This window comes from Drosophila novamexicana, unplaced genomic scaffold (assembly GCF_003285875.2).
Source record: "Drosophila novamexicana strain 15010-1031.04,08,12 unplaced genomic scaffold, DnovRS2.1 tig00001062-arrow-arrow-pilon, whole genome shotgun sequence".
NCBI lineage: Eukaryota > Metazoa > Arthropoda > Insecta > Diptera > Drosophilidae > Drosophila > Drosophila novamexicana.
In genome coordinates, this window is record NW_020824838.1 from 962059 (window position 1) to 1034147 (window position 72089).

The window sequence follows — 72089 nt, forward strand, 5'->3', positions numbered from 1 at the left end:
TAAGTCTTAAAATAAATGACGCAAGGATAGTAAAGGTAACAAAAAACTGGCAGACAGCCAGGATCCCGTTTTCCGTACCGCGTATCCCGCACTCTGTGTCCACATATATCTCACATCCTGGCTTTGATTCGCTTCAGCATTCGCTATGACAGTGGCTGACAATGCACAAAAGGCATTGTCCTTATTCTTTGGCGTATCCAGGTAGTCCAACAACTGCTCGACGTATGCATTTTGTCAGTTGGCTCGGACATCCCCGTGAGATGCTTCCCCTTTATTCTAAGCTTTAGTTACGCTGCTTTGATTTTAGATTATTGCCGGTCATTTGACTATCTGTTAGAGGAGGCAACTCTTGTGATATAACAACGTAATCTCCGCCGGACAAGGACAGCTGTTAGAGTTGACAGCATGCAGCTGCCCTGCCAATGTTATTGTTGTTGTGCTCATGGTACTCTAAGGGCTCCCAGAAGACACGCTACTAATCACGAGTCGTTGTCGCTGTTGTGGCTGTTGTCACTTCCTAATGAGTGTGCAACATAGCACCAAATAAAAGGAAAACTGAAACTCATAGACTCAGGCAACAGATTCATGAGTATCCTGTTGTCCTGGCGTCACCAAGTGCCAGACACTTGATTTCCCAGGCCGTATAATTTTATGCGCGCGTTTCGCAGGCGTCAAAGTGTCAACTGTCAAATGCGTCGCGATGTTTCAACACTCAACAAAAAGACCCGGCTCCGAGCCCCCGGCAAGGTCGTCACAACGGCCCAGACATGTCTGCTGCCTGGACAGACGGCGATTGTCTGTCTGTCAGCTAGAAATCGGACGCCGGCGACAACGACTCGTGTTTATATTTAAAATGTCAGCACAACTGGCAATTGGATAGGATACATCCTGTCAGGCAGTCACACTCAACTGCTACACTCAGAGAAAAAAAGTATTCAAAGAATTTGCTACTCCGACTTCTACTATAAATGGTTTCTTCGAAGGAAAACCAAAAACCTCTTAATACAAAAATTAACTAAATACTTTACCTAAGAAATATCTTACTTTCTTAAATAATATTTAAATTATGTATATTTTAGAAAGAAATATTTTGTATGTAATCAAAGTTGATTTTGAAATTAAGGATGACTCAAATATAATTTAAAGTTATTAAGGAACTTTATATATTTGAAGGGATAAAAATAGTAAATTCCGCATTTTAATTTTGACAGGCTTCTTTCTCTGAGTGTACCACTGAGCTCCTGAACTTAGCTCATCATCGTCGTCATCAACGCGCTCAGCTCATTAGCATCGTTGTGTGGGCAGCCCTCGTGGCCCATCACACGCTGATTATCATGGACATTATCCACACACACACACGGCACTTGTAATTGTAACTAGTTTGGAGCACTCCCAGTGCTACTCAAGAGTCCTCTGCCTATCCTACTTCCACTCCTGGACAATCATAAATCTTTTACCGGTCAGCGATTTTAAAGAGCGCCAGCAAACAAGCGCATAAATATAAATCAAAGCATATGAAATGGATTTCCACAGTGGCGTCGTGTAAACGTTGCATTATGGGTGTAGCATTACACAACACTGAACGAGTAAGAAGAAAACACAAAAGTCTGAAGCATCGAATTTCCCAAAAGGTTAACACTTAAAGGGCAAAACAAAACTGGAAAGTAAATATATTGCATTAAAGGAAAAATATGAACTATTTTAGATTTTTCAATTAAATTTCGAGAAAATAATAAATTAAACTGGTAAAAGAATACGCTTAGAACATTAAAGCCATGCTATAATATATCTATGTATCGATTACAATTTAGTTGACCAAAAAGTCAAGCAATAAAATAATTCCTCTATTTTGTTCTATCCATCATTCTCCTTGACTTGTCATAGATATACAGATGCTAATTACCTCAAGCTAAATATAAATATTGAAAATATAGTTAAGTAAATAATACAGAAATTTAACACGGTCTAAAGCGAACGAAATATGGTTTGTTCTGTACATTAATATTTGAATCAAATGCAGAGAAATTTTATTTTGCAGTTGTTAAAAATCGAATTAGAGGAAATGTTCATAAGGTTAAACTCGTAACTGTTAGATATTAGATAAGTAAATATCATTCACATCAAAAAAGAAAAATAAAAGATGTAAGTTATTAGACATAGTATTTATATACCATATATGATATATATCAAGACTCGGGGTTGTTCTACAAATATTCAGCTAATCTTTATTGGTTATCCCAGCCAAATATTACCCCAACCAATCAACCAACCATTTCATTTAATCTAGCCATGCGAAACATTCAAAATATGTTTCTCTGCTGAAGCGAATAAATTTCAAAAAAAAAAAAAAAAATACGTTAGTATATTCCACTTCCACTGGCATTGATACTTGCAACAAACATTTTTTTATTATATTCCTTGCAATATTGAAGAGCTCAATATCCCAACTGACCAGCGGCGATAACGGGAGCAAGGCTCGAACCCCTCGTGCTGGACGTCTTTGGCTGTGGCTAAAGAACTTACCCGGCCGGCCCTTTCTTTTAGTTTTATTTTTTATGTTTTTAATGGGAGGATGTTGGAGGGGTGCGTGGGGGTATTTGTAACATTATTTATAACTCAGCGGCGCAGGGATAATGCCATATTAAATGTCAACTGCACTAGACACACGCACATAAGACTTGTGGGACACACACAAATCCCAAACATGAAAAATCTATTGCTTCGTTTTCGTAACGTTGCCAAAGCAAGTTAAGTCCTTAAGATGTCCTGCAGCGACACAAAGGCGGAAAGTAAATCCATTGAGTTTACCTTTACTCCACAGCTTCACAGAGGGCTGTTGACCCTCTCGTGTCCCTTTTGTCTTTATGCGCCAGTGAAGACTTTTGGGCCGCTCGAGATTCACCCGAATCACCCAGTGGCCGAGTGAATCTGATTCCTTTTGCCACTCATTTTTAATTCAGCTCACATGCTCACATCTGTTGGTCGCTGGAGTATCCTTCCTGTCCAGTTTTGGCCGCTACATGCTCCATTGATTTATGCGCTGCCAATGCAGCGTCGTGGTCCTGGTTGCCGCATTGTTCATCATATGCCTCGCTGGCTACTTTGTTTCCTTGTATTATTTTGGCCACATTTGTGGCTCATTTTGTACATGCTCCGCATGTCTGATAATGACCACAGAATTTCATTATCCATTCGAAATTCGTATTGTAATTAATTTAATAGATATATACTACATACATATACATATACACACATATTCATTGCTCATAAGTATTCTTCATGTCCTGCCAAAGATGCTGCATGCTTTTATATATTAGGGTATATTTGTTCTAGTAAAGACTTGTTATATAAATAATTCGCATAGCAGATTGCAACTAAGTATATTTTAAAATGCTCATCTACTTCTAAGCTTTAGCTAGATTATTGTTTATTATTTAAATATTCTCAAGTACTCATGTGAAAGACTTTTAGAAGGAGATAATGAAGCTTAGCTAATGCTCTTGATTACTAATAAAGATCGCTCTTCATATTATTATCAAGGTAAAATTTTATGATATTCTATATTCTATATCACGAACAGAAGAAAATATAATTATCTTTACAATAAGGAGAAGTATACTAAGTTTAATTTGTTTACTTAAAGAGAAAAAATAAGTCTAATTATAAATTAGAATTAAAAAGCACATATAAAAAGTATTTTCTCGCAATAAAAACTGTTAGGCTTTTAAAATATCATTCTTCAATGTAAAGAAAAACTTTAAAATATTCAATTTTTTTTTAATTATAATTGGATGGTTATTGTAAAAGTTGAAGTTCAAAGAATTTAATTATTATGTCAGATAAGATTGCAGCATTATAAATATTGTTTTTAACAACAGGAATAATAACTTAAGGGTAATACTTCTACGTCGCCGAACACAATTTGTTTTTGGACGGTTTCTGCCAATTAATAAATACAAATTGATCATATTTAAAGACATTTTCTGAATAATCTGTCAGCAAAGCGATTCATCTTTGTCTTCACATCTCCAGCCTAATCCCTTTGGCTCTTTAGGATCTCATTCATCCATCATATAACTAACTCAAAAGTGTAGCTCATACCAGGAACGAGCTTAGCCGGCACTTGTCTGTACCCATTCAGAATGACAAGTAAGCCCCGAATTCCCTGGGGTGAGAGAAATAAGGAGATATGCTTGGTCAGGGTTGCCAGACGTCGTCGGCCTCATGTCTAATTCTATCAATTTAATTAGTTTCTTGCGCTCCAATTGCTGCCCGGGTTAGAGCAGCAAGTGTTCCATGGAAATGCTGCTCAACGCACAGCAGTTGTGGTCGCATCACGTACCAAATGAGCAGCTCCAGCAGCTCCGGCAGTCGAGCAGCCGGTTGAGCAACTGTGGGCGTGGCAGCTGTACACAGCCAGTCAGCCGTTGGGACGTATCAATCATAATGGCAATTGACTACCAGATTTTTGACTTTTGAATCCTTTTTTAAAGCGAAAAACTGCACCTTTGACTTGTTGGCTTCTGCTCAGTCATGAGCATCAATCATTGCAGTAGAGGAGGCGACGATTTTCATTTGTGCGTCAACTCCTACTTTCATCTCGGACTGCGCTTTGTGGTCTCTGTGGTTTCTCTTTTATCTCATATTATTTTTTTTTTTTCTTACATTTTTTTCCAGGACTCGGTATCTCAATTTCAGCAGCTGATACTCAGATCCGGCACTCGGCACACCCCGGTTGGGCCTCTTTGTTGTGCATTGTAGGTGTGAAATGCTCAAAGAACTCATGCATATCCTGTTGACAGGCTGCATTACTGACTGTATTAACTGCCTGCTGCTGCTGCTGCTGTTGCTGTTGCCGGACTCAGGTCCTTTGTTGTCCAGCCGCCTCGTCCCGCTTATCTTGCTGCCTGCCAGCCTCTGTTCCTTTCTTTATAACATGTGTTTCACAAATGTTCTTTGAAGCCAGTAACATCATTGTTCGCTTCCTCATCAATGTGGTCGCTTTTTCTTGACAATTTTTAATTTATGTTCGTCCTTTATTCAGGCGGTAGCGTCTAATAACTCAATTAAACGGCAGCCTTCCTATCGATGACAGCCAGCACCGTAGTCCCTATAAAAATGTTCGCATTCTTTAATGCAATATCCTGTGTATACGGCAATTGCAAACCGCAACAGACAGGATATGAAGCGTCGCACGCCGCGGAAGCAGAAATCATAATGGCAATGACAGGAATATCAATTTACGCACGGGGAAATTAACAGGGTGGAGTAAAAGCCATTCCATCGCCATTTAATTAGGTCGCAGTGTGGGCAGGAATATTCTTAGAAAGCACATAATTCGCGACTGGCCCTTGTTAAATCGCATTACAATAGAACTGTGCTCAGTTTGCAAGTTGATTATAGAGAAAATATGTGCAAATACAGTTGGATGGCATCAAAATATAATGTACCTACTTGTTAGGAGCCTGTAAATATATAGTTTAATATTCAATTTCTACTCGAGCCAGCTAATCAAATATAAAACAGAATGTTTTGCCATCTGTACTATGGCCTATATATTCTATAGAGGTCCGATCCGGCAGATTCCGACATTTGTTCTGCCTGCAACAGAAAGGCGGAACAATACAAAGTTTCAAGATAGACGAGTTGAGACACTAGTTTTCACATACAAACGCAAACAAGGACATAGCTATATCAACTCGGCTGTTGATGCTGTTCTAGAATATATATATACTTCATGGGGTCGTAGGCGTCTCTTTTATGCCTTACACATTTCATTACATAATTATAATACCCTCTACAATTGTTAAAAGAGATTTAAGAATTTTCCTAGCTATTAAACGCCTAAAGGATTCACAGATTCGAAAGTGCTTCTGCTTAATACATTTTAAATTGTTAAATGAGAAACATTATCAATTATATTTTATATGGTATGTAAACATACACATCAGTCTAATAAACCTATAGTCCATTTTATATGATTTGCATTTAAAATAAATTTTATATTAAATATTTCTTATATTTTATGTATGCAAATATTTAAAATTTGTTAAATAAACTAATGCCTCACACTAAAGAGAAAATTTGCTATTGCACAACTATATATTGTTTATTGATTTCATCATCATTTGCTAAATTTTATTTCATTATTTTTTAAGAGAATTATTAATATAATTTTATCAATGTACGCTTATTCTTAATGTGATAGTTCTGTGACTTTTTGTATATTTTACAGCTTATTTCAATCATCTTACAATTGCTCAAAATTAACCTTAAATACAATAATCTGTATTGATCGCTTATAAAATAGAAAGTTGAATAATAGTAATTTATGAGGCTGTTGATTATTAGGTTCGGAGAATGAATATTCACATCAAAATTAATTTATTTAATTTACGGACTGCCACATCATTTAAAATCAACTCGAATATTTCTGCTTAAGCAACACGGTTCGTCTTCAATTATATTACTGATATTCAATCCCAGCTGACTCAACCCAGCGCCAATTGCTTGCGCCGGAAGCAAAGCAAACGTCATGAAAATTTGCCATTTCATTGTTAACATAGACGTGAAATGCGAATGACGAGCGAGGAAAATGCAGAGATACATATATGCTGAAAGAGACGGAGTGAAAGGGAGTGAGAAAAAGAGGGATAGAGCGGTTCATAAATCTAATAAACACTCGAAGCAAACCAACTTGGAAAATTCAAAGAAATGTTAAGCGAAAATAATTGCAAAGCCAGCGCAAAGAAGAGGATTATGAAAATAATTACTTATGGTCTGCGTGGCAGGTAGCTTGCCAATTTAAAAAGCAATATTTGTGGTCTAATTAGTAGCTTAACTAACCCAGAGGCTCAGTGGGCTAAAATGAAAGATGTTTGACATGCATATGAAAAACCCTACTTAGGTGCAAGTCTGAGCGCATAATTGTGAGAGCTGTGCTGCCTAAGCCGGAATGTCTAAGCCTGGCAGCAAGAACCAATCGGACACTTCATTTGCACCTACGAATGTCAAGTTCTAAAATCGGCTTAAAAGGGAGCCAAGACGTGGGCGGGGAGAGAATTAACGTGAGAATTATCGATATTATTGGCTACATAATTGAGCTATTTATAAAAGGCCGCACAAAATTATGTAAGGTTAGCAATGATGAGATGCAGTTAAGTTTCCTGTCCGCGGCTCGTTCTAGCCCTCTAAATAAGCTGTGAACCGTAGGTGTTGGCCCAAATTACGACAGAGAAAAAACCAACGCCTCCGCCGCAGCCTCACGACTGCGACTGGACACCTGCACAATAGGTTTTGGATACCATGGGTTAAAACTTAATTAAAAGCTGCTTTTCACTCACACACACAACACATGTAGCTCACAGTGTGATATCTCTGCCTCTCCACCCCTCCGCCTTTATCACCTGGTTGGTAGGCGAACAATAAGAGGCCGTTAAAACTTATATCGCTGCATGCTGCGATGTCTGCTGCTACCCAAAATGAGGTGCTGAGATCTTAATTTGACTCTGGCCGCATGCTGCTGATTAGCTGCTGATAAGTTTCGGGCTGCTGCCAAGCAGTCCACGGCAATCAATGAGAATGTTATGTAAATTGCTTTCCACAATTTCTCACAGCCAGCCTATTACCATTTCCATTTCGATTTCCATTCTTGAAACTAATCCAATGTGCTGCAACGCCTCATCAATTGTGTAGCATCTGTGACACCAATGTTTGGACCTCAACTCTTATCTGCCAGTTGCTCTAATCTGTAACCGGCTCTAATGTCTTCATCATCATGCATTTTCTCGTTGATGTTTAACAAATTTCTTTTCTTTACTGGTTGGAAGCAAACACCACTCTTGCCTAACTGACCAATAAAGATATCACGGTTTTATTTACATTTTTTGTTCACTTTGTATATTATTATGCAGAAATTAAAACACTTCAATAGCTAAATAAATTGGTTAATCCATTTCCGAATTGTTTCTCAAGCTTGGAGAGTTTAAAGAGTTTTACATTTTTCGATGACTCTAAAGACCGAGTATGTCATCAACTATCAACTATCTACACCTTGTAAGTGTAAAATTAATTCAAGCCATGTTTTTACATACATATGCAGATTTCGGCGTTTTGATGCCTCGTACCTACTGAAAACTTAAAAAAAGGGCTCATTGGGATTGTTCCCATGTATCTAACAGGCAGAAGCAGATATATACATATATGTTAAGCAGGAGAAAGTTTAGTCGATTTAGTCGATGTCCGATGTTCTCCTATACCGTATGCAAAACGAGTATATACATTTTTGTTGATATCTCATCACATTTTCAAAATATCGATACGAATCGAGTTTAAGACTTTGTTTTTTAAACATTTGGTTAAGTTATTGTTTCGTTGGGTTTATCTTAATTTTGTATGTATTTGAATGTTTTCGGATCTGACTATTTACCAAGCCTAAAGTGTTTGTAAATCTAGCAGGCAGTTATATTGCGTGAGGATATCCGTGCCGATAATTCCATCACATGGTATTTGAAATTTATCGTGGACTAAAATAAAATTTTGAGGAATAATGCAGATATCTAACTTAATTTTGACATAGGCAAATCCAAACGAATTTTTTTCCTTTGCCAATTCCTCAAATTTGTGTAATACAGTTTAGGTTTATAAGGGGTGTCTAGTTTTGTGTATAGTCAATACATTTATAAATTGATCGAGCTATAATGCATTTTCTTACATAATCTGTGGAAAAGGAAGGCAGAAACATATCTGCTTTACTTTGTTTCAGCGAAAGAATTCTCTAAATGATATATAGAGAAATATACACCGGGTAAAAAAATATCTTAATGGGATTCGTTAAAAATGTTTTGCACAACTTTATAACCATTGCAAGGCATCTATGTAAATAAATTCTCTGCCTCATGCATAACTGCTACAAGCAAAATAACTCAGTCTAATAATCTTAACAGCATAAGAAGGTATACCTTTGCCGTTGCCTTCAAATGTCAACTTCAATTTTGATATAACCATTTAAGCCAGCATCATTCAATCTATCGCATCGTGTGTACGTTTGTGTGTGTGTTATTCTTTTTGGTTCCACTCTAAAGCCTAAGCCGCTACTAAGTGTCATGTTGAACACATGTACATCAAATTCAATCAAATCAAATACCATACAAAATCCAGCGAACCCTCTGCTACCGCCACGACCCGCTCTCTGTGCCGTATAAGTACAGTTATGCCTGGATGATAGGCATGAAAATTTCCGAAGATGTATTTTATGTGCCCTGTCATTTGTCTGTCAATCAGCTGTCGCATATTTTCTGGCAATAAGGGTTAATTTACGCTCATAATCCTTGCCCGGCGGCAGCTCCTGCCACTGGCTGCTGCCGTCGACATTTGCTTGCACAATTCTGTCACACAACATGGCCTTCGAGCTGAAACGACAACAGCTACAACAACAACATGAAAATTTCACTTTGTTTTTCGCTTTTCGGAAAATGTCGCCAGCGCCTGTGAATTTTTAATGCTGATTGACAGTCCGTCGAAAAAGTCGAGCAAGGCTCTCTCTCACATATTGATTGACAATTGGCCTTGTTGCGGTGCATTTTCTAACTGGACTTTTCATGATTTTCCAACGCTTTTCGCTTTCGCTGGCACAGCGAAAATTTGCATAATTTTTTGTTTGATTGCAGCTGGGAAAAACATTTTGGGCTAAGCTCATTTAATTGCGGCATAATTGCCCCCTTCTATTATCAGGCGCAGAGACACAACAACAGTTTTGTCATTATGGTGACGAGGGTTAGAGGGGGGCGTGGCAACACATCAATTAAAACGCAAGCTATAACGGTGCACAATACACGCATCTGACGTGTCCACAACGCTCCGGTTCAAGCAAAAATAATAGCTGCAATTCCCGCAATGCCGCATCCAAAAAGCTAATCATCCTGGCAAAAGGACTTGCGCTCACATAATTGCGCCACATAATTGTTAGTGCGACAGCCGGACAAAAGGTTGCCAGCACACCACAATAATGGTCAGGGTTGCCAGGCCTGCTGGCTTATTCCCACATAATAGTTGGGTTTTTATTTGCACCGTTGCGCAATAGTTGTTGTTATTGCAACAATTTATGGATTATATTCATAAGTCCGGCAACAACGTTTATCTGCAACTTCAGGCACTGACCGGAATAGCTGATATATGCCACAGGGTGACCAGATATATAAAAAGTTTGTTGAATCTAGGCGACTTTTCAAGTGCTCTAATAAAGTCAAATTGTTCGTAAAATTCAAATAAAGGAAATACTAATAATATTATTAGTATTATTTATATCGATAAAATATTTGATAGGGTATATAAATACAGTGCGAGAGAGATACATATAGAGTGTAGGAGAGAAAAATAAAAACTGCTCTACTACTCAATTCAAGTGAGCAAAAGAGAGAGATTTAACATGGAGTCTACGAGAATTGAAAAAATGTTAAGAAGAACCAGAAAAAAACTATAGAAAATTGTAACAAAATAAAAATAATAAAGAGGGAGAGAGAGAAAGATAGGGAATATAAGACAATGACTTTTTCATAGAGAATTGGTAAGCAAAACTTAGAAAAATAAACAGAAATTAGTTATTTATTATTTAAAAAAAAAGTAGTTTAATAAATGTTTACCTAATTATAATATTATAAAAATGACTGTAATAAAATGAATTTAAATGATACAAAAGGTAAGTAGTAGAAGGGAAAATAAGATTCTCTATAAATATTAAAGAAATTCATGGGAAAGATTGTTTTTACTAAAGAAAGTAAACGAGATCCCGATATTGAACCCATAAAAAATAAATCTTAATTATAGTTTTGTAACGATTAGATCTTGTTAAAAGTGCCATTATATATCTTAAATAAAAACGCCAATTTTTAAAGGTTGCTGAACCGTTTGCTTATAGGCAATAAATTCAAGCAGTAACCACAAACTAATATGCCTCATAGAAAGTAGCGCAGCGCGTAGGAAAAAATGTAAACCGCAAAATTAATGAGCAGAAAGCAAATAAAACGATGCATGAAGTGCGCCGTTGGCTGCTCGAAGCAGGCATTGTGCAGGGCAATTGGCGATGTTGGTGGTGGGTCAACGGATCTGTCCCATGAACCAGGGGCTGGCGTTCGGTGGATGGGGGGTGGGTGGATGGTTGTTGCACTTTCGTGACTAATGCAAACATACGCTTGTTTGCACAATGCCACGGAGGCTGCGTTGATGCTAATCGCCAGAGACAATTTAATCTCTAATCAAAATTCAAAATCGCAAATTTCCGAATTGCCAAATTAGAAATGCGAGATGGTAAATGGAAAATGCAGCAGGCCGGAGTTGGGGTGTGGTGGTGTTGCAATGGGGGAAATGCTGTCATGAAAATGCAATCAACGTTTGGCCAGAGACTTGCGCATTAATGAGGACATTAAGCCAGAGACAGAGACAATAGAAAATCGTACCGAACTTCGATCTGGAACTAGTTGAACAACAACAACAAGAGCTCTGTGTGTGTGTTGATTGTTGTTTGTGCCAACGTTTATTGGGAAATAGGAAAAATATTTTGTTGTTGACATAGCCAAAGGATTTTCACACGTTGGCCGCGGGTCGATAATATTTATTTATTGATTTATTATGTGAAATAGGCCAAATGCTATAGACCCCTTCAGTTGTGTGTGTGCGTGTGTGTATGTTAGCTCATTAAATGCAATGAACGGCGCTGCGTTAACAAGAAAATGCAACAATCTTAAGTGAAGTCTCGAGAAAACAGAAAAACAAAACAAATCGCAACGTAACCAAAACCAAAAACTAACGAGCTGCTTGCTCAGTCCAAAGGATCGGCGATTCGACTTTGAAGTGCGGCGCGCTTGAGGCATAAAAACAACAACAACAACAGCAACAACAGCAGCCCAGGCGGTGATTTTTATGATCATTTGGTTGTTTGATTACAGCAAACGGATAAAAACCCAGCCAGGAACTGAGCACACATAAGAAAGCCGCTCGCTCCCTGCTTCAAAACTCAGCCTCAGCTTGGATGCTGCCTCATTTCGTTTATTTTTGTTTCCTTCTCTGAAGATTGTAATGGGAACTCATCGCTGGTATGGTGCATGCGCCGCATGACCTGCTGCCAGCAAATAAACAACCCCGAAGAATACAACTCGAAATTCACAAAACTGTTGCACCTTTTCTCACAAAAAAAAAAAAAAAAAAAAAAAAAACCGAAAAACCAAGCGACGCGCGACGCTGTGCAAACAAGAATCATACGTAGAATTTGAGAAATTCCAAGGGCCATACACTCGTTCAAACAGTCACATGTAAATAGTTGAATGGCCCGACAAAGTTGGGAATTGTCAGGTCATTGTGTAATCGTCACTAAGCCGACGTCCCGAGACTTAGGATTGTCCAAGAAATTAGCATTTATTGTCTGGCAAGATGTCCGGGAATCGACAACGATGACATGTGAGCATTATTGGACGGATGACCCCTTAAGAGAAACTGAACTAGGCCAGGAGTTAGGATATAGAATAGTTAAAAAGTCAAGGGATGTGAACTTCGCAAGGCAAACTTGAGTCTATATTGGATTCATTTTTTTGTAAACTATGTATACTAAATATGCTAAAGAGATTTTGTTAAGAAATTCATATTTATTGTAGGAACTCTTAAATGAGATAAATAGAGAAGTATTTTCAATTTTTACAGTTTTTTTTTTCAGATGATTTGAGAAACTTTATTAAAAAATTATTTTATTATGACTTCACTGGGGATCGAACTCTGGACCTTATGCCCGCAATTCTTACGCTTAGCTCACCTCACCTCCCAAGCGAGCTGGAAAAGTCCGATATTAAGTCCTACCATCTTTATGATATAAACTTCAAAATGGTTTTGTTCTATAAATGTCGATTCATCTGGCTATCCAATTTTCTTCAAAAAGTATGTAAGATATATGGTACAGGAATATATTTTGAAAACACGTTCAATATGTTTTTATATGAATTCAATTTTATTTGTGTTTTTTGTTTTTATTTTATTTTGTATTTATATTTCTATTTATATTTTTATTTATATTTTTATTTATATTTTTATTTATAATTTTTAGTTATTATTCAGAAATCCTTGCTTACAATATAAATTCTAATTAGACGTATTCGAATAGAAATTAAACCAATATTTGGAATGAATTAATATTCTTCTTTCATGTCTCATTCATGCTTACAGCTCTGCTTTCTAGATCAGTGCTTAAGTAATTCAAATATTCGAATCGAATTCCGACATATTTGATTCGAATTATCTCAAAATGTATATTAAAATTCCAAACGAATAAGTAGACAAATTCTTCAAAATCTTTACCATTAAAATTCCTATTCAAAGGAAAAAAATTGAGCTTTCATTGTAGCACCCATTTCCGTTCAGGTTCTATTATCCAACCCTAATATATTATTTCCCTCTATAGTCCCAATAGGCGACCAACGAATGCGAACAGTTGATTTCTTTGACTCTATTAAATTCAAGCTATTGCACTCACAATAGAAAAAACTCACACCCGTGAAAAACTCTTTTCACTGCCTGCTATGCGACTGCCTTTAAGCGTAGAAGTGGAAATGGGCATAGAAATATCACAGGAAATATCAAAATAATATACCACGGGCACACGCGCCGAGGACAGGCAACGCCGTTGACGATGATAAAGATGATGAGACCGAAGGCGACGACGATGTGCCACAAATAAAAAGTCAGGAAGTTACCACTCAACGGCGTCAGAGGCAGAAATATGTTGTCACTGGATTATCCTGGCACATACAACAGCGAATATGCCAGGGACTATGTATTTTGTATGTATATAAAGTATACTCTTGCCGAGGGTATTCTGACTAACTCAAAGCATACATCGCCTGTTAGCTTTGAGCCTAAGCTTTGTTACTTTGTAGATATTAGTTTTGGCATTCATAAAATTGCACATAAATGATTAAAATTAAAAAAATCTGAATAAATTTTCAGATAAATGAGCCATATATAATCGAAATCTGACTAAGAGCTCATGGGAAAAGGCATAATTTCCACAAAGAACTTACTGCAACTTACTATTTTCTACTTTCAATCTTTTATATATTCATATACACAAAATCAAAATATATAGTTATATCTATAGTTAGCATAGATACATTGGATCACTTGAAACCAAATTTAATTTATTGGACAAATATCTAATAAAAAAAAAATATATTTGAATTTTCTCAAAACTAATATAGGTTTAGCTAAACATATTTTTCGTTTAATGAGTACTAAATCAATTTAACATTATGTTTGTGTTGATGCAATTTCTAATTTTTAGCTTGGTATTAGATCTTACTCGGCAGATAAACTTCTTATAACTTAACCCCATCAGTCCAGGGTTCAGTTGAGATTTGCCCAACTAAACAAATTTTCTCACCTTCTTTTATCATAATAATATATCAAATTAGTTCGGTCAAATGGTAAATGTTGCAGTAGATAAAATAGTATTATCATCTAATAATATATGTACGTATTGATCAATCTGAAATATGTATTTATATTTCGCTTTATATATATATGAAAGGGTATATCAGCCTCGACTTCTCCTCTTCTCTTCTATTCTTTCATGCATATATATACTTTTCTTTAATATATTTGAATTACCGCAGTTTTATTCGCCGTTGCGGCTGCCCTTTGCCTTCTGTTGCCACGAACGTGCTGTGTGCGCGTGCATCGGGAATCGCACTTTAGTTTACACTTGAAAGACTTTTCACGATTTCCCACACGGCGCTGAAAACGTGTCCGCAACAAATGAGCAGCGACGGTCCATAAAAAGCGGCGCTCCAAAGGAAAAAGGAAAACCCAGTAAAATCGGGTACAGGAACACAAAAATTCCAGGCGTAATAATTCGATTGTCCACTCAAATGAAATCGAATGCACAAAATCACAAATCAAAGCAGCTATCAAAAAAAAATTGAAGTTCTAGGACAGAAAGGACACGAGCAGGGGTTTGAGAAATGCATTTCCCAAGCAATAATAAACAATAATTGTTGTTGTTGTCGGGGCGATAAGCATATCTCACACAGGAATAACCACCACAGCACCCCCCTTATATCTCCATCTCTCAGGCCATCGCCACATCTCTCACGCTTTCCCAACCCGGGTACATTAATGGCAGCCAGGACAGGCGCTCAAGTGTTAAGTGTCAGATGCAGGATAAGTGCGTGCAGCGACAGGATATTTGTTTGTTTGTTTGCCCCTTGCTGTTGCGAGATGTGTGTGCGAATATACACATGGGTGTGTGTGCGTTTGGGTGTGTGTGTGTCTGTGCGATTGCAAACACATCAGCGACAGGCACATTTTTAATGTGCACTCCAAGGCGAACTGGGCGTAAAAATCACGATTGGAACTGACGAATGACACGACATGTGACTTGATCTGAAATGCAGTGCGCGGGTGTGAGAGGCGGGGTGGCGTGTGCTGAGATGACTGCGATAGGCAGAAACCCTCAATCGATTGACCAAAGTCAAGTTTAATTTTTGGCCTGCACTCTAAATCTTATCTTGCCATCTGGCCGGAGCATGAGGGTTTTGCCAAAAACTGGAGGGAACAAAATATTTTCTTGGACGATAAAAAATAAATGCAGCGTGGCCAGCTTGTTGCTAAAATATAAGAAAAATAAGAAAAATCATTTTCCCTTTTTGAAAACCCCTATTAATAAAATAATTGTATAATTTGTGTGCGTGATCGACAGTCAGGATACATCGAACAGACTCCAACCAGAAACTAGAAACTGAAATATATTGACGAATTATGTTGCTGATGAATGTGATATCTATTCTATTATGTTAAACACACAAGTTAAACTGCTAATAAAATAGAATTAGTTTTATAATTAAACTTAAGGCTTCCAAATTAAGGGAAATACAAAGGCCAAAAGTACTAGAAACTACGAAAGGGAGTGCCCTTTTTCTGTATGAAATGGTTTTCGCATCGAAGGAGACATCTTTGACCACATCAAGTATATACATATATTCTAGATCATCATTAACAGCTGCGCTGATATAGCAAAATCTACGTTTTAAACCTATACTCTTGAAACTTTCCATGGATCCGTTTTTCTGTTGCAGGCAATAAAAATGTCAGAACTGGCCCACTTTATCATATACCTGATCAAAAAGTAGGTTCTTGTATGAACACCTTTTTTGTTTATCAGATATCTGAAACAAACTCAGCATTTATAAGTTTCAATATGCTCCCTACATAATAGCAATCTTATCAACATCTGTCGATTTTATCCAATGGAACGATCCATTCAAGTATGTTCTTTTATGGAAAATAATTCGGTTTTCCAATATATTTTTTTACGAGCTTCACAATTCACAACTAAGGGTTTAAATCTTCGGCATACCGAATACATCCTAACTTTCTCGTTATATTATATTGATTAGCATAAAATGTAATTTCTGTAACAAAAGCTGAACAAGTGGCGCAAAGGGCAACAGCGAACTTACATGCAGTTTCATAAATAAATAAATTTAGAAAAATATTACTTTCAGTAGCTAAGCCTTTTAATAGTATCAAAGTCAAATAAACAGAACATTCCTTAGCAACTTTAAATTTATTTAATGACCTTCAAAAGCTTTTAAGCCATTTAAATTCAAATGAAAATAATCGTAGTGCAACAGCGCTTACCAACTTATATATCTACTAGATATACATGTATGTATGTACCACTGCGAATAATCCCTGACCATGTTCACATGCAAAATGTGTTAAATTAGATTTAAAGCTTTGCAGTCGTTCGAAATTGTGGTTAACCCGAAAAACCTACATATTACAGGCAATTAGTTGCCACAGAACTTTGTGTGGCAACTGCGTGCAGCTAATCCGAGAGCTTTGTGCAAATATTTATGGCGCTGTGTAGCACTCGACTAATTCTCACTCGTGACTCGGCATTAGTCAACACTTAGTGCGCACATTTTCCAACACTTGAACTGATTTATGACACTATCAACTGAGCGACTAATGTAATTTAGTTTTTGCATTCTTTTTTATCAAATGGAAAAAAAACTGCACTAGATTTTGCAACGCATCTCGGAAAAAATTTGTATATATGATATGCATATATACTTATATAAATGTATTTATATGTATGCGAGTAGATAGCATAAATGGGATGCGCACACCCTGTGGCTGGTTGATTCATGTCACTGGCTTTGACTTTTTGGCTAGGACTCTCTTTAGCGTTGCGCCGGGTGTCAAGTGGCGAAGAATCTGTATATGCTGTGCAGCGTTTAGCTTTTAATGTTATTCTAAATATGTTTTTATTTATTTACGCAGCTCTTCACGTTGTTTGCACAATTTTCCGCCTCAAATCATTTGCCCCCCTTGCTGCAACTAACAGGAAGCATGCGGCATGCAGCGTTCAGCAGCAACTGTTGCATCCTTTTAGCCAAGGCAGCCCAGCAATTAGGGCAGCTCTAAACTAAATGACAATGACACAGACACACATGCTCACACATATAGCTACATGGCTGCTACATGAGCTTAGCCGCTTTTCCCTTGGCTCCTTTTTTGTCGCCCCCCCGGCACAGCTTTGGCAATCACACACTGTAAACTCGCTTGTGGCATTTTGGCTCATAAAATGCAAATTATGTCAGCAATAAATGTTGATAAATTGTTTCTGTAATTTACGGTTGTTGTTGTTGTTGCATCAGCAGAGTTAGCTGCATTTATTTGTATTATGTGCATACACTTTGTGGCAATGCTCGGCGGCAATTCGTCTTAATTATCTCAAATAATCAGAACTATTTTAAAGCGCCACCAAATAATGAATGCCAAGTAAGTCAAAAAGCGTAAATATCAAATATATGTTTCTATGTTAGAAGTTGAATTCGTTAAGCATTTTATCAGTTCACATGACACAAAATAGACATAGAATGTTCTCAAACTGAATAATTACTTGATTACAGGAACTTATTGCAATTGTCGCTCGGATATGAGTGCTTCCAAAAATGATAATTTTATATTTTAAAACACACGAGCATAAAATGTTTTAGAATATACATATAAAAAAATTTAGAAAAGCCAGAAATAGACTTTAATGGTGTGATCAGAATGCTTCGATAACCAATTTTACCAACACACGATAACAATCGGAGCCTTATTACTATCGATTATAATTATCGTTAATGTATTATAATACATCTTAATTAACTCACAACAGACACAACATTCGAAGTCCAAAAATACTAGATTCCTAACTAAACGAATGCCGCAAATCGGTTTTAATAAAGTTCTCAGACAAGTTGTTCAATTAACCAAACCTCTTCATGTTTAGTCTAAATTCAGATAGCTTTTCAGTTTAGTTACGGCTACGCTTCATTCGAAGAACATCAACAAAACAAATTGTATAATACGAAAATTAAGCATAAAATTGTAACTGCGTACCATTGGAAAGTCCAACTACGAAATGCTCGTTATTATCTTAACGTTTTACTCATCGTCAGTTCGTTTTTTTGAAGCCATGCTTTTTAGGTGTTTGAAAAAATATTAAGAAACGAAATTAGTGCAGGCAAGTTAACATTTAATGATGCTCAAATTGCATTTCTTACCGATGGGTGCTGAGAATTTTAACCGCTTGCCGGGCAGCGACTAACGGATCTCTTCAACGCAATTAAAATATAAAAAGTCGTAAACAAAAAATTGGTAGGGCGTATCTTTAAAAGAAAAACAGTAACAAATAAGTTTGTTCTAGTTGAGCATGATCAGTTGACTAATACCCTGTTTCAAATTCAAGAGTAGTTTTAGCTATTATACGTATATTCAACAAAAATAAATTGCATTTTGGTCTTATTGCAAGTTTATAAGCAAGCATACAAAAAAGATTCCTTCCACAAGCCGAATGGCACAGATGTGGCATTTCCATATGCCGACTTCTTACAGAACAGGGAATACCTTTTTAATAACTAGGTATTTCAAGTGAGTAACTATCCGTGTAGTGGGCAGCTAGTGGACAAGAGATGAACAGTCGAGCGTGTGGTAATTAGAATTAAGAAGCATTAAAAAGAAACTCAACAAAATTCACACAATGCACTCAAAGCCAAAGTCGTAAATAAAGTCATAAAAACGTAAAAATGTAAAGCCAGTGACGAGTTTTCCTGGTTCTCTGACTATTTTTTGTTATTTTTTTGGGTGAACTGTGGAAACTTAATTAGTTTCAAGAGGCAAGAAGAAGAGAAGAAAAAAGCGAGCTGCAAGGCGATAAAGCCCTTTGGCAAGATAACAATTAGTTTTGAGCGCCAAAACTGCAGCTAATTTATGAATGCCCCTTGTTGACAATGCCGTTTTGGACAGCTCGTAAAAAGCAATTCGAGAGGTCCATAAAAATAATAACTAGAGTACAAAGAATCTAGCAGAGTTACGACCTGGGAAACAGCTGCGTGGGCGAGCTATCAAACAAATAAAAATAGAAAAAAAAAACCTGACCGGGCCGCTCGGAATTACAAGCTCGATTGATTCGCAATGCCAGTGCATTATTTTACAATTCAAATAGGAATACAAAACATCCTATATATGTATATAATAAACATTTTTACGTACCTTGTTTTTGTCATCCATAATCCCACCTGGAATGGATGGGGTCGCTCTTGCACTCTGTTCGTCGGGGATAATACCCTGCGCGAGCTGTTGACATGCAATTTGTTGTCGTCATCCTGATCCTGACAACCCGCACTCAACTCCAAAGGCCAACACCATTGACATTTGCTTTGGCAGTGACAATGGCGGATTTGGTTACGAATGCGGCATGCGGAATGCGGATTTAGCTGCAGAGACTCGGTACCTGGCAGTGCAACAACAGCGACTCGGCTTATACAATTGTAATTGGGCATCCTTGTTTTGAGGTTTGCCTGTTTATCAAATATGGAGAAAGTTTGCGGCAAAACGTGTTTAATGCGGCGTGTTTGAGGCTTACAAGTAGTGTAAATATTTGTTAACTAACTCGAAATATAGACAATGATCAGGATATTTATGTAATTGAGTATATAGCCGGTATACCCGAGCTGCTTCGTATAGGTTCTGAGACGGGCCCATACATACATACGAACGGACAAACAGTCAGACAGACGGGCATGGCTGGATATATATATATTTATATATATATATATATTTATATATATATATATATATATATATATATATTTATAAATTTTGTGGGATGTATCCATTTTATCCCTCTAGCTATACCCTAGAAGAGCACTCAGCCATGGGGATTCTATATTGTTGTGCTGTAGTTTTAGCCTCGAGTATTTACGGCCACATGTGGAATATATATGAACTGTTTATTGTAAGCTAGTTCAAGCTTAAGTAATGTCCAGCGTATAACTTAATTAATAAAAGCTAATGCAATGTCCGGCGCGTAAATGAGAAGGAAAACAGAGTTTGCTGGAAAAGCGAGCAACATGAAGTGGACATGGCAGCTGGCCAGAAGCAGCAGATACCAACATGTACATGTTGCAACAATAAAAACTAAAAATGCTAAAAAATAAAATTGAATTATATATGAAAAGTGTAGGACGAGCAGCCGGCAGAGTCAGGCAATGGTGGGCGTGGCATAAATAGGAGAATTTAATAAAATATGTTTAATGTAATTTTTGCAGCCGGCAATGAGAGCCACCGGAACCACTTGACCCGCATGGAATACACGAAGAACCCACACAAATGCCAAGTGCAGGGCACTAAATGGAAAATGGACCAAGTATGAAGTAGTACCGAGTAGTATGTGAGTAATCTGGCAGTCGAGTGGCATGCATTGCAGCCTTAAGGCCTGGCTAATTGGGTCAGCTTAGGGCCTTAGCTCTTTCAGTGTGTGCGTGTGAGTGTTATGCCTGACCGGATGTGTTAGCCAGAAGAAAATTGTGATTTAAATACTAAATGAATTTAAGGCATTTATCTAAATTATTTATGTTGCACTCATCTCACTAATTGTTAACGTAAGAGCACAAAACTCTGGACAACAATTATATAACCATCTTTATTTATGCATTTTTATGAATACTGTGAAAAGCTTAAAATTCATATCACAAAACTTAACTCAAACGAAATCAAATCATTTTTGCAGATAATTTTAAAAAGATTTGTATTTTTCATTGGAATTCTTTCATGTAAATAGAAAGACTGAGTTTAGTTAATAAACAATTATGCAAATACTGCAGCCCAAATTGTATAATAAATAAGCTCATGTATTCTTCGAATTGTCAAAGCAAAAGTCTAGAAAGGGTATATTAGGTTTTTTCGTAAATTCACTTGTAAAACAACAAAGGTCAGTTGAAGCAAAATAAAATTACATTGCATTGTTTTCTCAGGTCAGAACACAAAAATTCCTTTGTCAATTTTCAAACTTTATGTCAAATATAAAAGGCAACGTTGTTTGACAAAAACTAAGCAAAGAAAAATTAATTTGATCTGATTTTCTGAATTATTGTCAGGCACTCAAAGCTTAGGTATGAACAAATTCTACAATTTTCTCTTCCAAAATGTGTGCAATATTTTTCCTTTTTTTGCTATCTTTTATGTGAACATTCACATCCCTCATCGATGGAAAATAAGTATACATTTTTTGCTTAAAGTTCATTTACAAATATCAATGTTAAATGTCATTTAAGAGGCGGGGTTCAAGGCAATATGAGTTAAATTGTCCACGGCCGGAAAATGACTAGAAGAATTAAAAGTTTAAAGCAAAAGTAAGACCGGCAAAGTACTGGCTAGTATAATAATATATGAAAAAGCTGCTGGGCAGTTGGTTCTTTAAAGCTCAAATATCATTTATTTCCACTTTACATTTGTTTTCAACTACCTGCAGCTTTTTTCGAAGCACCTGCTTAAGAAATTTAAAAACTTGAAGCTGTTTTTTGTACTCAACAGATTCCTTTTGCTTGGCTAGTCAATCATTTCCAACTGCTTTGTTATGCGCTTTTTAGTTTTTGTAAGGCTGCCAACTGCTTTTCAGCTGCCACTTGCTGCAATCATTAGTGGAATTTGAACAACAGCATCAAGCAAGACAACAACAATAATAAGGAGGCGCCACCCACCTATAAAAGATGGCAGCTTTGCTTTTCAAAATCAAAACGCACTTGGCCTTTTCTTCGTGCAGCGCAAATAAAACATTTCCATGGGCTGATGATTTGACAGGTTTCGACCGACATGAAAACGGAAAAGCGAACGTTGCATGCAACTTGAGGAAGTCAGGTACAAAAAGCTTTTCGGCATTGCCTCTTACAGGCGCTGGTGGCATGATTTGCCACCCACCCCTCCCATCCCACCATTTCTTGGAATATGGGGTTTAAATTATGCGTAGTCGTTGATGTTGTTGTTGCTGCATTAAACATTTCAAATGCTTTGGATTTGGCAAGCCATAAGGTGACGCAGCGTCAACAACAACAATAACAACCACAAACGGCCAGGTTAAGCCACACACACACGCAACACATTCAAGCACACAGAAAGCCACGCAACAACGAATTGCATTCCTTATGTTTATGCCAATGCTATACTATACTATTGCTCTCTCACTTGCACATACTCGCGAGCTACCTCTCTCTGTTACACGCTCACTCACTCAATCTCTCCCCTTCTAGCTCCTGACGGCTGCTGACTTATTTGCATTTTTGGTGCGCCAAAAATGGCTAAAAATACTTGACTAATGTTGTGCCATGTGCATGTAGTTGCTGTTGTTGTTGTTGTTGCTGTTGTGTCTTTATTCGCACAGATTTAATAGGATTTTAGTGCATTGAAGTGATTTTTCAACGCTGCCTGATGATGATGTTCAGGTTGTTGTTGGTGTTGCTGCTGATGTAAGTGGAAAAGGGATATGACTGCAACTATAGTTCTCGTGAGTTATGCATGGTTTATACTTGGCAGGTAGAGCAAAAGGAAGGGAATGATCGAATGTAGGCAGGATGCGTGGGTTATCCTTTCTGCAGCGTCTCTAGTTTCTCATAATCAACGGCTTCGTAAGAGAAGGCAGTCCTGTTTGAAGAGTTGCTCTTCTGTTTGGCATTTTGTAATGTGTATGAGTTAGTCAGATAATTGTCTAAACACATTTTTACAAAAAGGCTAACAAGGAAGAGTTCATAGCCAATAGATATACATATACAGTCTGATATTAATACATAATTTTATATTTATTTTAGCTTTTAAACATTTCCAAGGAGTTCTCGCCTAGCAGCTTCTTCAAAGAACAGAAGTTAACTTCGTTTCGACACTGTCTGACAGTTCAAGGAAGTCAGGCTTAACAGCATTTCCCATATGGCCAAAGGGCATACGAGCTAAGAGACAGACAAGGCATAAATAAAAAGAGCAAGAGAGAGAGAGAGAGAGAGAGAGAGAGAGAGAGAGAGAGAGAGAGAGAGAGAGAGAGAGAGAGAGAGAGAGAGAGGGAGAAAGAGCTGGCTATGGTAGCAAGAGACTGCTTTTGTTTAGAGCTTAGACTGGTGGCAAATTTATGGCTTGCTTTTGGCTACTAATGAGTTTGTCGGCATCCGTCAGGGAGTTGAAGGGCGCTGAGACCAGCCGGCTGTGTGGATGGGGACGGAGACGGGGTCGACAGCTTAAGCCATGGGACCGGCCTTGAGGTCCCTGGCGTAGAGGGCTTGTGTAATGGGTTAAAAATGCGTAAACGATTTTGGGCGTCGTAAGCTTCTTAGACATTTACATCAGATTTGCCATAAATTGAGTTGATGGGAAAGGAGAGGGCGGGAAGCTTGCTGGGGCGGATACAGCATTGTTGGCGGAAGTATTTTGATTGATTTACACACATACACACTCGTACACATGTAGCAAGTGCAGTGGCTGAGAGAACTCAGAGACTTCCTTCTCTAAACGACTCATCTTGTTGCTGGCCATGAGCTGCTGCTGCTGCCGCTGCTGGAATTTACCATACCATAAAGCCAAAATGCGGCCGTATTTCTTCAACTTCCGGCATTAAGTGCACACAGCAGCAAATTAATTAAGTGACGTTGCCAGACCAATGCGAATTTGTGACCATGTGTGTGTGTGTGCCTTGGGTGGGGTCAGGGCCTGTTGTCAAATTAATTAAACACACACCAGCGACAACAACTGACAGAAAATGAAGGTACTGCGCTTATTCCCCTCACCCCTAAGGTTGACTATGTGGAGCTTTGTAGTGGCTTTTGTTAAGCTTTCGTAATTTACACCTGCCCGTGTTGATCCAATTGGACCCAGTCACAACAACAGCTACATGCCTTCCCAGTCTATTAAATACAGACAAGAAAGGAGCAACTTGACGAGAAGCTAGTTAGCTTATCTAAAAAATTGTAAGTTGTTTTCAATGCAGTTCTGCATATAAATATGCTACCCTCTGGAAGGGTACAAAAAGCTGATTACTTAAGCCAAACCCAAATGAAAACTATTCATTATACCCTTGCAGAGGGTATTATAATTTTTTTTTTATTTTTATTTACATTTGCAAATCTCTCGTCACCAATTTCAAATAGCTTTATTTTTTGAGATGGGGGATTACAAAGAGTTTTCCCCACATGCATCAAGCTAAATGGGTACAAGTGTCGCTTTCAAATCCCAGTTACTAAATACTAAACCAAATAACTGAGTGCCAATCACAAGCTGCAAACGTTTCAATAAAACTAAGCTGCAAAATTGCTTTTTAACGCTTTGGGAGCCATTGGAATGGATGGGAAATAAAAACACATATCAATGCCGAGCATCAGGCAAATCCCCTTCTCCTTCCCTGAACATAGTTTGCCTAATTTCCGTTTGAAACGACCCAACTAAGCTGCTCTTGTTCTCCGCTCCCGCCCCCCCGGATTTTGGAGTAGCTTTTTCTATTTGGCATGAAAATGTAACCCATTCGAAGAGCGGTTCGTGAATCCACTTGCAAAAAATTTGTTTAAGCCGCCCAAATAAAAAATATATATAATTTGGGTGCAGGCTAATCGTTTGTCTATTTTGTACGGTGAAAGTGAAAATGGAAATGCGTATGGAAATTATAGGCAGTTATGGATTTCAAAACGAGCGAAAGTTGCTCAAGCGTCAAGAGATACATTCGCATTTCCTAACCAGGGTTTTTAATTGATATGCCGAAATGTTCCCTTGGCTCAGATAAAGGCAACACAAGTCGTCGGCTATAAGTAAGTTAGTAGCTGCTCTTTGGATTTGGAAACTCTAAATTGAGGCTGAAGGTTTTGTTGTACCGATTGCACAAAAAAAAGACAAGCTTAAGCCCGACCCAGACGATATTTTATAAAACAAATTAAAGTGTTCTAGAGTGCACTCAGGCGTACTCACACACCCGCAAGCCGCTTGCTGTACAGTTTACGCTTTTGGAAATTTATTCCCAGTTAGCATCGGTACTATTAGTCCGATTTTTATGATATTTGTAGGGCACCCAAATTTGCGTATAAACAAAAGCGCAGCAATGTCTTTATAAATGATATATTTCAAATATATGGAGGCATCCAAAAATTATGTGTAATAAATCGATATTTTGAAAATGTGACGAGATATGAAAAAAAATCTCGTCACATTTTTAAAATATCGGTAAAAATCGACCCCCACACTTTGTTTTTTAAGCATAACTCGAGAACTAAAAGATCTATATACATAAAATTTGGTATGTAAGTGCGGGTATAGTGCAGATTTATTATTTTTATCGAAACTTATCTATATTTTGAAATTGTGACGAGATTTGGAAAAAATTGTTAAAAACGTTTAGCATATTGTATAGGAGAATAATTTTTAAATCTGTACAAACAACAAAGAGTGATATGGCTAAATCGACTCAGACCGTCGCGCTGATCAAGAATATATATAATTTATGGGAACGGAGATCCCTCCTCTTGCCTCTTACATATATTTGCAATAAACTGGTATAACTTTTTTTACCTATTTTTAATGGGTACAAAGTAAAAAAAAAAACAATAAATCGAAATAATTTCACTTAAAATTATAACTTGAGAAAAACAATGTAAAAATAATATAAGAAAGAACATAGTCTTATTTATGTCTTATTTTAACCACTTAAGAGTTTGTTGTTAATAAATATTTAAATAAATACACAAACTTAAAGTCAAACTAAGTACACTTAACAAGTTAATAAAAGGTTAAATAGAAACGATTATTGTAGCTTAGAATGTGGTCTCTGCGTGTGAGTCAACTCGTATTTTCTTCAAGGACTAAATTAATTATTTCAACAGTTGTTGGTGTTGTTTGTAGTTTTCGTTGTAGACAAATTGCAGCTATTAAATAACTAATTACTATGATGCGAATGATGACAACATTTATCTGTCTGCGGCAAGCAACACTTTTGCCTTATGTATAAATTAAATAATGAAATTTACTAATTGCCAAATGCGAAATGCAAAATGCTGAATGCAAAATGCAGCTGGGGCCAAAAACTTTAGAGCTTTAATTTAATTTTTAATGTTTAAGTTTTGACCAGCATAAATAAATAAAGACAAGCCGGCACACACACACACATGGTAAAACAAGAAAACTTGTCTATGGCATCTTAGCAGTAAACCAAATGCCAATATTTGTCTGGCCAGAGTTAAATGAATGGACAAGTGAACGAGTCCGAGTGAGTGTATGAGTGTCTTCGAATGAATGGCTGGATGTTCATTTGAATGCTCTGTTGCTGGCCAACATGATTTTCAATTAAAATTGATTTTATGCAAATTTTCAATTAGTCAAACACATTTTATCATCAACAACAAGGACTAACAAACAAACTACAACGCAAACAGGATGCGTCGACAGGATGCGTGTGTGCTCGGGCTCAGCCTCTGGGCCCATCATCTTCAGACATGGCCAAAAGACTTGTGCAAACCACTTGAGATAAATAGATTTTAAGTTGCAATCACTTTTTACATGTATTTGCTGCTCTGTTCAGTCCCGCCCCGACCTCTTCGACTCTTCTAGATGTTTATCCCAAGTTGTGCTTAAGCCACGGACATTTCTCTGTCTCTCGAATGCTGATTAAGTAATTGCATTTGCCCAAAATTTTACAACATTTTGGCGTTGACTTCATTTGCGCTGCCTTTCATCGACAATTACGAGCCGAGCGACAAAAAAATATATACATACAACTCTACAGTTTGACTATATAGTATAATATATATAAAACATATGCATGTGTGTGCGTGTGCCTGCGCGTGTATGCGTATATCGCCTAATGTTTTGCAGCTCTCACTAATTGCATTAAAAAGGAAAGCCCGCTGCCCCCCGCTGGTTCCAAAAAAAAACAGGACTCACAAGTCTAACGTTAGCTAAATTATACAAAACATGAAGAAGGACCTAACTTTGTATTTTCAAGACACCAAATCTTGAATACCCTTAAATAAATTATAACAATGCAACTTTTAAAGCGTTCATTAACTTTGACAAAGCAACAAGTCTAAAAATAAAGTTTTATATATATTTTTTGACTAAAAATAAAAATAAAAGATTAAAAAAAATTTTCAAGTTAAACATACATTTTTTTATATATATTTTTTGTACGTTTTTTAATTTTTGTATGAATATATAAAAATAAAATTTTAAATTAAATAAATAAAATATTCAAGTTTACCTTTTTATATAAAGACATTTATTAAATTTACCCTCTTTTTCTTTATCTTATTTATAATATTATCAAAAAAATTATTATAATTATCAAAATAACAAGAGGCTCTAGTCGGGAGCTCCCGACTACGGAATACCCTTAACCCTCTTATTCCAACACCAAATAAATTAAAACAAGTAAGAGGCTCTAGTCAGGAGCTCCCGACTAGGGGATACCCTGAACCCTCTTCTTCCAAAATCAAATGCATATACATATATATTCTATTTTATAAGCTATATGTCAAGTTTGGTGACTCTAGCTCTTATTATTTACCAAAATTGCCCAAAAAACAGGATATCGATATCGATTTTTATCGATTGCTTGGAAACGGAGTAAGTTATCGATTATCGGTAACAACAAACTCGATCGCAGGCACTAGGAGCACCTGCATCCAAATTTTAAAGTCTCTAGCTCTTATAGGCTCTGAGATCCTTGCGTTCATACATACGGACGGACGGACAGGCAGACAGACGGACATGGCTAGATCGCCTACATACATTAGCATTTTGGTTATAAAAATGTATAATAAAAAATATAAACAAATATTAATGTTAAACTTTGTATGTTTGTTTGTCTTATTTTTATAATAATGAAAATTAAAACGAGAAAGAAAGCTATCTTCGGCACGCCGAAGATCTAATATCTTGAAAAACAAAATGTTTTTTCATACAACAACTTAATTTTCGACCGATCGTTCCTATGGCAGCTATAATATATAGTGGTCCGATCTGATTTTGACATATGTGCTGCGTGCAACAGAAAAAGGGTCTTCTGCAAAGTTTCATTAAGATAGCTTTAAAACTGAAAGACTAGTGCGCATAGAAACAGACAGACGGACAGACGGTCAGACGGACAGACGGACAGACGGACATATCGACTCGGCTGTTGATGCTGATCAAGAATATATATACTTTATGGGGTCGGAGATTTCTCCTTCTATGCGTTACACATTTCACGACAAAATTATAATACCCTCTGGGTATTATAATAATAATACAACATACAAGAAAAATATTAAAGTAAATCCTATGTACTATCATTAATTAAAATACTTTCTTCCAAGCGTAACATAGCACACAACAAAATCAAGGGGTTATGCCCTCGGAGTGTATATATAAGTAAGTAAAATAGATGTCGACATGCTACAGACAGTTGAATAGTCGTTTAAAGTTGTATATAGTCGTATAGTCTGTGCGTTGACACACCCATCCCATGGAAGGAATATGAATGTAGGTAGAGCCTCTGCTCAACCCTCTCTTCCATCATCTCTCTTTTTCTGTCCCTCCCTCTGCCTGTCTTTCCCTCTTTTTAGTTGCGTTGTCTTTTGCGCTTTTAAGTTGCAATTTGGTTGCATGTCACTTTGAAAATGCTTTCAGACATTGTGCCCAGGCTACTTCACATAATGTTTTCCATTAGTCAGCTGCGAGTCAAGCACCTGGTAAACGTTCCCCTTTTGTCCACGTGACGTATGCTTAATTTGCACTTCACATTATTGCCAGGGCAGAATAAGCAGCAGGTTGCCAACTACTAGCAATTGTCCGCTAAACAGGACTTTAGAAAGAACATCTCGGCTAGACTGAAAAGGATTCGGATGGGACAGCAAAAAGATCTCATGCTTTGTAAAGTTTAACATAAGTCTGTTATGCTCTGAAGATATTCCATTTTAAAGGCAGATATTTGAAAATGTAATAATCAATATATATTATATATATGGCCTAAAGTCCTGAAGGACTCACTTAAACATATAACATAATAAATATGTATATATTTAATATAAATTAAGTGCCAACCCAAGGCAAGGTTTTTTTTACTGAGAACTGACTTGATCCGAGATTCTGAATTGGGAATCTGCGTTCTCATATACTAAGATTCATTCGCATACTGGTTGCAACGATAAAATGGTTATTATATATTGTCTTTTCTTCTCCCTAATTCTTACCAATTCTTATAATATATCTTATCTACATACATATTCGGAATTAAAGATGTTTTAATTGATTGCACCTAGAGCTAAAGCATTGGAATAGACCAACGAGAAAGAGAGGCTATCTTCGGCACGCCGAAGATTTAATACCCTTGCATACCTAACCTTTTCATAATGCTTATAGTGCTTTCCGTGTATCTAAGAAGCACAGGGAAAATAGTTAATACCTTGTTTGGTCAAGATATCTTGATAAACAAAAAAGGTTTTTAATCAAAACCCTAGTTTTCGACCAGAGCTTTAAAACTGAGGGACTAGTTTGCATAGAAACAGACAGACGGACAGACGGACATGGCTATATCGACTCGGCTGTTGATGCTGATCAAAAATAAAAATACTTTATGACGTCGGAGATGTCTTCTTCTATGCGTTACACATTTCACGACAAAATTATAATACCCTCTGCAAGAGTATAACAACCAAGATAGCAAATACTTACAACATTTTGTCTTAATTTATCCAACATTAATGTAAATACAAATGCATGGCTTGTTATATTATGAAACATGCACAAAGCACACATAACTTGTGTGTAAGCTAATCACTGATAAAATCTAATATCATTCAAAGCAAATGGCATCAAAGTAATAAACCTATGCGTGAAAGATTGGCACAGAATTACAGGAACATGGCAACGTGTTTTTGCAATTAAGTTACGGTTTCTGTTGTCCAAATATTAGCACTTACATTTTCAATAAATGTACCAACTGCAATGCCAGGAGACAACTCATTTGCATCTGGCTGTGTGTATTTGCCCAAGCTGAAGCAGCTGGAGACGATGGACAATCACAATGCTCAATATGTTGGCTGGCATTGAAAGTAAAGTCAGTTCAAGTGTAGAACATGCTCAATTTAGCTCAGACGGGGGAGGGCTCTCTCAGTTGGAGTTGGTGAGTTGGTTTAGACAGTTGAAAGACAAACAACAATGGCACGCACTGATTTGACCAGGGAACAGAAATGGGACACCGCAGCTGAGCACAGGAGTAAATAATGCAAACGAGACGGCAGGCAGACGCTTTAGCTTTGATTGGCCAAAAGACAAGGCCCGGCCAATTAGCCGGGTTGGCCCTGACCAGGTCTGAAATGAAGCTGAAGCTGAAATTTCAGCTGGATGATGCACAGACGCCAGTGGTGAATGCCTCACTAAGTGCATGAATAAATAAACCGAAGTCACTTGACTAGTTAGCCCCCACACACGCCCCTTCACACACCAACCCCCCAACACCACAACAGTCAGAGTCAACACATGTTAACAACTTGATGGCGAAAAGTCAAATGGCTTAAATGCCCAGCACATTGTAAGCAAACAGCGTCAGTCCCAACGGCCAACGTGGAACAGGGTACAACAGCAACAGCACCAACAGCAATAAAAAAAAAGAAGAAAGAAAACCCAAACCAACAGAGGGACATATGCAAATGCAGGCAAATAAAATTATTATTCAAATTTTTGGCATGTCCCATGAGCGTTAAACTAACAGCTACAACTACAATGGACAGCTTGGAATTTAACATGAGCCAGTTCTTCATGCTGTTGGCTGTCACTCCAAGCACTACCCCTCCCACCCACTGAATGGGGTGACTGCCCAAACAACTTCAAAAACGCTTCATAAAACCCAAGTTCCTGCAGCGGAATGTTCATAATGATGATGATGATGCGGTTGATGGCTTGAGGACTGGGCAGCTCTTGTAGTTGGCTAACAATTTGAAATGAAGCGATCAACAGTTATATCCTGGTGATTGCCTTAAATATGCACAGTGGAACAAAGCATGAAAGGCTAATATCTACACTAAAAAAAACTTAAGGAAGTAGGCTGAAGAAACTGTGAAAAGAATATAAATGCAAGCTTATTATTTAATCAAAACAGAACCATAAAAGCTCGACATGTTTTTGATATAATGCGGAAGCTCCATACAAATTAAGTTTTTTTGGACTTTGCCGCAAAGCAAAATGCTTAAATATATATTACTTAAAGTTTTTTAAAACTTGTGAGCTTTAAAAAGCTACACTACACTGAAAGCTCACCGAATGAAAATATCAATTATGTCAATTTACGCTCAGTTTATTTTAACTATCATAAATAACTTTGGAATACTTTAATCCCTGAGTCAACTGATGTAAGCCTTAGCGATGACTTTATGGGCTTTTTTCACTTTTATAAGCAAGAAACAGTATACTTTACAAAAAACTATCGATATATCCATAGACATAATCTATGTTGAAATTTAAATTTAAAAATAATTTAAATATCGAGTGTACCTTTTTAATTTAAATTTTCCATTTATCCAATTAAATGTATTATAAATTTCAATATTCTATATAAAAAATCGAAAGAAAATTTCTAAATAATTCCAATTATCAGATTAACTGTCGAATATCATATTATAAATTCAGAATTCCAACATAAATTCAAATCTATTTTTATGATAATAATCAATATATCGATATATTCAATGTAAAATTTAAAAAATGTTTAAATTTAACAAAAATTGTAAGTAAATTTATAACTAATATTATCCATTTATCAAATTGACATTATAATATGCTTTAATAAATTCAATATACGAACATAAAACTAAATGGGTTTTTATGAATGCCATGCAAAATATCAATCACAGTACGGTCTGCCCTATGCCCGTACTCCTGAGACTACGCCCTGTCGCAGCACTCGCAATTCACATTGTTTGAGGGCAAGAATGCATGCCATTAGCTTGGCCAAATGTTTTTCAGGCCGCAAGCAAACGCTAGACAACAAAAGGTCAGCTCCTTCTGGTCGAACTTGTCCAGCAGAGCAGGTTGGCTAGCTGGCTGGCAGGCAGACAAACATACAGTCAGACAGACAGTAAAGTGTTACGCCCACAAATCACGCCCCGTACATGGCAACCACACGAAGAAAACCAAAACCCGCAAGCCACCCAAATGGCAACGGAAAAAACAACAACAAGAAAAAATGACAAGAATTTTACAGCCAGTCAATTATGGCCGTGGCTGGCAATACAGACGAGGCGGACAAAATCGGACGAAATGCATGGTGCGGGTCTCGAAAGGCTCACCCTGGCCTGCTCCAAGCTGGTCTGGCCTGGCCTGGTAGCACTGGCTAGTTCTGGTAGCCCAACAACAACAACAACATCGAAAACAACAACAGCCATGAGACCCAAGCAACAAGCCCACGACGAAAAGCAAAAGTTGTTACTGTCTCATTGTTGTTGCTGTCGTTGTCTGTGTTGTAACCAAAACGCGCATTTTCCATGCGAATGGCACATAAAAAAAAAATTTAAAAAAAAACAAGCAGCAGCAAGCAAAAAGTGACCAAAAGCAAGAAGGGAAACGATGCGGTCCAAATCGACATATTGACAGACTAAATGGAGTTTTCGGTTTTGAGTAGTAAATCAAGTTAGGCACTTGCACCGCACGCGCACACACACACACACACACACACACCTACGAGCACACGTCGCATACATAATCGAAAATTGCATGCCGCAGAGAATTTACTCAAGAATCCGCAAAAAATAGATACACTACAAGTATTCTCAAATGCAGGCAAGGCGATATGTAAATGCTCTTTTAACTATTTTGATTATTTGTTTTTTTTTGAGTACCTCATGAACTTAAATTATAAGCTGAACTAAATAAATGGAGCGTTCAATTAAATTATATTCAAATTTAAACTTAAGCTATGTTAAGTGATAAATAACAACTGGATCACAGCTCATTGAACCCAGTTTTATAGTCAAAGCGCAGGGGTTTGCAAATGGAATCAATTGGAACTGGTTAATTGGTCAATTATACTGCAGATTCGCCCGAAATCTAGCTAAGGTTGACATCCATTCAACATAAGCAGGTAACTTAAAACGGTGTAGATCATCTTTAAAAACTTTAAGCTCTACCTTAATAGCAGTGTACATTATTGGCTTACCTATTGGAACCATTTCCTTAATTAAACAACACTGTCCTATGTAAAGACACCCTGTCTAGGGATCTATCACATTGTAAAGACACCCTGTCTAGGGAATTATCACATTAAATTTAATATCAAGTTAATTATTGTTCTTTCGATACAACTTTTTTTGCATAGCTATTCAGAATGGAAGCCGTCCAAATGAAACTGTTTTATATCTGAAGTATCATTGGTTATCATTGGTTACAAATCTACTCCACTGAATTGGCTTAAAAGATCAACGAACTTGTTTTTTTCGCATAATATGCCAACGCATTGCAACCGGTCCCAGTTGAGGCTTTATCATCAGGCACATCCTGTAAAATATTTTAGATTTACAAGCACAAGATTCACAAGAGTGTAGCAAATACGTTTGAGCACATATGCGGCACGTATCCTTCTTCATTTGAAAGTTTTGTCATCCTCTTCACGTTGACAACAAGTTGGTTGTCCCCACGAAAAAAAGTGGCAAAGTTAAAAGCCAAAAGGTCTGAAAGCTTCGTGTTGTCTGGTGGTCGTCTGTTCAGGGACACTGTTTGGGGCAGCTTTTATTGTCTGTCAAGCGGAGTGGCCAAATATGGTTGTTAGATTGGTAGACAGGAGTTTACAGGCGAGTCCATGCCAGGCCCAAACAACAGCTCCTGATGCACTCAGGCATTTGCATATTTTTGCTCGTCAAGTTGTGTTTTTGTTTCGTGTCTTGTCTTCTCCTGGGAACTGTCTTTGGTCACTCGCCTGGTGCCTGGTGGCAAGAAAAGGCTGCAGCTGGAACTGAAGCCAAAGCTGGGGGCCAGCCTTTTGCTAGTTTGCACAAAATGAAAATCAAAGCCAAAATTCGTTTATTGCCAACGCTGCTGAATGTGGCTGCCGTTCGTCAAATATTCCTCAACTGGCTGTCCCGTGAGACAACTTAGTCAGTTGTTGCCACTGCCAGTCACTGGCACTGCCGCGCATTGTCTCCGGCTCATTCCGTTGCCTTTGCTGTTTGCACGCAAATATGAAAATCACAACATGCTTCTCGTCGTCGTCATGTGTTTAGCCTTTGGCCTGGGCCCCCAAAATTCCCTGCCGTAAACTTGATCAATACGCCATTTGACAGAATACTTATGCAGAAGTCCTGCAGACACCGCCCACACAACTCACAGAGCTCGTTAGAGCCGCGTTGCATTCATTGTTTCGGTCGCATTGATCCATAAAACATGAGCTGATTCCGTTTTGGTGGAAACTAGCAAATGATTTTGCCAAGAAGGCAACTGATGCACTTTCCCATCTATTGAGAGAAATGAACATTTATATAAAAGCTGGCAGCAAAGCAATCAACTACTTAACAATCGAGAATCAGATCGAAGGTCATATTAAAGATAAATTGTTTTATATCTAAGCAAAAACGAAGTTTGAGCAAGATAGCTTGAAAAACAAAAAAGTTGTTCATACCAGAACTTAATTTTCGGCAGTGTGTTAATATGGCAGCTATATGGCATAATGGTCCGATCCGGTTTCAACACAATTTCATTAAGATAGCTATAAACCGAGAAACAGACACAGACAAACTCGGCTATATCGAAGCGACTTGTCTGTCGATACAGATTACAAATATTAATTATTTTATACTTTATAGAGTCCGAAGAAGCTATTTCTCACAAAAGTTGGTTTAGTTTTGACAGAATTTTGGGAATTTGAAGTCCACGTGGCGATCATGCTATGGATTCTGGAGTCTTAATTGTAGTCAGGAAAAATCAATATGCAGTTTATTTCTTAACAATAATACAAATATATATATATATAATTCTTATTACACATAAAATTCATACACAAATGGGATGCCTCAATTGGTAAGAGGATATATTTTGTCTAGAAAGCTATTCTTCAAACAAATCTATTACCTTCCGAGCTTTGATAGATTTATTCAACTTATTGAACTGTGAAAGATTTAAAGTTTTTTAAGCTACATTAGATTGTTAGTCGCTTTCAACCAGGCAAGCCACATTTTATTTGTTATCATCTGGTCTGACAATAACTTCATTAAAAAGTCGACAGTCACTCGACTTGACCCTGCACTGACCATCAGCCAGTCAAGAGCATGGAACCTCAACACGAACTTTTAATGGGTACATATGTGTGTGTGTGTGTTTGAGTGTGTGTGTGTGTGGTTGGGCAGCTGGGCAGCAGTAAAAATCAAGAGCTACGTCAAACAGAGCCCCTAAGTGCAGTGTGTTTGCCTAATTGGCATCTGCAAAAGGTTCCTAAACTGCAATTTACGGAGAGGCAGAAAGTTAGTTTATTTTGTGTTTTTATTTTTTTTTCTTTTTTTGCAGTGTAACCTCAAGACTGTGGGGCAACCCTCTGTCGATGGGTAGTCAAATGTGCGGCGTATATTTCTAAAGCCAACCTTCAGCATTTATTGACATCTTATGGGCGTGTCTGTTGGAGAATTTACTACAAATTAGCAGCCCGGCAGCAGCTGCCACTTGCCACTTGCCACTGGCTACTAGCCACTTGCCACTCGAGTCTTACTTTTGCTAGGTTGCTTGCCAGCTCTTTTATGCAACTTTCATTAGTTTTGAGTGGGTGATTCGTTTGTTCCCTCTTTCCCTGCCCATACAGAGTTCAAGCGACCAAAACGCCCAGCGGCATTGTTTCAAGTTACCGAAATTTAATTAGACAAATTCTTAATTGATATCATATGGCCAACGCCCAATTGTCGGCTCCTCTCGGCTTCTCGGCTGAGTGCAGCAGAAAGTTGCACGTTCAACTTGCCACAAGGCACGATGCCAATTATTTGCGTCTGCCCTATGAAATGTAAGGCCACCAAGTTCTTTACAATCTTGAGCAAGCTGCTTAGCCACATAAAAGGGGCAAACAGAAAGCATTTCTTTCCATTGTTATGTATATGTGTTGTCAGAACAGGGTGTTTGGACCTCACGGAAATGCCAAAAAAGAATAAGCAAATAAGTTCAATTCAAGTTAATAAATTTTATAACCAGCCTAAACAAATGCGAGCTAAGTCCTCCTAAGCTTGAATAAAAGTTAAATTGCCTTAAATTACTATAGTCTTATGTAAATACTTCTTATTCTTCTTTTTGAATAAAAATGCATTGGAATACACTTTTATATATATAAAGGCTTTGCGCTGCAGAAAATAATTTCTTTTATTAATTTTCATTATTAATAATTTTAATATTTATTTATATGAAGGACAAATGTTTATTAAACTTTATACAAGCTAAACACATGGCTTACCTATTTAAACGAAAGCGCGTTGCAGTTTTTAATAGACAAGCGCATAATTAAAAGGTATTCAAGCCAAGGGCAATACGAGACACGAGCTAAACGCTTGTAACTCAACCAAGAAAATGCCTCCCAGCCCCAAATACACTCTATTTCTGCGTTTTTCTGTACTTCTTTATTTACGTCAAAGCATTAGAAGGCACAAGCGCAGATTTTAGCTGCAAAACAAGTGTTTTAGGGGTGTGGCAAAGGGTTGCTTGATTGTCTAACAAGTGGCTGCCCTGGCTCTAAGCCAACTTTGTTGTGTGTGTGTGAGTGTATGTGTGTGTGTGTGTAGGTGGGTGTGGGTGTGTCGAGTGTTGTCAATGGCAGGCAATAAGCTCAGACAGTATAGAGGGGGTAATGGTGGGGGTTGATATATAAGTATAATTTGCCTGCAGGTTGTAATTTTAATTGTTTTTAACGTTGAGCACTTGGCGAGCAAGTCAAAGGCTTTTATGCTTGGCCGTTGCACTAACAAAACGAAAAAGGATATCGAGGTGGCCCAAAAAAAAAGACACAGAAAACAAGCCGATGGCAAACTGGTCATAGCGGAATCGAATGGCTTTGACAGCCGCCTGGGAGCGGCCGCAACCCCAAAAAGTATGCTTTCAATTTGCAATTAAGCGCCGCGTGCGCCACGACACAACCAGGACAAAGCAAGAACATGGCAAAGACACTGCTTTGATTCAATTAGCCGGCAGCAGCAGCAGCTGCCAAGACACGAAGCCAAAACGGACTAAACCACATGATCCGACAAGATTCTCGTTTCATTAACGCTCCGAAATTCGATTAATTGAGCATTTGTGCGGCTCTGCGGATTGCTAGGCCAGAGTGGCGGGTGGGCGAGGGGCGTGGCAATGCACGCATTGAGTATTCGCAACACAGCGACTGCCCACAGTGTCAGTTGTCGCCAACAATTGTCGCCGCTTGACAGGCCAAACTTTGCCCATGCCACAACACGCACTCTCTCTGTCTCACTCACTCACTATCTTGCCCCTCTACAACTGTGACGAAACTCACCCTTTGCCTCCTCCTCCACATGTCACCTTGTGTCACTGACAATTCCGGCTTGCTTTTGACTTAATTTGATTAAAAGTTTTGTCGCTAGCAATTGAAATTCGCTGCTTGGCGTAGAAGTTCCTCACATTGTTAGCGACTTCAGCGGAAGACCCACAATAAGCCGCAAATTCCACAGCATTCGATTTGGGGCCAAAACAAATACAAATTGAATTCGTGGATAAACGCTTGACAGTATCTACATCTATTGCGTTTAATGACTTAATTGTCTGCACAATTAGGCGCCAAGTGACGGCATAAAGTAACCAAGAGACTCAAAACAATTTTAAGCTGCCGCTGAGCCCATAAAACCCAATCAGCCCAGCCCCAAAATAGGTGAGATTTAAATATATTTGTATTGACAGAAACAATAGCTGATTGCTGCTGGCACCACCTGTTGGTGATGGGCGAACTTATGAAAAGGAGGAATAGATGAGGGCTGACAGCATAAATGAAAAAGGAAGTGAAGCATAAAGATAATTAATTAAAGCAGGTAAGAGTGACAGACTTGATGATGTTACAATCATCAAAACTTACTTCTTTACATGCATTCACACTTGCATTTACACTTGCTGCCCTTTTTACACTGCAGATGTGAATTTCTTCACTATGGAAAATACACTCCAGATAATCTTGCGTGCTTATTGTCCAATCTTAATGAAATTCTCAGACCATTAACATTGCAGCATCATGTGTCTTAATACCAGACTCCGAGACAATACCAAACAATTTACAATTTTAGGGAAACTGGGCAACTATCCAAAAAATAGCAAGTTAGAGGTTCTAGTCGGGAGCTCCCGACTAGGGGATACCCTGAACCCTCTTCTTCCAACGTCAAATGAATATATATATTCTATTTTAGAAGCTATATGTCAAGTGTGGTGACTCCATTATACCCATTTTTAATGGGTTCAGGGTATAAAAAGAAACAAAAGACTAGAATTCAGAAACCAGAAGCGAGAAGCGTATGATAAAATGTAGTCATAGATTAAATGAAAATTCCCAGCTTATTTTGCTTAGTACTTAAGCAGTAGAGCAATCAATCAAGAAAATGTGTAAATCCTGTAATGATTTTCACACAAATTATGAAACGTGTGAATAGAAAATCAATATGAAAAGTCCAAGCTCTGCTTTTTAAATCAAGTACTCGACAAAGTGATTCATTGCGTGTGTCAATGACAGAAGACATCCAGTTCAAGCTCCATTTGCCTGCATTAATTAAGTTTCTATTTAGCTAAGACTGAACAAATTGCTGCCACTGTGTACAGAGGGAGATTCATTAAGCATGAATCAAGAAATCATTTGCCAAGAACACTTTCAGATCATTTCCTTTTATGCCATCAAGTTTTTTTTAATTAATTATCCCTGTTTTTTTAAAACTACTTTCTCAATCCATTAGCATCCATGTTGATTTGTACTGTATTTAACATTAATCTCGCAAATGCTTCAAGTGCCTTACGGGGAGCACTACTTCAATTTACTGATAGACGCCTTCATCAAACGATTTTTAATTTCATTTACCATTCTCCAGCTTTATCTCCCTATCGCCGCTTCTATCTTTGCTTCGATTGTGCGAAACGTGCCAATATATTGTTAACATTTGTCCAGCGGGCAAGGACGACGACTTTTGTGGTCAATAATGAGAAATTCCTTTGGATGTGCACTGTAATCAACGTTTGAAAAGGAAGCGAAACCCAGAAAGAATAAAAAAAAACAAAAAAACGGAAAGAAAACAAAGCAAAGTATTTGCACTCCATTCAATTAAGTAATGACACAAAGCGAACCCCAAAAGCTTTGACAACATTGCTTTGCTCTACGAAATCATTTAAATTCTTGACATTTCGCCTGAAATACGAATGATTGTCGGAACCCCAATCCAAATATATATATACTCGCATGTCGCTGACTTTTAAGCAAGGCATGCACGACATCTCAGCTGAGGAGCTGCTTTAAAGGACTCACAAACACTTTCCCATTATTCTGTCTGCCTTGGTGCTCTCGAGTTTTTCGATTGTTTGTTTTGTTGCGCTCTGAAATGCCATTTGCATGTGTCTGAATTATCAGTTAAGACAGCTTGAAATGCAAAAGATACATGGTTGTATGAAAATTACGCATACGCAGCGCGTTCTGCAGTTCAGAGTTTAAAGAAGTCAACTCACAAAAGCCAGAAAATTAGACAGCGGAACATAAATCAAATAACTCACTTATATGACAAACGCAGTATAGTTTCCTGTGTAAAAAAGATCGTAGGCGTTAAATGTAATTTATATCATACTAGCGGATATTTTCCGGCTTTACCCGTTGAACGTTTTTTGATCAAAATTGTAAATATTACCTTTCCACTAAGTACACGCTCTTGGAAAATTAAATTCTACCCACCTTTAAGTGCATCGAATAAAGAACCAAGTGTTGGAATCAACTGTTCTCGCCCATGTTAGTCTTGTGGTGAATATCTTCAAGAATAAACTTTCGTTTATTAAACCTTTGGCTAGCATTTGCCGCCCTAGAATGTATCAAATAAATTTTCACAAATGTCTTTGAAATGAGTTTGAGGCCAATCGGATGGTAAACTAAAAAGTTTCAAATACATATTTTTCGCGATATTTCCACACATGCGGGTGGAATATACCAAACCCCATCTTAAAGTGCTCCTTCATCACATAACGAAGCTACGAATAAGTTGAAACGTCCTAGCTCCCAATTTAACAAGTGCCAATTTGTTATCGAATTTTTCATATTTTTCGTAAAAAGGTGCCAGCTATCGATATTAATTAAAAATTAATTAATTAAATAAGAAAACATTGTCCAGACATTCTAATGCATGCCTTGAAGCAGAATTAAAATAATTATTTAACTAAACTTTAAGCCGGCCAAAGGTCAATATTAGCCACATCGACCAAAAACAGCAAGGTATAAATAACCCAGGGGGAGTGGTATGTCTGCATAGTTATTTTAAGTAACATCATATAGATCGCAAGACCTTGTCCTCAGTCCGAACTATAACCGCTAAAGAATTGTAAGCAACAAAAAGGCGAAAAAGCTAGAAAACCCAAAGAATACTTTTAAATGTTTACTAAGAGCAAGTCTCTTTGTCACAAAAGACGGGCCAATAGTTTTTGTATACATAGTTTTTTCTATAATAATATAGACGTTTCTTGTTGCTTTTTATATACTTTAATATTTGTATTCATTATATCTTCCGTTAACTCATTTTATATTTTAAGAATCAGACTCCTCTCCTCTCTTAACTTAAAGCAATTTGCGTAAGATATATATTTTTTTTAATTTTATTATTTTTATAGATTGAATCAGAATTTCTCTAGTATATTGTTAATTTTATTATTTTCATGGATTACCTTGTTTTTTTTAAGCAACATCACACGACATGCAACATCAAGCTCCCGCGTAGCTATCAATTTTAATCACACATGAATCAAACGTTACCCTTGCATGCACGACCATCTATTTGAGACTCATCTTTTGGGCTAATCAAAGCTAAGCAATTGCCAGGAAAAAACAGAATATTTCATTACAAGCGCACACATTTCATTTGCTCCGAACTGCCCGAATGGCGCCCATAGGCCATAAAAGTCAAATGTGGCACTTAAGGTGGTCCATTTGCAGTGCGGCATGAAACGAGAGCACGTCCCATGGTCCCACAGGTGTGTTCGAACAGCGGGCCGGACCCAGACCCAGTGGTCCTGCCCCCCGTTCAGTAGCTCTTCAAATTAAATGAAATGCGTAAAAATGGCAACAATTTGATTTTGTCAGATTTTCGGCCAGACAACGCGTCGGAACACAATGGTCGACAGAGCCGAGCAACCACCTCTCCGCCACGTAGAAACGCATGTTTCATGCAATCTTCATTCCAGCTACCAACCTACCCGCTCTGCTTAGCATTGCAAGCGCGGCTCCCAAGTTGCTAATTTAAGTGTAATAATCCTGCTCAAAGCTAAGGAAACGTGAGCCAATTTATATGCAGGCATTAGAGGGCAGTCGGACGGAGAGCTTGCGGGGTTCGTAGTTGCCGGGTCTGAGGCTCGGAGTTTTTTCATTTGTGGTTGGGGTTGCAAACTCACTGCAATCACCTGATCTGTTGTCTGGGCATTTCCGCACACGAGCTGCTGCTGCCTGCGCACCCAACCCTCTTCCTTTTAAATTATGACAGGCAACCACAACAAACAAACAGTGAGGCGCACCCTCATGCTACAAGCGCCCCTTGTTAAAATAAATTTAATATTGATTCAGCTTTTGTAATGAGAAACGCGACGTCATCAAGAGACCTCTTAAAACCGGAGGCCTAGTTTAAAAGCGCTTGTTTTAGATGTTTTCAAGGGGATTGTAGTTTGGGGAAGCTTGTTTAATGTATCCCGTAATGGATGTTATCTATATGGCTGTGTTGACCAAGCCTCATTGTCGCTCTTGTTGCATTTTGCCAGCCAAATTAAATTATGCTGCCGACCAGGATACATACGCCCTCCGTGTACAAGCCCCCGTTCCTAATGCCCACCAGGTGTTGAGAGGAGCCAATATGTCGGGTAGGCTGGGGGCTTTTCATTATAATGCCGGTCATTGAGCGCAGACACCAAAAGCACTTAGCACGTCGCCTGTTTTCATTAACTATAAACACAAATGCCAAAGTGGAGGTAAGCATATATAAGGGGGAATGATTGGGCTACCGAAAGGTCGGCTCTGGTATATTGCCTATTGCGATAATTCATTTGTTTTTTAGCTGTGCACAGTATCAAATAATGTTTGTTTTCGGTTTATTTCCCTATTTAATTTAAAGAGTAAAGAGAGATTCACATAAGAAGTGGAGAGTCTCGTAGTCTCGGAACTTGAGTAGTTCTGCAGAGGTTCTTGGTCCTTTTCTAAAAACATTTCCATCAGATCGGTTTTGTTAACAACTCAAATTGACAGAGCATAAAAATAAAATAAAGGAAGCTAAATAAAACGTTTCTTGTGGTTCCAGGATATCTTCTAGCTGATTTTTCTCGACGAAAGCACACATTTTAATCTATATATTTAAATTTTGAGTTCTTGATAGTCCTAAATATTTTTGAGCAGTTGCTTTGAATTAAAGATAACTCCGCTTTATGCAACCCCTGAAAAAGCACATTACTTTCTCCTGATTAACTCATGCCATTGCTCTTCAGCTTCTAAAACCCACACCTTCTAAATGTCATTTAAGGCGCTTTAAGCTGTTGGCCGTTCTGTTGTTTGCCATTTAGCATAATGCCACGCCCAGTTATTTAGAGAGCTGCTCATTAGACGCCCACTTGAAAAAGGGTTGCATTTGGCTCAAAGGACTGGCAGGACTCGAGTCGTGTCTACGGCCAGTTTTGGGCACTTGTCGCATTACATTTTCGGTTTTTAGACACAAATAAATGTTGAGCTTTTGATGCCGCCCGCTGTGTCAGCACGAAATGAGACGACAGTTGTCCGGGGAAAACAGTCAAAATTCCCCCATACCCACTTAATAACATGAAGGGTATTGCTGTGCTGGCAAAACTATTAGCCCGACGTGCCTCAATTTTGGATAAACCTCAACCCTCAACTGGAAATGAAATGAAAGTCCTTTAAGTTGTGCTGCCAGAGAGATGCAATTAATTTGAACGCCAAAACTCATTAATATTTTGTGGAGGCAGACGCTCGAAAAGGAAGAGGAGGAGAACGGGAAAGAAGCAGAATTCCTAGCATGACCTTTTTTCAGCCTTTTGCTATGTATTTACTTTAGGTTAATAATAAAACAGCCAAAGGCTTACGTATTATTTGCACACAAAGATGAAAACAAACTTGTTGCTCCACTTGCCACTTGCCACATGCCACAGCCTGAGTCGTGTCGAGTTGAGTCGACTTTTCATATAAAATTTACCTTTTTTTTTGGGCGCAATGATTTATGGCCAAAGGGCAACACCTGAAAAGGGCCAAAGGATCTGTGGCAGGCGCAGGAAATGAAGTTCAAGGCATCGTAAGTAGTTTCGGAAGCGAAAAATAAGAATATAAAAATAAAAATAAAAAAAGTAACGTTTGCAAAGTGTTAAAAATTCTCAAGTCTACCTTACTCAAATTGAAAAGCGCACTTGATGCTGGTCCAGCTTTTCATTTCATTTTCTTCCCTTTTCCACTTTTCTTGTGATTTTTTTATTTGTTGAGCTTTTGTTACCCTGCCGCTAGGCAGTGCGAAAAGTTTCATTGTAGTCCTGGGATTTTGGGAGCAAACAAAATTAAACAGTCTGCAAGTTTTTAATTAAAAAAGGACACGAGTGTGCATTAAGCAGCTTGAATAAGGTGAGAAGACAAAGCCAAGTGCGCCTTAAAGCTTACTGTAACTTCAAAGTACTTAGTTATTAAACCTTTGAGATATCAACTCCTGTGCTGGAATTGTTCTTAGATTAAAGATAATAATTCAACTTATTAAGCGGTCTAAGTCATTTTGCTTTAGTTTTAGATATCCATAGTATTTTCTGCAGCTCAACGCCTTTAGTTATATTTTGCAAAGATAGTTGAAAATGGAGTTGAAGTTCACTGAATTAGGAACCAAAACTTAGAATTAATGTTTTCCGCCTATTTTAATCTCTTGGTGAAAATGTCGATGCAGGGTGGATTTTGAGAAAAACGTGAAACACGTCTGAAATGAATTTTCACAAAGATCATTGAAAATTAATTAGAAGACGATCTGATCGATTGTAAAAAAAAAAAGTTGCACTCAACCGCCTTCCGCCAATATTACACGGTTTTAAGTGGATTTAAAAAAATCTCTTTGATGATGAGTTTAAAACAGATCGGATGGTAAACATAAAAGTGTCAGATTTCCTCACTTTTTCCCACACTTCTGGGTAGAATTTATAAAATTTATGAAACCGAACTTCTTTAAGTTCTTATATAGATCTTTTTAAAATAAGTTTAAAGCTGATCGAACAAACAAAAACTTTCATATCCTTGAAAACAAATTTAAGCCAAAATTGTTGGATCCCGGTTTCGCCTTAAAGGAGTTTCCAAAAATAGGAAACTCCCAAATATATGATACAGTGCCTCGATTCGGTCGAATCTTTAATATGTACTATCTGCAAACCAAAAAATCGGGTATTTGAATATAATTATGAGTACTTATATTACAATAGCTTGGAAATATAGTTCTTTAAGGCAAGAGAACTGAATACAATCATTCAAAGTTTGCACATGGGGTACCCAAAGGGGGGGCATGTGAATAAATTGCGTGGCTGTTGGCAGGAAATTTGTTTAATCTGCCAACAAATTGTGGAAGACACGCAATTGGAATCGCCGCGTTGAACGTTCGACCAGTTTTATCTTTTCCTTATTTTTTTTGTGTTGAGCTGAAGGCTGATGAGATGCAAATGGATTGCCGCGATAAGGCGCCAGGTGAGAGACAAGGTAGAGCCCGAGACAGAGCCAAAGACAGAGGCTCAGACTTGCAGTCGGACTCTAGAGTTAAACGTGGGCTGTTCGCGAGCTGGTAACTCCAACTTATTATTAACTGTATAATTTAATGTGTAGGCAGGAAATTGATTTATTATCAGCGTCAGTTAATTTTTAGCCGCCCCTCTCTCGCTCCCTCTCTCTGCCTCTCAGTATGCCTCTCTCGTAACTTCATATAAACTAAGCAACTCGCATGAGGCATAAATCTTGCCACTTTGTCTCAAAAAAAAATTGCAAATTAAGTTGTTGGCTCCCACAGCTAACCAACCGGGTGACAACAACTTTAACAGCAACAACAACCTGATATTACGTCCTCTGAAGATAAGGATAAGGCAAAATCTTGCCTTACAGTTGAAGCTGTGCGACAACCTTTCGCTTCAATTTATAATTTATCGCGTCCACCTTTTATATATATACATATATTGCTCTACGCCTTATCTATCGAGCTTATCTTCAAGTTTTGCTGTTTCTCGCCAACAGCTTAACGCCCGAATTTATCTGTAATGTAGGCACTTTGCTGGAATAAAATTGAAATAACGATAAAGAATGCCGACAAAAGTTGGACGAGTCAATCAAATATGTTTCGAAATCGTCATAAACAATATCATCTTTATTTAAAATTTTATGATTTATATAGAAAAAAATTTAAAAAATCCTTTGGCTTCAGTTTTCAAGTGAATAACGACTCTAATTAAGCAACGTAAAAAATTTCTAAGATTTTCGAAAATAGTGCTGGTAATTTATTTTTTTATACCCTAAACCCATTAAAAATGGGTATAAGGGTATATTGTATTTGTGAAAAATCCAAATGTATGTAACAGGCAGAAGGAAGCATCTCCGAACCCATAAAGTATATATATTCAGCACCAATAGCCGAGTCGATCTAGCCATGTCCGTCTGTCTGTCTGTCCGTATGTATGAACGCAAGGATCTCAGAACCTAAGAGCTAGATGTAGGTGCTCCCTGCACAGATCGAGTTTGTTTCCGATAATCGATAAATTACTCCGTTTCCAAGCAATCGATAAGAATCGATATCGATATCCTGTTTTTTAAGCAATTTTGGTAAATAATAAGAGCTAGAGTCACCAAACTTGACATATAGCTTCTAAATTAGAATATATATATGCATTTGATGTTGGAAGAAGAGGATTCAGGGTATCCCCTAGTCGGGAGCTCTCTAGCTCTTGTAGGTTCTGAGAACCTTGCGTTTATACATACGGACGGACGGACGGAAGGACAGACAGACGGACATGGCTAGATTGACTCGGCTATTGATGCTGATCACAAATATATATGTACTTTATGGGGTCGGAGACGCTTACTTCTGCCTGTTACATACATTTGGCATTCGCACAAATACAATATACCCTTATACCCATTTTTAATGGGTACAGGGTATAAAAAGTAAATATTAAAATATTAAGAAACTAAATAACAGAGCATTTACTAGTCGACTTCTGGTTACTAACACATTCTTGTTTGCTTCACATGAAAACTAACCCATAAAATTGTCTTCACGCCTAACCAAATGCATTTAGCTCACATTATTGCACATCCTTGCAATTTCATTGCTCAGCTGCTGTCCTCTAACCTTGTGCCGAAAATCAAACTGGAATTCACCAACCGAATGGAACTCGAAATGTAATTTTTGGCTTTCAATAGTTTGTCATTGTTGGTGTAAATAGTTGTTGTTGTTGTTAGTAAATTTGTTGCCATTGTTACGCTGTGCAGTCAGTCATTCAGTCGGTTATTGAGTGAACTCTGTCATTCAAGCCGTGACTATTTCCAATTGCATTTCGTCAAATTTTCGTCAGTTTTTACTTTTTTTTTTTCATTTGAAGGGACAAATTGCTATTAAATTGCCTGACAATTGCCAAATGCCATAAATCGAACAGCAACGAGACCAATGTCCAATAGTCAGAGGGGTCACCCTATCCCTCCCTCTCTCTCCTGCCCAGCTTGGACACCCTCCCAGCAATCCACTTTTAATGGTCTGGTTTTCCGCTTGGTTAACTCAATTTGCGTGCCTACTTTCAATTAGGTTTCCGCTTGGTTTTATTCTTTATTTTTGTTAGTTTGTCAAAAGCTCATTTCACTTAAATAACAAATAGAAATGTGTTAAAGTACGCATGCTCGACTTATGGTTACCCTGTAGTCAAATGGATTCGGTTGCTCAGGCACTTAGCTTAAGCTGAATCAGCCGAACTGAAGTGAGATTTTAACCTTAGGTTGATCAGGAATATATGAGCTCTATGAAGTCCAAGTTACATTCAACTGATATTTACACAGTTATTTCATATGCCCTTATCTGCTTCTCCAACGTTGAGAGGGTATCAAAATGAATGTTATTTGTTTGTAGCAAATAAAATAACTATTAACAGTTTCTGTCTGGGGTTCAGTTCCTTTTTTTGGCTTTTATTAAGTTTTCGTTGAACTCGTAAAAATAGAAATGTTATAGTTTTCAGTTGGTGTCTGTGCCACAAATGGGTTTTGACGACAGTTGACTGCTTGCCTACAATAGGCGGGGGCGTGACAGGTGCAGCTCAACAAACGAAAGGCACATCGCGCTGCAACCAAGCAGAACAACGAGCGTCTTGCTGGGTAACCCGATACCAAGTTGGACCCACCCAGAGAGTAATTCAACAGTCGATTGACTAATGAATCAATTAAAATGCCTTTTAGCCAGACCTGAATACCTGACTTTGGTTTTAAGTTTTTGCCCACATTAGCGGCGTTTGCACAGTGCCAAATTTATCACTCGTCTTTAAGGAGCTGCCAACAAATGCAGCGAAGGCCATCAAAATGCGTCGCTGGTTTTATCAATGCGAATGCATCAGGCGCAGGATACGCGGGAAATTATTTCAGCCAAATAATGGAATTTAATTCGACATCCGACAGGCGACAAATTATTTCAGCCAAATAATGGAATTTAATTCGACATCCGACAGGCGACAAGAGTCCCCACAAATCGAACATCGCGCGTCGCGAGCCAAAACGTTTCGAACGACTAAAACAGAACTGAAATTGAGCTTGTCCGAAGTGCAAGCACTCTATAAAGCTCGGCCTTGAATGTGAGATTAAGAAGCTTTTTAAAGCAGGTATTATCTTGGGGAAATAGATATAACAATCTTGTAATAGGAGATGCCTACTGTGAATGTATCTGGAAAAACAGTATTTTTATGATATATGACATTGTAAGTCCGGTGTTGATAAGACTTTGCTTACCTGTAGAACGCCTGGTAAGGCCAGTAAATAAAAATTGAGGAGAAGATTACATAAAATGTTACCAGAACGTATTGTTACCCCAATAATTTAAATATAACTTTGATATATAGTGGTCCGAAGTTATCCAACCCGATTTTGTCATAAAATTAATGGCAGGAGCTTTTAGACTAAGAGACTAGTTTGTATAGAAGCAGGCATACATTTGATACTGATCAATAACTATATATCTTTACACTTTCCATGACAAAACTTTAAAATCCTCTAGAAGGGTATATGCACTTACTTATCCTAACAGACCTCGAAATCCACACTCAATATACATGATCTAATATTCTGCGATTCCAAGGGATTGTATGCTATAACCATAGATCACAATAAATCGAATGCAATATTTAACACACTTTGATAACAAAGTCATGTTTGCTTGGCGTTAACAAACGCCTTTGGTACCTGGCCGGCTGCTGGCAGTTGATGTGTGACACCTTGTCCCTACTCAGGCGCTGCCTCGCTTCCTCTTGACCCCGCACCCGTCGCCCACCAATAGCAAATGGACAATAGCAGGGAGCGTGTTCCCTCTTTGAATGTGGCATTATTGAACTGTCAATGGCTGTGACAAAGGGTTAAATGTGTCACAATCGAGTAGTTACCCAGGGTTTTTCTACTTTTTTAGCAAAGGGTCTCAGAGCATTAAACAATGTTTATTGTTGGAAATACATATTAAAAATTTATACTCAAGCTTGAATGATATATAAAATGTATTTTAGTTGGCTTTCACCTTACCTAATATATCTCTCTATCTTTATGGTTAAAACATAAGCTCTTCGAATCTAATATATATGCTTTCTCTATTGATTTCTCATATCGTATATGAGAATCGCATAGAAGACTTCTAGCAAAAAGCTTAGTGCACAAGTAAAAAAATGATGGGAATATTTTATACCTAATCGAAACACGAAATATTTATGGCATGAAATTGGCTACAAAGAACAGATAATTTTACTTGAGCTTGGCAATTCGATGCTTTTTGTGGATCAGTGTAGAGCGACGAGAAGCTCATCAAGGTGAGTCGGCAGAGAAGGGGAACAGGGTTTGTTTGTCTGTCAGCCAACTTGGACCTGTGTGCATAATCATCTTTGGTAGTTGGACACGTCACTTTTCGTGTTTGATAAGGATCCGCAGCGAGAACGAATCCAAAAGCAAAGACAAGGCGAAGGCGTGCGCCCGAATATATGTATATTCGAATTTTATTATGCATGACAGCTCCAAGAAGAAGAACTACAACAACAGACACGCCCACTGCCCCGGCATAAAGTCAAACTTCTGTTGGGAAGAGGAGGAAGGGGTAAATGGGTAGCGGGTTTTGGGTACCTGTTTGACAGCGGGTTGCCGGCCTTTTGGGGCACCGAACCGAATGCTTAGCCATGTGAAAAAAGATTGCGTTTTTCATATTTTAATTTTACTTGTTTAACGTTCGCATACGATTTTCGAATATCGATAAGCTGCAGGGCGGAACATTTCCCTTTATTGTACTTCTTGTTGTTGTTCTGGGGCATGTTTTCTGTACGCCGTATGCATGATTATGTAACATTTTCCTACACCCATTCCTTTCTCGTTCTCCCGATTTATATTTTGACAAATGATTCCTAAATGAGTGGACACTTTTCTCTTCACCTTCCAGCCAGCTGACGGAATTCTTTGGAGTCAATAAAAATGAAGCCTGTGTAAATATTTTTGACTTCTGGCAGCAGGTAACGGCAAACAAGCATGTATTTAATTAATCAATTCGCTTCAAGATACAAACAAAAAACAAAAACGACGATAAGAATATCCAGAATATCAAGAAAAACAACGATTGAACAACTTAGGCTGACAAGAGAGACTACTCCAAAAAAGTCCCAACTGTATATTAGAAATTCAAACAAGTGTCATCTAAAGGTTAAAATGTCTTCATTTGCATACACACACATACATGTACGTTCCACAAAGCAAAGCAAAGGCAAAAAAGAAACAATTGCTGCGCAAAAGTATTTCGGCTACTCAAAGCCGACAAAATGCCGATTATTTATATGCGCTAATACCTATAACGTTATCATATTGATAAAGGGAAGACTATATACATGCATTCATATGTGAATACAAATTTGGGATAGATCATGATCAGCGCTAGAAAACTAACAATACGATCGTAAGTAAGAGCGCAGCAGCGGCTGCCAACGATTTTTTTGTATTTTTACTCAAAAGTTGTTAATTTACACACTTTATACTTTATATATTTAAAACAAGTAAGAGGTTCTAGTAGGGAGCTCCCGACTAGGGAATATTCTGCACTCTCTTATTCCAACACCAAATGCAGTTCGCGCAACGTGCTCGTTTGTATTAATAAAGATAAATTAAAAAACAAGTTCTCTTAGCAGGGCTGGAACTCGCAACTAAACGCATTACTTGCTGACGACTATACTCATCAGCCACACCAGCCAAACAAAATATATCATTTTACCCGGTAAGGCTCGAACTCTCGACAGACCGCACCACTTGCTATGCCTCTACTCAACATCCACATCAATAATTAAGTATTATTGAGAAAAAAAACTAATTAAAATAGCAGCACAGAAAACAATCGCAATTGCAACTTGTTGATAGAATTCGAAGCAGACGCGCATGAATGTGTGTGTACATGTATAGAGAGATTCTTGGAATTTACGCTAGGTGCCCCATCCAATTGAGCAGTAAAACATAACTTCAGTTTTTTCTTAACCGATCTTTATCAGATTTTCTAAAGTATATCTTATTGTACCATACAATATTTGTGACATGGACTCTGAAATGAAAAGTTTATGTATCATTTCAAATGTTTTTTTTTTTTAAATAATACTTACAATTAACACCGAATAAAAAAAATTAATATTATTGCAAATACATAACTAACTAACCCATATCTATAATTATGAGTTTATTCAAAGTTTACTAGTTGAGTAAAAGTTGCACTTGCAAGAATCACAAGTAAAAGGAAACTAAACAATTAACAAAAGACGCCCGCGCCGCTCATTGAGCTTATTGCCTATACATATCTTGACTGAAAAATCTAGGGAACTCAGCTTCTTTTTATTGTTCGTTACAAATTTTTGAGACGAAGCATAGACCTCGTAATAAGAAATTCTTTAACATTTTTGTTTTGATCGTCATGCATAGAGTGACAATTCGCTACGAATTTTCTAACGACTTGTAATGCATAACATCATTAGTAGACATATTTTTCTGGGGGGTTTCGCATGACCGATCATTGGCGAATTACCTAACGAAGGGTGATGCATCAGATCGTTAGTATAGGATCACCGCTTGGCACCATCAGAACTATAGGAATTATTTTTGATTGTCAATTAAGTCTAGCAATATACTACTTTAACAGAAGAAAAATAAACAGAGATATCATCGCAGTGCCAAAAATTGAATACCCATTCCAGCATTTAACATACTGTGCAGTCTTCATTTTTGAGTGATCTCTATTCCAATAATTTTTTCCATATATTGCTCTCGTTAATCTGAGCAATCTGCCGGCGGACCTCACATTGAACACCTTCATCAGGGAGCATGCGCAGCTGACGGCGACGAAGTCATGTGCCTGGAGGGCGGCTACGGCGTCTGCGGCGTCTGCGTGTTGCGCGACGAGAAGCGCAGTAAAATCAAAAACAAAAGAACAACAACAACATTATAACTTGACTTTTGCAGTGCCTGACGCTGTTGAATAGCTGCGCGCAGCTGGAGATCGTACGGCGGAGGGGCTGGGCAGCAAGAGCAGCGGCTATCATCCCATACAGAAGCGTCTGGCCAAGCTGAATGGCACCCAATGTGGCTACTGCTCGCCGGGTTTTGTGTACGGTCTGCTGGAAGCGCAGGGGGGACAAGTGAGCATGGCCGACGTGGAGAATGCATTTGGCGGCAACATTTGCCGCTGCACCGGCTACCGGCCCATACTGGATGCCATGAAGTCCTTTGCCGTAGACAGCTGTATTAAGCTGCCGACGGAGTGCATTCCGGCCCAGTGGCATTGGCCACAGTCCTTAAGCCAACTATTCGAGGCCCTGGACCAGGTGGGCGAATAGGAGCAGTTTATGCCTTTCGCGGGCAACACAGCACATGGCGTCTGAACAATTATCATATTTATGGACTGGCGCTGACCGAAATCGAGTTGGACGTGCTCACGGGCAACAATCAGATCAAGCGCGTCGATCTGCTGGAGGATGCCGGCGAGTGCCTCAGTCCCAACATTGAAATTGGCCAGATCGAGGAGGCATTCGTCATTCGGCTCAAGTGAAGCATAATACAGTTGTTTTGTGTGAGCATATTCAGAGGAGGGCAAATATATAAATTGCACATACATACATACACGTATATATGTAAGTAGTTCGGTTGTCTTCATATCTGATAAATTTATTTATACATACTAAAATATGTATGCATGCAAATATACCTATCTTCATTCATTTAAAAATTGATAATGAATTTAAGGAGACTTCTCAGAACTCCATATATACATACAGACATATGTACATATTTATATGTACCCTTGAACAGTATTTGCAAAAGTACTGCGTCTGCTCGAAAATGACAAATATTCGTTGACTACCGCTAAGCGTTATAACTATGTATAATATATTGACAAAGGAAAACTACAAACATATGTACATGTATAAATATTCAAATTGACGTACCACTAACTTCCAATTAGCGTGTTAAAAAAAAACAACTACGACAGACAGTTGCGTGTTATCACGACATTTGCACAACGCACAGAAAAACGCTCAACACATTTGCATTCACTTAAATTGGATTGAACAATCAATTATTATTAGCCATTCACAAATATAATCACTTTTAATAAGTATAAACCTATCATTTTGTTTAAACATTGCAAAATTATTGAAAGCCGAACCGTGAAACTCCAATCAAACTGGCTGCGCTTGCCGGACCGCCGGCTAGCTTCTCTTCCATTTGCACTGATTTTCACTTGTCCTAATAAATATACATATGTGCACTATTTACATTTTCCCTGAGTGTTATTCGAAAACACTAACGACCACTTTTCAATGAATCCTCTACAAATAAAATCCATTTGAATAGTTATAAGTTTGATATATTATCGGATAATTGCAAAACTTTTCGGAGCACGATTGAAAAGCAAAGCGTAAAAATGCAATTAGATCTGGCAACGCTGTGCGTGCCGGCCGGCTTACCCTCTCTTTTGTTCTCGCATGGTGTATGTGTGTGTGTGCAGCAAGCGTTGTAGTTTTTCTTTATTCCGCCGCGGGCTAAAATAAAGTATATTACCTAAAAATTGTCAATTATTTATTATATGGTTAAACTAAATATTTAATCACATTGTTGAGGCAAATTACCAGCTGATTAACAAAATGTACACAAAACGCTTTGCAATTTTAGTGCTTTACAATGGAAGCAAATAATTGCATAGGCCCTCAAACTAAATATGTATGTGTAAATGTACACACATACTTAAACATGTAAAGCTGTTTTATGTACATATGTAAGCAAGTGTATAAATAATTTATTCAATTTGTTTGCATTTGACATTTAAATTGCTTGATTTGCACAAATACTTAGTTACATTAAATTATATATATTCCATGTACATATATATGTTTGTTTATACATACATGTGTATGTACATGTATGTATGAATACTCTCACGCTATTTCCATTTATGGTACAGTTTGTTGCTATTTTTTCAAAGATCGTGACTCTTCACAGACAGCCGGACGACAGACCAAAGCAAACTGAGCAACAACAGCGGGAAAACAAACAAAGCTAGGCGTCGTTAGGCCGCTTGGAACGGCGCAGCAGCGGCTGCCGCACTGCAAAGCTGCAATTAAAGTTGAGCAACAACGAATTTTTTTTAGTTTTATTCAATAGTTGTTAATTGAATTAACAACAACAGCAATATATGTAACCTACAAACATACTCATGCACATACCTATATATTTAAAAAAAAATCGCAACTGCCTAGAAGCAAAGCAAATTTGTTGCCGAACTGGTGAATCGAGAATCAGTTGAAGGCGAACAACCGAAGCGCCAAGAAGCATCAGTAGCAGCTGCAGCAGCAGGAGCAAAGTAACGGGGCACCTCCAACGGATTTATTTTTAGACATAACAACATGACGACCACTTTTACAATCAATGGCAAGCCCTATGAGGGTAAGTTTTGAGTACATGCGACTAGTAAATGCCCTTCATTTGAAAAATGTTTGTGTGTACTTGATTGCCAATTAAGTGATATTGATCGACTAATTTAACGGAAGAAAAATTAACTGAGATATAATAGTTATCGTCGCAGTGCCGAAAATTGAATACCCTTTCTAGCATTTAACAGATTGTGCAGGGAAACAATTCTTAATTTTCGAGTGATCCCTGTTTTCTGCAGTGAATCTGAGCAATCTGCCGGCGGACACCACATTGAGCACCTTTATCAGGGAGCACGCGCAGCTGACGGCGACGAAGTTCATGTGCCTGGAGGGCGGCTGCGGCGTCTGCGTTTGCGTGCTGCGCGACGGGAAGCGCAGTTGGGCGGTCAACTCGGTGAGAAAGGGCATCCACACTACTTAATCAAAAACAAAAACGAACAACAACAATTATAGCCTGACTTTTGCAGTGCCTGACGCTGTTGAATAGCTGCGCGCAGCTGGAGATCGTGACGGCGGAGGGGCTGGGCAACAAGAGCAGCGGCTATCATCCCATACAGAAGCGTTTGGCTAAGCTGAATGGCACCCAGTGTGGCTACTGCTCGCCGGGCTTTGTGATGAACATGTACGGTCTGCTGGAGGCGCAGGGAGGACAAGTGAGCATGGCCGACGTGGAGAATGCATTTGGCGGCAACATTTGCCGCTGCACCGGCTACCGGCCCATACTGGATGCCATGAAGTCCTTTGCCGTAGACAGCTGTATTAAGCTGCCGGCGGAGTGCATGGACATTGAGGACCTGTCAGCGCGTAATTGCCCCAAAACGGGCGAACGCTGTGCCGGCAGCTGTGTGGGCTCCACATTGGTCCACACGGATGGCACCCAGTGGCATTGGCCACAGTCCTTGAGCCAACTATTCGAGGCCCTGGACCAGGTGGGCGACCAGGAGCAGTTTATGCTTGTCGCGGGCAACACAGCACATGGCGTCTATCGGCGTCCACTGGACATTAAACACTTCATCGATCTACGCGCCGTGACAGAGCTGCAGCAGCACAGCAGCGAGCCGCAACAGCTGAAGCTGGGTGCCAATCTCAGCCTCAGTCAGGCCATGGACGTACTGAAAGTTGCCTCCAAGCAGGCGGGCTTCGAGTATCTGCAGCAGTTGTGGACGCATCTGGATCTCATTGCCAATGTGCCCGTGCGCAATGTGAGTTGTGTCGGCGTGCGACACAATCTGCTCGAACTTGAGCTCGAACTCTTCCTCTATTGCAGTCTGGCACTCTAGCGGGCAACTTGTCCATCAAGAAGCAGCATCCCGAGTTCCCATCCGATGTCCACATCTGCTTTGAAGCACTCGATGTGCGTGTCATAGCCTCTAAGAGTGCAACGGATGAGCAGCAATTGTCACTGGCGGACTACTTAAGCTCCAAGGATAGAAAACTCCTGCTCAAGGCATTCCTGCTACCCGCTTATCCCAAGGATAAGTACATATACGAATCATATAAGGTATTTGTGTAACCAAATTGGTTATGAAAATGTTCTCAACGGGCAGATGAATGTCTCTCTGACCCTATAAAGCTTATATATATTCTTGGTCAGCAGAAATAGCCGAGGTGATATAACGGCCTGTTTGTCCGTATGTTTCTTAACGTAGGTCGTCTTAAAGCGCCCAGAACGTTTTTGCTTCCGATGATCGACAACTTATCCCATTTTTAAGCAATCGACAAAAGCCGATATGATAGTCCTGCTCTTTCAGGTTCAAGTTTTTCTCTCAACAGTCAAGAAGAGCAGTTGCCTCCTGGTTACTTTTAAGTTGTTTCTCTAAACAACCACTAGATAGCTTTCTCACTAACTTTTTTCCTCATCCTGCTGCAGATCATGCCACGTGCCCAGAATGCGCATGCCTATGTGAACGCTGCATTTCTACTGGAACTGGACGCGGGCTCGAAGGTGAAGAATGCTCGCATTTGCTTTGGCGGCATTCGGCCGGACTTTGTGCATGCGACTGCCATTGAGCAGCTGCTGGTCGGACGCAATCCCTTTGACAATGCACTGCTGGAGCAGGTGTTTGCTAAGCTGTCGGCGCTGATGCAACCAGATGAGGTGCTACCGGACGCATCGCCCGCGTATCGTTTGAGTCTGGCCTGTGGATTGCTGTACAAGTTTCTGCTGAAGCGGGCGCCCCAAGCGGACGTAAGCGATGCATTCAGAAGCGGTAGCCAGCTGTTGGAACGGCCGCTTTCCTCGGGCACACAGGTATACCAGACGCAGAAGCAATACTATCCCGTGACGCAGGCGGTGCAGAAAGTGGAGGGCATGATTCAGTGCTCAGGCGAGGCGACGTACATGAACGATGTGCTGACTACATCAAATACGGTGCACTGCGCCTTTGTGGGCGCCACCAAGGTGGGAGCTAGCATAGAGCAAATTGATGCGGCGGAGGCACTTCGTCAGCCTGGCGTGCTCGCCTTTTACTGCGCCAAGGACGTGCCCGGAACGAACACGTTCAGTGATCCAAACTTTGGTTACGAGCCGGAGGAGATCTTTTGTGAGACTCGTGTTCGCCACTTCGAGCAGCCCGCGGGCCTGGTGGTGGCTCTGACTGCGGAGTGTGCACAGCGCGCCGCTAAGCTGGTCAAGATCAGCTATGCCCAGCCGGATCCGGCGCGACCAGTGCTGTCCAGCTTAAGTGACGTTTTGGACATGTCACCCTCGCCGGAGGCTTCGCGAATTGTACGTGAGATGACCGCAAAGCCGGGCCAGCTGAAGTGCTCGGCTACGCCGGATAAGAGTGTGCGTGGTGTCTTCCAGATGGGCCTGCAGTACCACTTCAGCATGGAGCCGCAGACAACGGTAGCGGTGCCATTTGAGGATTGCCTCAGGGTCTATTCGGCCACACAGTGGATGGATCACACGCAGTCTGTAATTGCTCACATGCTGCAGCTGAAGGCCAAGGATGTGCAGCTGCAGGTGCGACGCTTGGGTGGCGCCTATGGCTGCAAAATATCGCGCGGCAATCAGGTGGCCTGTGCCGCCTCCCTGGCCGCCTACAAGCTGAATCGACCCGTGCGATTTGTGCAATCGCTGGAGTCCATGATGGATGTGAATGGCAAGCGCTGGGCCTGCCGATCCGACTACCAGTTTCATGTGCTGGCTACTGGCAAAATAGTGGGTCTGGAGAATGATTTCTATGAGGACGCCGGCTGGAATTCCAACGAGAGCCCCATCTCTGGGGAATCCACAAGTACCGCAGCCAATTGTTACGACTTCACCGATGCCAATTACAAGGTTAACGGCAACGCTGTGCTGACGGATGCTCCCAGCTCAACGTGGTGCCGTGCACCTGGCTCTGTTGAAGGCATTGCCATGATGGAGAACATAGTGGAACATGTGGCCTTCGAGGTGGAGCACGATCCGGCGGAGGTGCGGCTGCTCAACCTGGCCAAGGGCCACAAAATGGCAGAGCTCCTTCCACAGTTCTTGCAGTCAAGGGAATATCATCAGCGTCGTAAGGAAATCGAGGCGCACAATGCAAAAAATCGTTGGATCAAACGTGGCTTGGGTCTGGCCTTAATGGACTATCCGATCTTCTACTTTGGCCAGTATCCGGCAACGGTGGCCATTTATCATATAGATGGCACAGTCGTTGTCAGCCATGGCGGCATTGAAATGGGTCAAGGTAGGTTGTTATATGGGTAATTCATGTTGTATCCGGTAGTCAATGGAATGGGTGGTTATGTAATCCCGGGTTACCCACATTCAACTGAATTGATATACCTTTCATTTCCCTCTCCGTTTGACAGGCATGAACACGAAGATTGCACAGGTGGCCGCCTACACATTGGGCATCGAATTGGACCACATCAGAATTGAGTCATCGGACACAATTAATGGCGCCAATTCTATTGTCACCGGCGGTGCTGTGGGCAGCGAAAGCGTCTGCTATGCGGTGCGCAAAGCCTGCGAGACGCTTAACGCGCGACTGCAGCCAGTAAAGAAGGCCAAGGCCACTTGGCAGGAAACGGTGCAGGCGGCCTACGCCGCCTCCATCAATCTGATTGCCTCGGATCATTATAAAAAGGGCGATATGCAGAATTATCATATTTATGGACTGGCGCTGACCGAAATCGAACTGGACGTGCTCACGGGCAACAATCAGATCAAGCGCGTCGATCTGCTGGAGGATGCCGGCGAGAGCCTCAGTCCCAACATTGACATTGGCCAGATCGAGGGGGCATTCGTCATGTGCCTGGGCTACTGGCTCAGCGAGCAGCTGATCTATGATCGCCAGACGGGTCGCCTGCTCACGAATCGCACGTGGAACTACAAGCCGCCGGGCGCCAAGGATATACCCATTGATTTTCGCGTCGAACTTGTGCAGAATCCGCAAGCCAGCAGTGCCGGCTTTATGCGTTCCAAGGCCACGGGCGAGCCACCCTGTTGCCTGGCCGTCAGCGTTGTCTTTGCCCTGCAGCAGGCATTGCAATCGGCCCGAAAGGATGCCGGATTGCCAAGGGAGTGGGTGCGTCTGGGTGCACCCACAACACCCGAAACGTTGCTACTGAATGCTGGACATGATGTCAAAACGTTTAGGCTCAAGTGAAGCAAAAAAAAGTAATGCAAACATACATACATTTCACATGCACATACATACACGTATATAAATATTTGCACAGACGATAGTTTGGATTTCTTTATATCCGATTAATATATTTATACATACAAACAGATGTATGTATCCAAATATACCTACTATCTTTATTCATTCAAAGCCGTGTCATTTTGCCTTGCAGCGGATATTTCAATTTAGTCACAAAAACTGCTAATGCATTTAAGGAGACTTCTCAGAACTTCATGAAGCATATATTTATATGTATTTTTGATCAGAATTGGTTTTCGAGTCGATACAACCATATCCGACTGATTCCAGACAAACTTGGCTCCCAGTTTTGAAGCTCTTTTCTTAGAGATTGGCATATACTCGATATTAAATGGAAATACGAGCATCTGATGGCACCACTTTATTATATAGTTTTCATAATATCGATCGGATAAACTCGTTGTAACACAGTCTTTTTTATACCCTTTATAATTTTGTCTTGAAATGTGTAACGCATAGAAGGAGACATCTCCGACCCCATAAAGTATATATAATCTTGATCAGTATCAACAGCCGAGTCAATATAGCCACATCCGTCTGTCTGTTTCTATGCGAACTAGTCTCTCAGTTGTAAAGCTATCTTAATGAACCTGTGCAGAAGTCCCTCTTTCTGTAGCACGCAGCACATATGTCAAAACCAGCTGGATAGGACTACTATATTATATATGTATATGCCATAGAAACGATCGGTCGAAAACTAGGTTCTTGTATAAATAACTTTTTTTTTTATCAAGACATCTTGACCAAACTCGGCACTAACTTTTTTCCCTGCGCTTCTTAGATGCAGACAAAGCACTATGAGCATTATGAAAATGTTGGGTCTGCAAGGGTATTAAATCTTTTAAATGTTTTCTGGCAAGTGTTAGCAACTCCGAACTTAATAATCTTCTTAATAAACGTCCAAAATTTAATCAAAATAAGTCTGAGTATTATGTGACAATAGCTTCCATTGGAATAATTAGTTTAAAATTGACTTTTTGTATGAAAAACATTTTGGGGTTTTAAGGACATTCAAACTAGTTTTCGGAGCTGTGGGCTCTGAAAATAAAAGAAAACTTTAAAATCGAAATCTTAGCTCCCATGCAATTAATGGGTCGTGTATAGAGTATAGAGTTACAAGAAGCCTACACAAAGTTTTTTTTTATAAATGTTTGTTGTACTGAATCAAAAATACGAATTTCATCTTGACTAAATATCAAATATTTCCCGACACGCGAAACCGGTTGCCGCCAGCCGATTCTCTGTTTTGGTTACTTCCAATTCTCCGAATCGGACGCTCCCCACACGCCGCTAGAGTGGAGCCATGTGCGTCGATTTGTTTAGAAATGAAACCAAAACAAAAAATGCTTATATTAAGAATAGAAGAAAAAAAAACACTTGGCGATAAGCCCGACGACACCTATCGAATTGAAACTGAGCGAGAATGAAAGAGTGAGAGCCCGAACAAGGTGAGCAATTAGAAATGAACTTATGTAGAGAGAGAAAACGATAAAGCTGAAAGCAAAGCACGCGACAACGTAAGCACGATGCCCACTGACAATAAGAATGTTGTACCAAAAACTTAAAATAAATGTACAATTTTTTTAAAAAAATTTATTTTTTGAATTTGAATTTCTTTTTTCTTAAAAATATTTTAATCACAAAATATGAATATATCACACAAGCTTAAATTAAATAATAATAGCCAAACTTTAATTGTTATTACCCAAGCAATTACATATAACAGAGCAAAAAAATAAGCAATACAAGTTTGGTACCATTTTGTAAAATAAATATTCAGTGAGTTGTACCAACGCATTCATAAAGCGACAATTTTTGGTACATTCACAGCACTTGCGGCAAGCGTTAACATAACGCCGTAATTAAAAGACGTAACGTTTCGCACTCTCAGCTGAACTTGGCGAACGTTAACGAACGGGCTCGGGAAATAAATGCGCCGGCCCAGGGGCCAGAAACTACAGTATCGCGGAGATCGGCGTGGACAGAACATTGAGAATAGTTGCGAAACATTGTGAAATACATTCCAGAAAGTTGTTTGATAGTAAAAATAATAGGTGTGCGGTATTATAAATAGATTTACGAAACAATCAAAATACATACACATGTAAAGTGCCATATAAGTTTTTTTGCAGATAAAACGAAAAAACACAGATAATGACGGAAAGTATAACTATCAACGGCGATTGTTATGAAGGTATACAAACATATATGTCTATATACATATGAATGACGACGTATTTTAAGAGTACTTAAATTGTTTAAAGTGGCAAATAGAGTTTTTACACATGCACACATATATATATTGTAGATATATATGTAACCATTAAAAACATACGGTGTTAACGCCTTTTATATAACTTAGAAGATAACAATCTATAGAAAAGTATATTTCAGACTTAGGAGGTCGCTCGAAAACTGTAACTTTTTGAATGGAGAATTCTTCATAATTTAGAAGCTTATTTATTTTGTCAACAGTTTTTCATTACGAATACCCTATTATTTCAGTAGCTAGACATTTGATAATGACAATCGGAATTATTTCTTGACTTGATTTAAGTTAACCTTATCTGAATGCAATCAGTTGCAAGTCACAGAAGGCTATACAATTTTTCATAATCAGAATTATATCATAATTCAAATGAATATTTTTAGGATAATTAGAACTTTTCCTTCGAATACCTTTTTTGCAACTTTTTTATGACATAAATTATGATTCGGTCATAGACCAAGTTTCAAGCTTCACACAGTTAAATACAATATTTATCTGTACCTAGAGAACATTGAGGTTAAGTTAATCTCTACATGTATCAAAAGAATTACGCATTGTGTTTCTATATTAACTGCTTGTTGTTTCCTTTAGTTAATCTGTCGATCCTGCCCGCCGACATCAGCCTGAACACGTTTATACGGGAGCATGCTGGTCTCACAGGCACCAAGTTCATGTGCCAAGAGGGCGGCTGCGGCGTCTGCGTTTGTGCCCTGAGCGGCGTTCATCCGGTGACGGGCGAGCTGTGCACTTGGGCGGTCAACTCCTGCCTGACGCTGCTGAACACCTGCCTGGGCCTGCAGGTGACCACATCGGAGGGTTTGGGCAGCAAGCGCAGGGGCTATCATGCCATACAGCAGCGTCTGGCCAAGATGAATGGCACCCAGTGTGGCTACTGCTCGCCGGGATTTGTGATGAACATGTACGCGCTGCTGGAGTCCCACGGCGGTCGAGTGACCATGGCCGAGGTGGAGAATGCATTTGGCGGCAACATATGCCGCTGCACCGGTTACCGGCCCATACTGGATGCGATGAAGTCCTTTGCCGTGGACAGCAATATTCCGGTGCCGGCGGAGTGTCTGGACATTGAGGATCTGAGCACCAAGCAGTGCCCCAAAACGGGCGAACTCTGCGCCGGCAGCTGCAAGAAGAGCCAGCCAAGAGGCGTTCAGCAATACGCCGATGGTAGTCGCTGGTCCTGGCCGCAGACACTCGCCGAGCTCTTCAAGGCCCTGCACGCGGCGGTCAAGGAGCAGCTACCCTATATGATTGTCGCGGGCAACACGGCGCATGGCATCTACAGACGCAGTGCGGAGATCAAAGCTTTTATCGACGTGCGTGCCCTGGCGGAGCTGAGAGGCTATAGCCTGACTGATAAGTACCTCACCCTGGGCGGCAATCTGAGCCTGACAGAGACCATGGACATATGCCGCAAACTGGAGCAGACCACTGGATTTGAGTACCTGGCCCAGGTGTGGCAACACTTGGATTGGATTGCCAATGTGCCAGTGCGCAATGTAAGTCACGGGGCTGCATTTTGGGTATTATCAGCTTTACCAGGACCGAGTGCACTCGTATCTTATCTAAACTACTTAACAATTCTCTAATCAATTTTTTTTACATTAATGCAGGCCGGCACTCTGGCAGGCAACTTATCTATTAAGCACTCGCACCCCGAGTTCCCCTCCGATGTGTTTATCGTTCTGGAAGCTCTGGAAGCACAGGTTATCGTTCAGGATTCGCCAGAGAAACAGCAAACTGTCAGCCTGGCCAGTTACTTGAAGCTACCCATGGAAGGTAAAATTATTCGTGGATTTGTTCTGCCCGCCTATTCGAAGCAGAATGTCCTGTTCGATTCGTATAAGGTAAGTCTAGATTATTTTGAAGTGAAATTAAATGTTGATAAAAAGTCGTTAATATCATTGTTGAATACTAAGAAGGATCTCTGGCGAAAGCTTGATTCCACTATAAGCTATCCAACTTACCCCAGTTGGGTTTCTTATCCTATTAGAACATTCCTTTAAACAAGCCCTACTTAATCCCTGCCTTCTAGTTAGAGGATAACCTTTCTATTGTCAGATATTAACTATTTTCAAGATCACTTCACCACCACACCAGTAAATATAGGGATATAGCAACATGAGCATTAAAAGCAAACCTTACTCCAAGCTAGTTATAAATGGTAAAACTGAGCTGGTTGTCGTATAGCTAGTTTAAGATCTTCCCAGATCTAACATCATCAGATTTTGCTAGAGTCTCTCGGTATGCAAGCGCCTGTCACCATATAGAAAGTAGTTAAGAGGTGCTTCTATTTGTAAGCAACCACCAGTTAGCTTTCCCTCTAACTTCTTTCCCCATCCCTCTACAGATCATGCCACGTGCCCAGAATGCACATGCCTATGTGAACGCTGCATTTCTCCTGGAACTGGACGCGGGCTCGAAGGTGAAGAATGCTCGCATTTGCTTTGGCGGCATTCGGCCGGACTTTGTACATGCGACTGCCATTGAGCAGCTGCTGATCGGACGCAATCCCTTTGACAATGCACTGCTGGAGCAGGTGTTTGGTAAGCTGTCAACGCTACTGCAGCCGGATGCGGTGCTACCGGACGCGTCGCCTGAATATCGACGCAAGTTAGCCTGTGGTCTGCTGTACAAGTTCCTGGTGAAGGCCGCCGGACAGCGTCAACAGGTGCTGGGCAGTCGCCATATAACTGGCGGCGCCTTGCTGCAGCGGCCTGTGTCGAAGGGCCAGCAAAGTTTCGAGACCTTTGAACAGCATTATCCGGTAACGAAGCCAACGGAGAAGCACGAGGGACTTATTCAGTGCTCGGGCGAGGCAACCTATGCCAACGATCTGCCCACGCAGCACAATCAGGTCTGGGCGGCCTTTGTCACTGCGAAACGTGTGGGCGCCGTGGTCAGCAAGGTGGATGCGACAGCTGCGTTGGCTTTGCCGGGCGTGGTAGCCTATTTGGATGCCAAGGACATACCGGGTCCCAATTCATTGCGTCCCAAGGTGACGGACGATCATTTCTTTCCGCAGGAGGAGCAGATCTTTGCCACGGGCGAAATTAAGTTTTATCAGCAACCCATCGGAATGGTGCTGGCCACATCTAATGCTCTGGCTCAACGTGCCGCGGAGCTCGTGCAGCTGAGCTACGAGGGCGGCTCCGAGGATGTGCTGCCCAGCATGAAGCATGTGCTGGAGGCCGCCGCCTCCGGCGATCGCATTAAGCAGCCGGTCAAATCGATGCACGACAAGCTGCAACTTAGGGTACCGCACGAGGTGAAGGGCAGCGGCAAGCTGGACATGGGCCTGCAGTATCATTATTTCATGGAGCCACAGACGACAGTGGTGTTGCCTTTCGAGGGCGGTCTGCAGGTGTACGCGGCCACTCAGTGGATGGATCTCACACAGGATATCATTGCGAAAGTTTTGAACCTGAAGAGCAACGAGGTGCAGGTGAAGACCCGTCGCATTGGCGGCGGTTATGGTGGCAAAGCCACACGTTGCAACTTGGTTGCGACGGCAGCCGCAGTCGCTGCCCTCAAGCTTAACCGTCCGGTGAGATTTGTGCAAACGCTAGAGTCCATTATGACAACGACCGGAAAGCGTTGGTCCTTCCACTGTGACTATGATTTCTATGTCCAGGCCAATGGCAAGATTGTGGGCCTAGAGAGTCGCTTCTACGAGGATGCCGGCTATCTGACCAATGAGTCGCCCATTGGGCATACGGTGCTGCTGTCGAAGAACTGTTACGAGTTCAGTGACAATTACAAGTTGGATGGCTTTATGGTCATTACGGATTCGCCGACAAATACGCCCTGCCGTGCACCCGGCTCTGTTGAGGGCATTGCCATGATCGAGAATATTATTGAGCATATTGCCTTTGCAACGGGCGTCGATCCGGCAGATGTGCGCTTTGCCAACATATTGCCGGCACACAAAATGGGCGAGATGATGCCCAAATTCCTGAAGAGCACCCTTTACCGGGAGCGCCGTGCCGAAATTATTGCATACAATAAGGAGCATCGTTGGCGCAAGCGCGGCTTGGGCCTGACCATCATGGAGTACCAGATTGGTTACTTTGGACAGTATCCGGCTACGGTGGCTATTTATCACAGCGATGGCACAGTTGTGGTCTCCCATGGCGGCATCGAAATGGGTCAAGGTAGGTAACTTCGGTAGAGCATAGAATAGTCAAGTGCAACTAATATTTCTTTCTCCGCATCTTATTCTTCGTATTCTTTCTAACACCATCAAGGTCAGAGTGACGGCTACTTTATCTGCGCTTCTCATATGAGATAGAAATTAAGGGCACCATCCCCAAATTTAGAAAAGGAGTGCCGAATGGAAACTAAATTCCATTGGTAAAATAAACTCCGTTAGGCGGCTTTAAGTTAGACAAACGGGTAGGAGAAGGGGTCTGACGCGTAGAATACACTATCAGGACGCCCTTTCGACCTTTAGAAGCGTAGGTGATCTCCAAGAAACACGTGAGAAATTGGACAGCAGGGACACCTGGGAGAAGTGTCTGACTTATTCCTACGACCAAGCTGCTTCGAGTCTCTTCATGTCGATATCGTCTTACTCGATAGCTCATTTCATCTCTATAACTTATGCAGAAGTTTTTGTGACGAGAAGTATTTCTGCACATGTGCAGCTCTATGCAGAACTAGTAGCTTCTTGTACTTCCATTTTCGAATTTTTTCCCTGTCTCCGTGTGGAACTTGATGCTTCTTTTTTTTAATTTTAACTAACTTTAAAATGCATGAGAAAATGTACTTTTATTCACGGCCCTTTTAATATAGAATATCCCTTTCTATTTGCCACATTTTGATTCGATTCTGGGATATAATCATAACTTTCTGAAGCATAGTTTTCTCTACTATACGCTTTCTTCTCTCTTGTCTTCCCTTTATTTCCAATCTTTTTATTTATCCTTCTGCCTTTGCAATATTTTTAAATGCTTGTACATGGTCCTTCTAGGTATGAACACGAAGATCGCACAGGTGGTGGCCCATACGCTAGGCATTGCTCTGGAGCAGGTGCGTATTGAGGCCAGCGACACGATCAATGGTGCCAACTCGATGGTCACTGGCGGAGCTGTGGGCAGCGAGACGTTATGCTTTGCCGTGCGTAAAGCTTGCGAGACGCTCAACTCGCGTCTGGCACCGGTCAAGGAGGAGCTGAAGCCGGCGGACTGGCAACAGCTGATCAATGAGGCATATAATCGAAAGATCAATTTAATTGCGAGCGATCAGTGTAAGCAGGGTGATATGGAGCCGTACTCGGTGTGTGGACTAAGCCTCACCGAGGTGGAGCTGGACGTGCTAACGGGTAACTATCTGGTGCAACGTGTGGATCTACTGGAGGATACCGGCGAGAGTCTGAACCCCAATGTGGACATTGGCCAGATTGAGGGCGCCTTTATGATGGGCCTCGGCTACTGGACTAGCGAGCAGGTTGTCGTCGACAAGAAGACGGGCGAATGCCTGACAAATCGCACCTGGAACTACAAGCCGCCGGGCGCCAAGGATATACCCGTTGATCTACGCATCGAGCTGCTGCCCAAGAGCCCCAACAAGGCGGGCTTTATGCGATCAAAGGGTTAGTTGAAGTGTCCTGTTTTTTATATTTTCACTGTAAGATTAATTTAACATTTATTGTTGTGTGTCCTTCTGTCCATAGCTACTGGTGAGCCCGCCATTTGCCTGGCCATATCCGTGGCCTTTGCCCTACAGCAGGCGCTTCAATCTGCGCGTGATGATGCCGGTCTGCCCAAGACCTGGATTACATTAAATGCGCCCATGACGCCAGAGCTGCTGGTGCTATACGCGGGCACCGAACCAGGTCAGCTCAGGCTGAGCTAAGGTCATGCCTCAACGAATTCAGCCCAACTCTACACTCCATTCCATTTTTCCCCATTACGGAAGACCAATTCAAAGACACCGCGTGAGAAACGGCACGTGGCGACGTGAACGCGCGCGATAAGCACAAGCTATATACATATATACACATTGCACACCTTGTTTTATGCACAATAAATTAGAAACTTATCCAACGCAAATCCAAATGACATTCATTGTGAAAGCCCCGGTCCTGGCTTGGGCCAACAGCTTGGCCGGCTATCGTCCAAAGTGGCCAAGTGGCATTTTCTATTTTCCTCTGCTTTTTTTTTTTAATGCCTAACACCTTAACACCCCCTTTCACGAAGCACAACGAGCTCTTCATTAATTTTAAAATACAATTTTTGTAAGGAAATTTTATGCCACACGAAGCGTTAAGTGAATCCTGTCTAACAACAGGGGGTTCTACATCAGGGGTTGCATCGCGAATGACACTGGGTTGGGGGTTACGGTTCGTTTCGTTAGCCAGTTCAAATAGGTTTTTCTTCTTTTTGTAGCTTCGATAGCAGCAACTAGGCTGTTAATGAGCAGAACATTAATTACAATAATGATTGGACTTCAGCGAGATGTATTTCAAATATTAATAAGTGCACTTTAATTATAGCTGGGTTGCATGCATATACATAGTCGATACCCACAGAAAAAAAACGTTGCTTTAGATACTTAATTTGCTTGTTTTATACTTAGAACTCATCCATAGATCTATCTATAGATAACTAAGTTTTAGTTATACGAAGCTTCATTACAATTCGTCTCTATATATGTATAAACCTATTTGTTCTGACTGACTGAGTGATAATCACACAGTCCGAACCATAGGAACTGCATAATTTTGTAGTTTTCTTATGAGGTGAGAGAAATGTATATGATAATAAATTGGGAAATTCCATCCAACCGATCTACTTCTAACTGTTTTTCAAAAACCTTGGTGAAATGTTACATGTTTTACACTTTTCGCAAACGAGGTTTCAGGCTAAAACCAACTTTTATATGAATCTTTTAATTTGTAGAGTGTTTGTCAGTTACAAAGTTCTCACAAAATTAAACCAACAACTCTTTAGCGTTGGGTAGGAGCTCTCCAGTCGAAGAGAATAAAAGGAGCGGAATGCTCCGACTGGTCAGCATGAAACCAAATAGACTTAAAGCCACTTTTCAACACTGATGCCCCTTGCCAGCTGGCCGCCACGCCCACAGACGGGATAGTGCGCCAAAAAAATAACACGCGGCTACGAGAAATGGAAAAATAAAATCAGCGCATACAAAACAAACAGGCATAGGGCACACAAAAAGAGGACAAGGGCAGATGTCCAGAAATACGGGACCGTCGCCGATAATCATAGGACGCATTTGCATATGGACATGGTGCCGGGGCTGCTGTTCGCATGCAAATGAAAACATTAGCGGGACACGCGCATCCACAACTGCTAGTGGCTGCAGATACAGATACAAATACATGTGCAGATAGAGGGTTGCAGATACATTTACAGAAATGCACGGCTGACATTCTGTCTGGCAGACAGGCTTAAATATATATTTCAATTAAAATTTTACACACGAATAAATGCAAAGCCACGCCCAGCACATTAGACCAGGCTCCCTACTCAGCCGCACCCCACCTCATTCGCTGCTCTCCCCTGTCTGGCATTGTGCGACTTGTGTCGCGTTTGTTTATGAGCGTCTGAAGGCCAACATCAGCAGACGCCAGACAGAAGGCAGTGACAATGCCATAAAATGGCGCTGCACATGAGTCCAATTCCGTTCCATGTCCGTGTCCACGGATCAGTCCAGGCTGCCATTGGTTCGGCACAAGGAGTCACCAGTGGCAGCTGCTGATTAAGGGTTAAGTTCCCCGACAAATATTCCACATGGAAACTGCACTCAAAAATTGGCAATGTGACAAAATAGGTGCTAATAATAATCATAGTCTCTTTCATTTTAAATTTCCCTCAGAACAAGTGAGTAAGAGAGAATGTTTGAAAAACACTATAAAAATCAGTGCAGGCAGTGAAACGATTATGAAAACACCTTAAATTTAATCCAAGCAGTCAGTGGAACATTTACGAATGGAAAACACGTTTACGAATAGAGAATGTGACACAGAGAAGAAATGGAAAGTTTGTTGCGCCTAAACGCATTTTGTCCAGAGATTAAGAGCATCAACAATGTTTAATAATAATAATAACAATAATAATAATAATAATAATAATAATAATAATAATAATAATAATGATAATAATAATAATAATAATAATAATAATAATAATAATAATAATAATAATAATAATAATAATAATAATAATAATAATAATAATAATAATAATAATATTAATAATAATAATAATAATAATAACAATAATAATAATAATTAAAATAATAGTAAAAATAATAATAATAATAATAATAATAATAATCACAGTTCGTGTGAAATACAGAAATTGGCATTACCTGACTGTCGAATACGCTCACTTGCATTTGATTCTGCCCCGTACAGCTTCTTAAATTAAAGCCTTATTACAGTCGACTGTTTCAATTCAGCTTAATTTTATACAAATTATCAACTGATGAAGAGAAAATTATAATGGCGTTGCCAGACCGTCGAATACGCTAGCTTGTCTCAGCAGCAGCTATAATTTGAAAAGCTACCAACGAAAAGGTTTCCATTTCAAGCACGTTCACAATGGACATCCTGAACTTGAACTTGGCAACTGTAATAATAATGTGCGCTTGGGAGCGGCCCCAAAACTTGCAACTGGGGCTCACTTTTGCATAACTGCAGCTTCCACTTTTCTTTCTCCAACTATTTTCTGTCCATTTCCTTTTCAACCACCCCATCCTATGGTGCTATTGTCTGTGCCATGCATTTCAAATTCTAAGCAAATTTGTCGTCTGGGGGTGCCGGGCGCAACATTTTATGAGCGTGTGCGCGATGCAGCGAGTCAGATATGGCCAGAAACCGTCTGCTTCTGCACCAACTGCTCCAGTTTCTGCAGCGAAAGGAGCTGCAGTGGGGATGGGTTGGGTTGGAATGGCTCTGACTATGTCTGCCCGTGGCACACACACAAAGATGTCCTGGTGTGATTTATCGCCGGCGTTGCCAGGATAATGGCCACGTATTATAATAATGCCGCGCCATGGCGTATGCTTATCGCTGTCGAGGACGCAACGTCAACGTCTAGACGTCCTGCGGTGCAGCCTGGACAAGGATATTGCGAGGTTCTCGTAACTCTCAGAGCTCGCCGCTTTTTCGTGGCAAGCATTTGCATTCGTATTGCAGTTTATTAAATAGAAAAATCCAAAATTAAGTACATCATTTTAGTTGAGTTTCTTGTTGATGCCGTGTGCGAGTGTGTGAGTGTGTGTGCATGTGCATGTGTCTGGCGCATATCCTGTGGGCAACATAATTTACAGGCCCTGCATGAAAGCCGTTGTTAAATTTTACGCCGCAACGAACGTCTTTGGCCAACAGACGGACCCGATTCGTGAGCCAAATACATAAAATTTACGCAAACCCAAACATGCAATATATATATGTCCACATATATGCGAGCGTGTATGTGTACCTATGTGTATCCTTTCGCCATATCCTTTTCCACTTAATGCCAACTGCAATAGACACACAGACAAATGCAATACGTAGACATACGATTTCATAGTTTGTATGCACATAGTTCATAATACATGTCATTAAAATTTCGTTCTGGCCGTGCATGTCCTTGCCATTGCCTTTGTTATTCTGCGTTGACGCTCGTTATGTGCCCGGGTAAAAGCAAGCAAATGCTCCCAAGTGTCTGGCCAAACAATGATAGTTTAAGTCCAGCAAACAGAACCTGGGCCAAGTGTGCAGCTATTTTCAAGTTTATTTATTCAATTCAAGAATTTGCCTCACTTTTTTGTGCATACGCTTAAAAATACGAGTGTGAAAAATCGGACCAACCAATTAAAATCTGTGGAAGCATTTCCTTTAGGAATTTTTACTATATTCATTCCTTTAGTTTGAACATAAAAGGAATTCCAAGATGTATATGTTTGCTTTCTTGTTATGTTTAAAATGTACAGAAATAAACAATAAGCTTTAGTTGTTTTATATTTAAATACATTCCCTTACATTGCGTGCATGACGCTTCTTATAATTCGCAGCTTGTTAAGCCAATCTTTTCCAATTCCAGAGCCAATGAATCCGCATCGGTCATATTAAAATCCCACATAGACAAGGACACCATTTCACTGTATTTCAAATGTTTGGGCTCAACAATTCGATTGCAAACTGAAATATCAGTTTTGACACTATACAAAGGCTTGGTTGTAGGCCCAAAGGCCATATGCTGCCAAGCATATAACCAATTCGCCCTTGGCCATAAGGCTGCAGATGTATTGTTATAAAAAAAAATAAACTAAATAAATTTCAAACTTACCATATGTGCTTAAAGTAGCAAATGAGCTAACAGCCTGGGCCAGCTGCTGATTTAAACTTAATTCGTTAACCATTTTAGCTGGAAGAGAAATTAGTTATTAAAGTTGCGAGTATAAAACTT

At 39.7% G+C, this 72089-nt stretch overlaps 3 protein-coding genes and 2 long non-coding RNA genes across 7 annotated transcripts in view; 4 read left to right on the forward strand and 1 right to left on the reverse strand.

Annotated features, from left to right (window-relative positions):
- Positions 1-30451: 30451 nt before the first annotated feature.
- Positions 30452-31082, forward strand: LOC115766117. The gene is made up of 2 exons (XR_004018177.1): positions 30452-30493; positions 30552-31082. It is a non-coding gene; the product is annotated as an uncharacterized LOC115766117 (long non-coding RNA).
- Positions 31083-52145: 21063 nt separating this feature from the next.
- On the forward strand, positions 52146-53121 carry LOC115766031 (probable aldehyde oxidase 4). Its single transcript, XM_030709802.1, is given in 3 exon segments — positions 52146-52178; positions 52259-52295; positions 52298-53121. Coding segments are annotated over 3 exon segments (405 nt in total). The 3' UTR covers positions 52633-53121.
- Positions 53122-54280: 1159 nt separating this feature from the next.
- On the forward strand, positions 54281-59541 carry LOC115766097 (indole-3-acetaldehyde oxidase-like). The gene is made up of 6 exons (XM_030709912.1): positions 54281-54739; positions 54966-55120; positions 55194-55928; positions 55994-56227; positions 56597-58400; positions 58525-59541. Exons 1-6 carry the CDS (start codon positions 54700-54702, stop codon positions 59322-59324), a joined length of 3768 nt encoding a protein of 1255 aa, XP_030565772.1. The 5' UTR covers positions 54281-54699; the 3' UTR covers positions 59325-59541.
- A 1821-nt stretch (positions 59542-61362) lies between these two features.
- Positions 61363-67718, forward strand: LOC115766043 (indole-3-acetaldehyde oxidase). Of its 3 annotated transcripts, none has more exons than XM_030709816.1 (7): positions 61366-61435; positions 61514-61575; positions 62242-63164; positions 63279-63512; positions 64016-65819; positions 66638-67258; positions 67340-67718. In XM_030709816.1, the coding sequence occupies exons 2-7, from the start codon at positions 61536-61538 to the stop codon at positions 67519-67521; spliced, it is 3804 nt and encodes a 1267-aa protein (XP_030565676.1). In that variant the 5' UTR covers positions 61366-61435; positions 61514-61535; the 3' UTR covers positions 67522-67718. The 3 variants fall into 3 exon arrangements, with proteins under 3 accessions (XP_030565674.1, XP_030565676.1, XP_030565675.1); XM_030709815.1 differs by having other exon boundaries at positions 61377-61435; positions 61503-61575; XM_030709814.1 differs by having other exon boundaries at positions 61363-61575.
- Positions 67719-71562: 3844 nt separating this feature from the next.
- Positions 71563-72089, reverse strand: part of LOC115766170 — a 635-nt gene continuing 108 nt past the window's right edge. The window contains exons 2-3 of the long non-coding RNA XR_004018187.1: positions 71970-72047; positions 71563-71917 (exon numbers count right to left, since the gene is read on the reverse strand). This is a non-coding gene — a long non-coding RNA (uncharacterized LOC115766170). The remainder of the gene's footprint in view (positions 71918-71969; positions 72048-72089) is intronic.

What these genes read in the sequence shown, in the direction of transcription:
- LOC115766097 (XM_030709912.1), top strand. Translation starts at nt 54,700, where the DNA reads ATGACGACCACTTTTACAATCAATGGCAAGCCCTATGAGG. An exon ending in GCAGTTGGGCGGTCAACTCG is followed by an intron (nt 55,121 to 55,193) that starts GTGAGAAAGGGC and finishes TGACTTTTGCAG; the next exon opens with TGCCTGACGCTGTTGAATAG. An exon ending in ACATATACGAATCATATAAG is followed by an intron (nt 56,228 to 56,596) that starts GTATTTGTGTAA and finishes ATCCTGCTGCAG; the next exon opens with ATCATGCCACGTGCCCAGAA.
- LOC115766043 (XM_030709814.1), top strand. Translation starts at nt 61,536, where the DNA reads ATGACGGAAAGTATAACTATCAACGGCGATTGTTATGAAG. An exon ending in CCAATGTGCCAGTGCGCAAT is followed by an intron (nt 63,165 to 63,278) that starts GTAAGTCACGGG and finishes ACATTAATGCAG; the next exon opens with GCCGGCACTCTGGCAGGCAA. An exon ending in TCCTGTTCGATTCGTATAAG is followed by an intron (nt 63,513 to 64,015) that starts GTAAGTCTAGAT and finishes ATCCCTCTACAG; the next exon opens with ATCATGCCACGTGCCCAGAA.